The sequence below is a fragment of the Silurus meridionalis genome, chromosome 14 (genome assembly GCF_014805685.1).
Source record: "Silurus meridionalis isolate SWU-2019-XX chromosome 14, ASM1480568v1, whole genome shotgun sequence".
NCBI lineage: Eukaryota > Metazoa > Chordata > Actinopteri > Siluriformes > Siluridae > Silurus > Silurus meridionalis.
In genome coordinates this window covers 7,732,819-7,785,685 of record NC_060897.1, presented here as the reverse complement: position 1 = coordinate 7,785,685, position 52,867 = coordinate 7,732,819, and the positions used below count along the sequence as shown (strand labels likewise).

General features: G+C 36.6%; 4 protein-coding genes across 5 annotated transcripts; 2 read left to right on the top strand and 2 right to left on the bottom strand.

The window, feature by feature from the left end:
* The first annotated feature begins 3,286 nt into the window (after positions 1–3,286).
* Positions 3,287–4,836, top strand: rprml (reprimo-like). The gene has a single exon (XM_046865577.1). It carries the CDS (start codon positions 3,560–3,562, stop codon positions 3,902–3,904), a length of 345 nt encoding a protein of 114 aa, XP_046721533.1. The 5' UTR covers positions 3,287–3,559; the 3' UTR covers positions 3,905–4,836.
* Positions 4,837–19,958: 15,122 nt separating this feature from the next.
* LOC124396432 (proline-rich protein 29-like) lies at positions 19,959–27,597 on the top strand. 2 transcript variants are annotated; one of them, XM_046865576.1, is made up of 6 exons: positions 19,959–20,088; positions 21,491–21,578; positions 25,617–25,723; positions 25,816–26,009; positions 27,029–27,099; positions 27,336–27,597. In XM_046865576.1, exons 1-6 carry the CDS (start codon positions 20,026–20,028, stop codon positions 27,386–27,388), a joined length of 576 nt encoding a protein of 191 aa, XP_046721532.1. In that variant the 5' UTR covers positions 19,959–20,025; the 3' UTR covers positions 27,389–27,597. The 2 variants fall into 2 exon arrangements, with proteins under 2 accessions (XP_046721532.1, XP_046721531.1); XM_046865575.1 differs by having other exon boundaries at positions 25,801–26,009.
* A 10,699-nt stretch (positions 27,598–38,296) lies between these two features.
* LOC124396990 (titin-cap (telethonin)) lies at positions 38,297–39,655 on the bottom strand. The gene is made up of 2 exons (XM_046866407.1): positions 39,386–39,655; positions 38,297–39,230 (listed from the first exon to the last, which is right to left on the bottom strand). Exons 1-2 carry the CDS (start codon positions 39,532–39,534, stop codon positions 38,840–38,842), a joined length of 540 nt encoding a protein of 179 aa, XP_046722363.1. The 5' UTR covers positions 39,535–39,655; the 3' UTR covers positions 38,297–38,839.
* A 6,190-nt stretch (positions 39,656–45,845) lies between these two features.
* On the bottom strand, positions 45,846–46,739 carry LOC124397231. The gene is made up of 3 exons (XM_046866755.1): positions 46,560–46,739; positions 46,311–46,388; positions 45,846–46,202 (listed from the first exon to the last, which is right to left on the bottom strand). The coding sequence occupies exons 1-3, from the start codon at positions 46,606–46,608 to the stop codon at positions 45,979–45,981; spliced, it is 351 nt and encodes a 116-aa protein (XP_046722711.1). The 5' UTR covers positions 46,609–46,739; the 3' UTR covers positions 45,846–45,978.
* Positions 46,740–52,867: the final 6,128 nt, after the last annotated feature.

The following is a 52,867-nucleotide window of genomic DNA, read 5'->3' as shown; positions in this document are numbered from 1 at the left end:
CTGTGTCATTATAATAAAACTATTTACAGTTTTTGAATATTATTTATAATCGCTAAAGGAATCAATATTTTATGACTGTTTATTGATAACTATCACACCTATATGCGATTACTGAACATCTCACGTCAAGTTTATTTCTATAGCGCTTTTCACTACGGACATTGTCTCAAAGCAGCTTTACAGAATTTAAGAGTTAAGGTGAACGCTGAAGGCTGTACACAAGTTTTTTTTTTTGAGCATTAATGGGATTTGAAAGTACAGGAACTGCCTGGTGTGCAGATGGCATTTTGACTCATCCCAAACTGTTTTGGTGGGGTTGAGGTCAGGGCATTGTGCAGGTCACTCAATTTTTTTTTACTTCAATCCTGCCCAATTTTGTCTTCATGGAGATTGTGTTGTACACTGGAAGGATAGTGTGCGAAACATGTTTGGGCCTCTTCCAATAAAGAGAAAACATAAAGCTACAGTACACATTGTTTGCAATTGCTTTCAAATTTGTTTGGGAAAGAACCACATGGGTATGGGATTGTAAAGTGTCCACATACTTTTGGCTTAGTTCATAGCCTTAATAGTTTGTTGTGATGTAATTATTATATTTTTTTACTGTGTATGTGAAGTCTCTCCTAAATAAAGCAATCTAAATCTAATTTCTGCCTAAGTTGTTCTTATATGAAGGTCACCTACAGGTTAGGATGCAAGGTGTAGAATTTTGAACTATAAAGGACCATCAGACTATCACCTTGGAGATGCTTCAGTTCACTTTCGTACAATGAAGAAAATCCTTGACCTGTGTGAACGTACTGAATGACCACTCAAGAAGTCTTAATGACCTGATAAAAGTGTTTTTCCAATCCAATGTATACGATGGGTTGCTATTTCAAGGAGATGGAAAACCAGCATCTTTAATGGCAAGGAAATTAAGGCAGATGGTGAAGAACCCAAATGTGCTTGAGTCTGAAAATGTTTCAGATTACATCAAGTTATTTTCACAGCCAACTGCTAGACACTGCACTGGACAAATGTTTTTGCAAGTATTTGCCAAATAAAATTTTTATATAAGCCATGCACTGAGGCAATTAGATTTCCACTGTGACCAGTGAGGTGTGAAAAAATGCTTTCAGAGACATGGATTGCAAATCAATATCCAATCTCAATCAGATAGGTCAGACTCAGATCAATGGCATAATAGCATTCATTACTCTATTATAACCTTCAATCAGTGATGTTTTACATATTTTTCCCCTTAACTATAAAAAAGATAACTTGTTGAGTACTTTTTAATGAATAAATTACTTAATATGTAAAAATAGGCTGCCAATTAGGGTTCACAATGTTTGCTCGCTAAGAAATGGCCATCAATGTTTTCGAAGTTGAGCTAGATCAAGTAGCTAATCCCAGTGATATAAATACCTCTTTAAAGCTGTCAACCTGCCAAGTCCATTCGTTTAGGCACATAAATACAGTGTTTTGAGAAATGGTAAGCTTAAGTTAAGTGTTTTCACACACTTCCACATTTTTCCATTGCATTACATTCTAGCTAAACAGAAAAGCACTCTTTCAGTCAAAAGCTGAATGTATACAGACACAGTTCAGAGTATACATTGACAGTCCAGTCATCTTTATTTTCACAAAAATGCAACTAAAATAAAAACCAAGCATTTGTTTATACATACTGTATATGAATAATTTTTTTATTTTTTATTTTTTATTTTTTTTAAAGTGTGCACTTGTTTTGCCAATATCCCCTTTCTTAATTATCGCTGCCGGTTCCTTTCCGTACTTTTTACTGTCAGGTTGACATTTTTCCCACCACCACATGCCCGCACGTTGCTCAGCAAAGTCCTTTCTGTTGGCTTCCTAAAACAGACTTGTTCATTTCTTCTGGCTTCATTTAATAGCACCATGGTTTGTTCTGTGATAATAATCAAAGCATTTCAAACTTCACCGACATTTTGACACATCTTGCAATTGTGAAGTCCATGAGAGACTAGACTTTAAGTGGTTTTAAATTAGAACTAACTATGATGGGAGGGCTACAAGTGACAGCTGTGTCAGATAAAGTTAGAATGGCTGTCGCCTACTCTGAAATTCTGCAATAAGGAATGAATCGTGGGTTGTTGTTGTTGTTTTTTTGGCACCAGAAAGAAACTTTTTGTTGCTTACTGACTCCATATGAACAGGAATCAGTCAAACTAAGATTCAATCACCAGTGTGAGCAACACTAACTAGCCATATTTAATGCTAACTCTGGATACCCACATTTTAGCTTATCTAGCCCATTTTAAGGAACCTTGTTACAGGAATGGGAACAGTTTACAATGAGTTCATGAGTGAATTATGGAACACTGACACAAATATTCATGTGTAAAGAAACTTAATTCAACGCTAAATTAATTGAAACTGTGACTGACAGTTAGCAATGTTAAATCACATCATATTATACGAATATACTATATACTTATATATCTAGAGAGCTAAAAATACTCAATACCATTACAGACAGTGACGGTATAAGGGGTATATGAGGTAGGCCATTAATGTCAGGTGTGTATGCCTTTTTGGGTAAAAGGTGTTTGGTGGGGTTGAGATCAGGTCACTCACGTTCTTTGACACCAATCTGGGCACCTATGTCTTTGTTGATCTTGTTTTGTGTTTAGTGATGTCATGCTGGAACATGTTCAGGCAACATGTAAGGTGCAAGTAAAAGATGACTCATGTCTTGCTAGGCCTATCTATCTATCTATCTATCTATCTATCTATCTATCTATCTATCTATCTATCTATCTATCTGTCTGTCTGTCTGTCTGTCTGTCTGTCTGTCTGTCTGTCTGTCTGTCTGTCTGTCTGTCTGTCTCATATCTTTCTAACTTGTCTGACTTTTAAGCTTGAAAAAATGGATACACTAAAATGGTTATATCTTTTAAAATTTTCATAAAAATGATAATAAAATTCATTTACTGCTGTCACTGCCATTGGCATGTGTCATTTGATTTCCTGTTATGTAAAACTCAAGCACTTGCTTGCAGGTGTGGAAAAAAGTCTCATATTTAAAACAAGTGTATTAAACCTGTACCTCATTTTGTTGCTGTTGTGGAACTGTTGTGTTGTGGTTATGTGTTGCACCTTTTCTATGAAACTTTCACCTGGAAAAGTACCTTAGTGCCTCATTTCATTCTTAAAGTGTAGAGCAGACTTTCATAGACCGATGGGTGTCTGTCCCTCTCTCTCTCTCTCTCTCTCTCTCTCTCTCTCTCTCTCTCTCACACACACACACACACACACACACACACACACACACACACACACAGGCTATGAGACTATATGATGTCCACGAAGTGCGCGGTTTCATCTCTCACTGGTTTTCCTGCGCCTTTACGCACCATCACCATCCTCACTTCATTTGGAAGACCCACCTGAAGAAGACGCAGCGCGCGACTTGGTGCAAGACGAAAAAGTTCGCAACTTACTGACTTCACTTTTTTACAACCCTTACACACGACACGCCAGATGCAGAAGCAAGCGCGCGACCAAGTCATCTGGTGAGCTCCTGCGTTTCGCCATGAACGCCACGATCCTCAGCGGCACCCTGTTCGCGCACGGCGCTCTGCTCAACAGCAGCCAGCAGCTCGCGGGCACGTTAGTGGACGAGGTGAGCGCGAGCGACGGCGGCGGTCCCGGCGGCGGCGGCGGCGGCTCTTTGGTGCTCGAGGCGGACGAGCGCAAGCTGTTCGTGACGCGCGCTGTGCAGATCGCGGTGCTCTGCGTGCTCTCTCTTACAGTCGTCTTCGGCATCTTCTTTCTCGGCTGCAATCTCATGATCAAGTCCGAAAGCATGATCAACTTCTTAGTGAGAGAGCGGCGGCCGTCCAAAGACGTCGAGGCGGTGATGATCGGACTAGGCTAGCGAGAGCGCGCGCGCGCAGGTGGGGGAACAGGAACCTGTGCACCCGGAGCCGGCGGAGTCAGCGCGCGCCCTGTGTTCATGTTCACGTGCAGCGCGAGGATATGCAACTCGTCCTTTTTGGTCGTTTTGTGAGGGGAAAAAAATTAAAACGAGCTGAACGAGACGTTCAAGTGTCGTTAAAAAGGTCTTAGTGACTGTCACAGGAATGGGATTTGCACGCTTGCGAATGTATCGCGGTTTATTAATGTTATAATTATTTTTTTTAATATATTTCATGTTCACATTAATATTCGAGCCAGGTTGTTGCATACATGGGTGTCTGACCTTTACAGTGAAAAACATGTTTACACGTTCTTTTTTTAACCTTAAGTGCTAAAAGAGAACTATTGAAACTTTTAACTTCCAAAATGCATGCAGCTAAATGAGTAAATGTAGCCTATGCATCTGGCACCGTAGGTGTTTTTATTATTATTCTTTGAAAAAAAAACGTTAAAGTGTATTTTTTTTCTCGCACGGTTGGAGGAACCATTTATCCTCGTTAATATTTGCACGTTTTGCTACGAGTCTTTGGGTTCTGGTTGCTGGAGATGCAGCATGTGCGTTGCTCTTTCTCAGTTTTCTGTCTAGCACTTTCCCATGAACCTGCTGCATGAACTGTTTTTTTGTAAATAACGATGAAAACTTGAAGTATCGTGTCAATCAACTGAACCTTTCACACTTGCTTGTGCACTTTGTTTTCTAACAGTAGAAAGTCCGAGTTCCAACAAACTGTTTTTACAGATTTCTTCTACTTAAAATTAAAAGTAAAAGTTTTGATCTATAAGAACTGATTATTACAATGATTTTAAAATGCCACCTAATTAATATATGTATTTAATACCCAAATTAGATATTGTATCTTAAATAAAAAAAAATCTATATAAATGTGTGAATTTGTGATGTTTCTTTGTTTTTCAACAAACAAATCAGCATGAAATAAACACATGATTGGCAAATGACACAGAATATTACTTCATATTACGTAAAAGTAACTGCAAGTGTTAATTCATCACTGGATCCTTGTATTTTAGTTTTACAAATCATTGTCCCATGTTCATAAGTATTCCAGTATCAGAAACAGAAGCAACATAAAGATGAAAACGCATAAAAAAAACACAAAATGAAATCATGAAGTCTCTAAAAATGGCAGAGTGAGGTATAGAGGCAGGATGGAGGAGAAACTTTAAACAAATCTATAAACTTCATCTGAACCCTAGAAGACCTGTATAGTTTTTAAAAGCATAAGTGTGTTAAACTCAGCTTTATTATTTTATTCTTTAAAACCTTGGATAACAGTCCTAAAACATCAACTGAGATCATCCAAGGCTCACTACAATGTTCAGAGGATGAATTTTTATACAATTTCTTAAAAATGAAAAATAGCAAGACTTGGAGTTGTTTGATGATAGTTAGTCATTAAATGATATCAGTTTCAGTTTATAATAAAATAGCAGTTCGAAGAACATCTCCATACAATCTATAATATACAGTAGAATGCAACTGGGGTGTTTAACTTACTCAGCCAATGCACTAAATCCTCTATGAAAAATTCTGCCAGAATCAGAAGACATTTGAAATGAAATCACTTTTCATGGCGCATTAGTCAGATTTGAAAAACGTTAATCTGATTATTAACACGGTTCTTTCAAAATGTCACACTGAGTTTCACAACACTCCACAGTCTACTGTAGGCACAGTAAATATTTACCTCCAAAATTTACTAAGATTATTAAGAAAAGAAAGAAACTAAAAGAAAAAAGGAACTAAAAGTGTTCCTCAGAGATTGCACTGTCTTGCCTCCTTTTCTACAGATTTGTGAGTAGGTCGAGGAGACTGGACATGTCTCTTTGTCAGACCTTTCATTTCAACCTCTCAGAGCAGCTATGGTCAGGTGATCGCACTGTTTCGTCATACACAGCACTCCATTTCTATCAATATCACTCTCACACTACCTTGAGGTGTTTAGTGTTGCGTCAAATTGCTTAATGTTTGAAAAATTATCCTTTTTATCTTCGTTAAACAGAGATTATGTGATCACCTTATATTTATCTTATTCACTATTATTTACTATTCAACGTATTTACTAATTTAATTATCATAATAATGTGTAAGTATTACTTAATATTACTGAAGTAAATAATTCTATGTAAGATTTTTGAGATTTAGTTGTAAACCGGTAAATGTTCAATGGATTATCAGTCTAATGCATGAATTTGAAAGACTATAGCTGTTGTTTTTTTGTCTAAACACATTTTTTGTTTTGATTAATTTAATTTGGTTTGATTAATTATATTGCAAACCCCAACTTTAACTCAAACCTTAGCTACTGATTAGCATAGGGTTAACCTTTCGAATAAAAACTGTAGAGAGTGTTTCTGTAGCTGAACCCATACAAAAAACTAATACAGTATATAGGCATATAGTGTCCATACTGACTTTACTATGCACTAATGGCTAAATGTGCACAAATATCCACAAGCACATTTCAAAATCTAGTAAAACATCTTCCCAGAAGAGTGGTGATTAATATCAGCAAATGGGGGCTAAATGGGATTTTCAAAAATAATCTTTTGGTCAGGTGTCCATCTCCTTGTCTACCTTTAGTCATCACCATTCCCTTTGCTTCCCCCCTTTAGTTCTTTAGGTTCTTCAGGTACTTGTTGACCTTTCCTTTTTACTTCTACCTACCCATTCATTTATGTCCATTTTAAAATATCTTCTTAACTTCTTAAAATTGAGATCTGTATAAATCAGAGACCAATCTTTCACTTGGAACTAATACACATGCAGTTGGGGTATGATGTTGTTTTCTTATTAGTGTAGCAGGACAGATATAGTGACTGACAGGGTCTTCGTTTTAAAAAGAAGAAAAAAAAACCCAGTGGAAGCAGTGGGAATATTAAAAAATACAATCTCAACTTAATATTAAATCTGTCTCCTCTGTTCTGCATGAGTAACTATAAATCTTTAATGCTGCTAAAGGATTTTGCAAACTCCCACTGTGTTCTTTTTGGGGTTTTTTAATACAGACATACTGATTTTCTAAAACTCATTTTTATTTCAAGACTGTTTAGAAGACACATTTTTCCAGTGTCACAATCTCTAAACTCTGAAGGTTAGTGAAAAAAAACATTCCTAATAATTAAATGCCATATTGAAATCTCAATGTGTGTTCTCTTGATTTCCTGTAGACTTTGATATTTGGGTCCGGCTGCCTAATTTAGATAGAAATCTATATATCGAACAATATTTGTTATATTGTTGACATTCTTACTGATCAATGTAGTCGATGTACCATACCGATAACCCTATTTCCTTCTGTTGCTGCTAATTAAGTGCTAGATTTTTTTTGGCCTTCTCCTTCTGTCAGTCAGAAGTGATACAAAAACACTTCCTACTCCTAAGTGACAGTCTTGTGGCGTATTGAGAATGTAAGGCTGCCAGGATCGAAACTAGTGCGCCAGTTTAAAGTGAAAGATGCAGTTGTAGGGACTAAAACGATTTTGTATTTAAGTAAAACCGAAAATCCTCAGGTCTCTTGCTGCAAGTCCTGTCTTCTTGTGGTTGACATGGCTACCAATGGCCCCTGTGGGGTGAAGCATTAACGAGTGCGTCTGTTTGGTCACCTCACCATTAATCAACAAGATCAAATGTTCCTCACAGCTCTCCTTGCCAGTTTTTTCAGTCTGTGCTGATAACATATATATATATATACATATGTTTATATATATACATACACACACGCAGTTGAATCGGCGATCAGATGTGTGGGGTGGCCGTACTTTCAGAGAGAATCAGCAAAGCGAGCGACTTGGGCTATATTTAGTTCAGCTCCATTTCAGCATCGTATTAAGAGAGAAGCTGACTGAATTGCTAGAGTGATAGAAAGGGAAACAGCCGACCAGCTCAATATACCTGTTGTGACTAATACAGTACAGTCAGGATCATCTGCATTGTCAGTGGGAAATGGATAAGTTAAAATGTACCTACAGAAATCTTTAATGGTTGAAATGCATGTACAATATGTGGCAACATTGACATTTACAGTATTTGTATTTGTGTCTTATTGCAAAATAATTGCTTTACACAGCACAGCTCCATTTTCAACTAGATCTTAATCAAGCTATGATTAAAACCAAAGGCACACACACATGCAAACAGAGAGGACAAACTCATCAGGCAGGTCTCAGGAGTACACTTTAACACCAGCCACAATATAAAATCAATGATTGATTGTGGAGTTTCTTTTCCTCCTTCCTTCGCACATTTAACCAAAATATGTTAAAGCCCACTACATGACAATTAACGATTACACTGGTGTGCAATCCTGCTTTTTCGATAGTGTAAACCTTTTTCTGGAAGAAAAAGCCTCCAGCATACTGTCAAGGAAGAAAATTTGTGCAGGAGAAGGAGAAAAGGACTTAAGAGAGGCAGCAATGTCAGAAATCACAGAATGCAGGCGTTGAAGGGGGCATGAATGTCAAACAGAGAAGTGGAAGCACAAACCCGTTTTGCGGAGGCAGAGACAGCGGACAGACAAGTTCCCGGGGGCTCCAAACTTAGAGGTGTGTCATACACCTGTCTATATATTTAGTAGAAACAGTACCACATTAGCAGTGACACCATTAGGAGGACACCTACAGCAGCCATTTTCAGGGTTGCTGCAAATTGCTTCAAAAGGCCTTTTCAAAACTTTATTAAAGGGGTGATTCGACAGATTCTGAACTAATTTTGTGTCCTAACTGTAAACTTAAAAATCTGCAGTGAATGATGTTTTAATTAATATCAGGTTCAATACAAGTGAATGTTATAGTTTATAGGATCCATAGTTTTTGTTTTTTTGTTCATGGTTCAATATGAAGTTTATACATGTTCATAAAACAGCATGCAATACAAATTGGGATGCATGTGTAAGCAAAATAAATCAATGGCTTTATCTTAAGTTGGCAATGATGGATGTAACCATTTGATTTGTGGGCTAATGCCTGGAGAGATGTTTATGCCATATGCACATGTATATGCAAGGTCTACATTGAGTCTATTGATTGTAAGGTAAAGGGTAAAGTTACTTCTTATTTGTCACATGTGCATTACAGCAAATTGAAATTCTTTCTTCACATATCCTATTGATTTTACAGTAGGAAGCTGGGGTCAGAGGACAGTCAGCCATGACACAGTACCCCTGGAGCACAGAGGGGCTTTAAAGGCCTTTTGCAAGGGCCCAAGAGTGGCAGCTTGGCAATGCATCCAATCAGCAACACAGCAACCTTCCACCCCTCCAATCAGCAACACAGTTCCACTGAACTACCACTTCCCATAAAGGCTATAAAAGTCAATAGTTATTGTTATATTTTGCTTTGTAAATGCTGTAGTTATTGTGAGGTAAGCCATTCTCTTGTTATGACAGTAATAGAAAGAGGATGTGATCTTGGGCTTGGAATTGGATATACTTGCATAATACAGCTAAAGCCGGTAAAGACCTAGCACTGAATTTGGTGGGTGAGTTTTCTGTAACAAGTAATCTACTTCTAAATGTTGAGAAATCTTCACTTTTGCATCCAAAAAAATAATGACTTCAGTGACTTCATTGTGTCTTATGTATGCTGTGTCATTGACGTCTGTGAATTTCCTGGGCACCCCAGTGTTTATTGGTGCTGTGAGAGAGTGTTTGAGCCTTTATGCTAGTGGGAAGAACTGGACATCGAGCAGACGTTTTTAATATTATTTGAAAGTCCATCTAGTATAGGAGCTCTGCATGGGTAAAGCAAACTGAAGAACCTCTTTATATGGTGATAGGAACAGGAATTTTTTTTTTTCTATGAGAAGTTTTCTACACAGTTATCCAGTCTAATAAGAGCAGCTAATGATGCCTTGCTGTCAACTTAATGCCTGGCAGAAGGGGGTTATAAAACCATATTCATTGTATCTGCTTCCTTCTGCCAGTGAAGGAATTTAACATAATCTGCTCCAAAATGCTGCCCTCTTGTTTGATTATTAAGAGATTTACCTTTGCTATAATTAAGACAATTTAACTAATTACCTATAGTCATGATCTGTCTTGCAAAATTTCTCATAATCTGATAAGAATTTAAGATATCTTTCTTGTTTTTATGACAAAAAAGTTCTTAAATAAAACTCAAACTCGTCATATTTTTTTTGTGTATGAGAAGCTGACTGCACAGAACTGTGAACCATCACCTGTTGAAAGTGGTTAGCAAGATTCACAAAATCAGATAGTCAGATAGTCAGAGTCAAAAAGGAGAACAGTAAACAACTTGAGTTCAAAACAAAGAGCTACAGTGACAATCAACAAAAAGCTTAGTATTGTAACAGACCAGTACAGGATAGTTAAATCAGTAATCCAGTTAAGTGAAGCCTCATTGTAGTTTATTGGTCTGTTTCTTTCGGTTTAGTGCAAGCACAAGACACAGCCGGTTCTCTCTGGCTCTTTCGAAGCAAATAAGTACAGCAAGTGAGATCTCACGCAAACATTGACTTTCACTTGAAAGTTTAAACAGTGATCAGAAACTTTTTTAACCTGTGGTTTCTTAGCCCAATTCCAATTCTTCCTAATTTAGTCCTTCTTATTTCCTCCATGCTTTTTTTTCAGTGATGTATTCCCTTAATTCCTGTAGTCTCCGAGGTTATGTCTGTGTACATAAATTTCTCTGGTCTTTATGGTGGCAACTGCGTTCAATCTGTGATCTTTTATTTCTCAGTTAGTCTGAAGGCAGTCAATACCAGTGGCTTGTGTTGCTTCCTGCTTGGCCCATTGATCAGCAACACATTTCTAATTTCAATTCATCCCTAGAAGTTACTTAGACAGTATCTTTTTGCAGATAACTAATAATGAAAAAAATAATGAATCTGGGTGAACAATGACAATGTGTACAGATTTTTTTATTGAATGCTAAACCCACACTTAATCTTAAGTACTTGTGTACGTTTGTAGCCCTTGTTGATTTTTCTATTTAAGATTTTTTTAAAAAGACTTTATTAAGCAATTCTTTTTCTGAGACAAAAAAAAGAATAAAACAACACCTGCAATTTCAATATTGCACTTTCAGGCTTTTATTTGCTCTTGACTTATTGGAGCCAAAGCCATTTCAGCACTGTTACCAAGTTAATGTGCTGCTGCTTAATCTGTGATCTGAGAGGTTTATAAAATGATGTTAGGGAATACAAATGAGAGCAAACGAATTCATTTCCAGGCTAGGATTCAATAAAGTCATCATGACCTGGCACACAATAAGAGACTCCATTATTGAGGGTTTTGAAGGCCAGACCGATAATATAACTAATATAATAATAAAATAGAATTTACAGATCAAAAATAGAATACAATAAAAGTAAACTAACAAATGAAACAGACAGACAAACAGAGAGACAGACAGACAGACAGAGATTTATTAGGCACACCTGTTATTTTTTAAATCAAATCAGCCAATCATATGGAAGCAGGGCAATGTCTAGTAAAATGTGCTCATATCATGGATGTCAAGATCTTCAGTTATTGTTCACATTAACATTAGTTATGTGTATATGTAATATTTAATATGTTCCATGAGTATTCATGGTTCCATAAGTAGAAACTGCTTGTTAATGGAACAATTCTCACTGGTTTGTGCTAAAGAGGAGTCATCAGTAATTCTAATAAACACTATTAGCTTGAGGCAAATATGTCAGAAGAGTACTATATCATGTTTCACTCTTTTCAGCCATTAATTTGGGGCTATTAAAGATACAAGCTCACTGAAACTGGAGACTTAAAATCGTAAAGTGATTGGGAAAAATTGTCTGGTCAGCATTCATTTTTTATTTAATGATCGTTTTGGAGGTTATTAAGATAAATTCAGCAGATAACAGTTCAAGAATATATACAACTTGTTGCATAGTGCCTTTTTTTTTTTATTTGAACTGTAAGGATACTTCAATTTTCAACGCAAAACAAGACTGAATTATACTAACATAGTATAAAGAAGTGGTGCCATGGTGCCATACGTGTGCTACAATTATTTATTTTTACTTATCCCCTTTTGTACAAATGCCCACAAGCCTGGAATAGGTTTTAGATAATTTTAGAGTAATAAGAAATGTTTCAGCTCAACACTGTGTCCCTGCCATTTCAATAATACGAAGTGTGAAAATCTTTGCAAGATTTGTAAGTGAAGCTAAATATAAATTAATTATAAATTTTTGCTGTTGGGAGTTATTTCTGAAGTTTCTTTCTCTTCACACTGGTAAAGTTTTATCGCCAAGAATAACTAATGATGCCGGTGAAACTTGTATGTGTACAATATGTATGTGGGTGTTTCTAGCGTCATTCATTATGCACTGAGATTTTCAGTATCTTTCCAGCAGAGATCTGTGCTAAGCTTTACAAATATCATTCCGCATTTGCAGTATAAGTTCTGTGTGTATGTATATAAATGTGTGTGTGTGGGGGGGTGTATGTGCTAGTGTATAGCCAGAGGTGCATTGGAAGTACACATGTTTCATCACTATTTTTTAAAATAGTAACCTAAATATACTTAACTCATCCTGGTTTAGAAGTTTGTACATGAACGCACTGTACACACATAGTCACATACAGAGTCACCACCACCTTGCAGTCTTGCAGTAGCAGGTTGGGGTTTCCATGGGAACCAAAACAGATAATGGGCATATAGTTGAGCACATGCCGCAGGGTGTGTATACTAGTATGTGTGTGTATGTGTGTGTGACTGTAAGTGAGATAAGTGAGACAGTGAGGCTGGCTGTGTATAGCAATGTACTGGATTACTAGATGATGATCAACACTGGCACCCAGTTATTAGTAGGACTACAGAAAAAAAGGTTTTGGATCTGATATGATCTGAAAATCTGATAAGAGTTTTAGTGTGTTAGGGCATGCACAGGTATACTGGAAAACAAATAAAAAAACCTCATTAATGCTGTCACAAATTAACTATTCTTTCCATCTATAGTATATAGCCAAAAGCTTTAGCATGACAATTTCTCTTCACTGGAACTAAGGTTTCTAAATATGTTCCAGCATAACAATAACCAGTACATAAACAGTACATAAAGACATTGCAGGATCTATGTTGAACAACGTGAGAAACCCTAACCCTGACCTCAAGTCCACTGAGCACCTTTAGGGTGAATTGGAATGCTGATTACATGGCAGGCCTTCTCACTTGACATCAGTGCCTGACCTCACTAATACTCTTGTGACTAAAACAGCCTCCATGTAAAATCGACAAGAAAGTCTTTCCAGTAGTGTGAAGGGTGTTATATCAGCAAAGTGAAGATCCTGTGTTAATGCCCATGGATTTTAAATGAGCATGTGGTGTGATGGGCAGATATCCATATACTTTTGCCCACCGAGGCATTGTGTTTATTATGAAAGAAATCAATTTCTGCATTGGATTCATAGTTCCAGATACTTAAGTGTCAAATACCCACCATAACAAAATGAGTATTTTGATTATATTATATATCTGATTTAAATCTACAAATAATGCAAAAATGAAATTGTAGGTTTAATTAAAAAAATCTCATTAACATCACAGTATTTCTAAGACAAGAAACTGATGTTGAAGGCTTGTAAAAGCTTTTTTGTAGAATAAAGCTTGTAAGCCTGTGGTGGAATAAACAAGACTTTTGGTGTACAAAGAATAATCAATTTCCCAAATATAAGATTGTGTAAACACACAAAACAGAAGACGATGGTAAACATTAATATAAAAACCTTAACCTGACTATGCAACATCAAACATGGGAGTGCAAACAAGAAACAAGAGCTGTCATGAATGATAAGATTTTATGCAAGTGGTAATTTGTAAGACAATGTGCTTCAGGTGCAGAAAGTCATGTGACATAAACCTGGCACTAATTCTAGAGTCCCAAATGGTTGTTTGGTTATTTGCTCCAGGGAAACGTTTAAACATAATGGGAAATCTGTATATTGTGTTTTCTTTTCCTTGTAGAACCCATTTACAAAGCTAGAATCACTTACCATTTAAATAATCCCTAAAAGAACCTAAGGGTTTACAAAGAAAGTTCACAAATTTCCCTTCCAAACCAAACTAACTTTATGCAAACTAATTTTGGATACAATATTCTCTTGAAATTTTTATATATTGTGTAGATTATTATTAATATAATTTCTATTAAATTATGAAATTATTAATATATATATATATATATATATATATATATATATATATATATATATATATATATTTTGTTTCCTTTCATGACAATGATCTATCTATACATTTTATGCTGTCAAATACTGCTGCTTAAAAAAGGCTTTAGATTACAAATATAGTGGGTATTATTTTTATAATATATTAAAATGAATACAAATAACATAATGAGTTGGAATATTTAGTGGACCTGAACCAGGTTAAATTAACATGCATTTTTTTTGTTTCTTTTTTTTTTTACCCAGACCCCAAAACATTCTTTAAACAGAGATGAGTGCAAAAGAGAATTTTTCATTTAAATTTTTATAGTAGAAAATGTCAACATGCTAATGTTACATACTTTATGTGAAAAAAGGCACTTGGGAATGACCAGAAAAAATGCCTTAAGCTAAAATTTATGTATGTGTCTGTACAAAAACCAAGCCTTTGCACTTTGTTGATGCTCTAAAATGGAGAGAGGCAGGGACGGAGTGAATTGATGCACCTGCAAAAGCACATTAACGTGCCATTTCTCAACTCTATGCATATGACAGTTATAATAACAACCTCATTTATAATTACTGCCAATTATGTTCCATGGTGTTGGAAAGAACTAGAACCAAAGAATAAGCCTGTCTTCCAGACTAAATATTATGTAATGGGCAAAGCTGCTTATGCTTTTTTTTTTTCAGGTATATTTCATCATTGCCACTGCCAGATACTTTTATTACCCCATTAGTGACCAAATCCCAGCACAAAGCAGTGTTTGTATAATTTCAAGCAAATAATTATACAGTTATTGGCCGTATTAGTGAAGTAGTAAAAAAAAAAATAGGCACATTTTTAAAGCACAATCGAACCCACAGTCTATGGAAAACCACAATTTTGGGTTAAATGCATTATTGGCAGTCTGTAAACAACTGTACTTAAATTGGGCCTCGTTTGTTGGCTTGAGGCTTGTTGTGTTCTCTTTTTTACATAATTGCACTGTTTTACTAATACAAAAGACAAGCTCTGCAATCACGCTTGGTCAGTTGCTATCTGACTATAGCTATATCCCATTATCACCAGCATAAAAAAATATGATAACTTTTTCTTAAAAAATTGTGTTATATATACAGTATATATATATATATATATATATATATATATATATATATATATATATATATATATATATATATACTGTATATATGTATGTACTGTATATATAACACAATTTTTAAAGAAAGAGTATATATACATATATACATACATACAGTGGGGCAAAAGTATTTAGTCAACCAAGAATTGTGCAAGTTCTTCCACTTAAAAAGATCAGATGAGAGAGGCCTGTAATTTTCATCATAGGTACACTTGAACTATGAGAAACAAAATGAGAAAAAAAAATCCAGAAAATCACATTGTCTGATTTTTAAAAAATGTATTTGCAAATTATGGTGGAAAATAAGTATTTGGTCACCTACAAAAAAAAGCAAGATTTCTGGTTCACACAGACCTGCAACTTTTCCTTTAAGAGGTTCCTCTGTCCTCCACTTGTTACCTGTATTAATGGCACCTGTTTGAACTTATCAGTATAAAAGACACCTGTCCACAATCTCAAACAGTCAGACTCCAAACTCCACTATGGCCAAGAACAAAGAGCTGTCAAAGGACACCAGAAAAAAAATTATAGATCTGCACCAGGCTGGGAAGACTGAATCTGCAATAGGCAAGCAGCTTGGTGTGAAGAAATCAACTGTGGAAGCAATTATTAGAAAATGGAAGACATACAAGACCACTGATAATCTGACAATGATCCCAAACACACCGCCCGGGGCAACGACGGAGTAGCTTCGTAAGCACTTCAAGGTCCTGTAGTGGCCTAGCCAGTCTCCAGATCTCAACCCCATAAAAAAATCTATGGAGGGAGTTGAAAATCCGTGTTGCCCAGCGACAGCCCCAAAACATCACTGCTCTAGAGGAGATCTGCTTGGAGGAATGGGCCAAACTACCAGAAACAGTGTGTAAAAAAAAATAAAAAAATAAAATAAAATAAAAATATACAGTACATATATAGCTCATTTATTGTGTTTTTGTTCCGTATGCTAATGTGAGGCAATTCTGATGAAACACTTTCAGACTTAAGTCAGTAGCTTCCAGTGGGATCATTTAAGACCAATGTGCTACACTTATGCTTCATTTTTGAATCCCTTTGAAAAAATAATAACTTACATTTCTACACTAAATTGAAGAGACTTTTTTTGCTTGATTTTTATTTCCTTTTGATAAGTCTGCCACATTTCTGCTTTTCCTGTCTCATTCTTGTCTTTATCCAGTATGTATGATTCTTCTCAAATGGAGAAATAAGGATAGTAATAAGTAGGTGATAAAAAAACGATTGCGCTGCTTGTGCCTCAGACAGTAGGGCTTGCTAGTATCTAATATCTGACCAATATCTACATAATATAAATATCAGTCAATTGTTTCATTATTCCAGGTACGGTACAATCCAATCACTATGATTCCCTTCTGATGATATCTATCCTCTAATGATTAATAAATAACCTCTAAATAACTAAAGCACTCAGTATGATGATGTCCATGTGCTACTCATACTCAGTGAATAGAGACTCCACTATGAGGTATAAAAAATGTCATAAAATATCCATGGTAATTATAATTATGCAGTAGTGAAATACAGGTGGGCGGTACATCACAGCTTTAGTGTCCCCACTTCGATCCTGTGACTGCGCCTACAAAGTTTCATAGGGGTTCCTCAGAGGCTTCTGGCTTCATCCAACTTTCTCAAAGCATAGACTGCTAGGTGGACTCTGAATTGGCCTTATAGGTGTGAAAGTGAGTGTGTTTTCCCATCTTGCATATCCACTGCTTATCTGACCAGGATAAAACAGTTATTCAGGACGGATGGGTGAAATACGAGTGTATTTTGCTTGAGAGAGAGAGAGAGAGAGAGAGCATGAAAAAAGAGAGATGCTATATATGAATAACAGTGATGGATCGGGGAAAAAGTGAAGTTTGCACATTCTTTACAACTAAGTGAAGGAAACTTGGCCTGATTGCAGATTTCACAGAAAGTTAGAACCCATGTCCCTGCTTCCAAAGCACCCACACAGCCTTCAGAGAACTACAAGGGGCTTTTTCCCTGCATGTATAAGGCTTATTACTCAGTGAGGGAGGCTAAGCTCTTGAGTAATTGCAACCTATCTAACAGCATGAATGTTGACTCAATACAACAAGCAACACCCTCAGACAGCATTGTCCAAATGCGCTTGTTGCCTTCGTTTCTCTTCAAGAGCTGCAGTCATGCAGCTGTGACGAATTGCATCATTCTGTAACTCTCTTTTTATCAGGTTAAATGCCCTCACATGTCTTTACTGCACAATTATGATAACTATCTTTTTTTGACACTTTAAATTTCAAAATCTTATCTCTTCCCCTCCCTTTTAGCCCTCCTCTCTGCCTCGTGCCCACACAGTGACTGGGCTTTTAAAAATAGCGGCGATCCTTCCAGCCTGTGGAGCGTGCCTTGATTAATTACTATGTATGTGTTGCTGTGTGCGAGGGTGGGATTGGTGTGTGTGTGAGAAAGAAAGAGAAAGAGTGAAAGAGAGAGAGAGAGAGAGAGAGAGAGAGAGAGAGAGAGAGAGAAAGAGAGATTGCAGATGTTAGGAGAATTAGAAGCAGAAGCCTACAGTGGCCCTTAAGTGAAAAGCACATTAAGAAACCAAAACTGCATCAACAAAACACCCTTTTTTAAGCTGTACAAACAAAAAATAACAAATCACATGTAGTTTCATCATGCATAAATACTGCACATATCTCACTGTTAATTACTTTTTTTGATCATCAGAGCAAGAAACCCTATAAGTCAATTCAAATACAATATATGCAAAGTTTTATTTATTCGCTTTTGAGGCCCTGCAACAATAAATACATTATCTAATCTAATCAAACTCTGTTTTTCAGATGCCTAATCTTTGTCAGTGGCATCAGTGTCTAAAACAACAAAGACAGATGTTTTGCAGAAACATATCTGTCCTGCAAAACATGTGAGGCAAAACCTGTGAAGATATCTAAGAAACAAGTCAAGCAGAGTGACTTTTATTGTCATTTGAACCAAATAAATTGCACAATGTTCCACCAGAACCAATGGGCTCAATAAAACAATATAAACTGACACAAAACTAACTAGAACATACATACCTTCACACAGGATATTATATAAAATGGATGTGTACAAACAACTTTTAGTGTGCAAACAACACAACATTCTAACACTAACAATGACAACCAACCAGTACTCAGAACTAAATCTGAGATCATTTTTTCATATAATAAATGTAATAAATTTTTGAGTGCAAATAAATTCCATTAAATAATAAATACTCTTGTGAATGTTAATGCTCATGTGAATGTTTCATGATGTAACAATAGCTAGCTGAATGAGCTAGATGTCAAATGTTAGTGTACAAGATGTAAAAAATGGTCGGAATTTTTATTTCTTGCAAATGTGCCCATAACTTTTTTAAAACAGGCTGAAAATAATTATATTTAGTGCTTTCTATTAAATTGGTAGAAAAAAGCAAAAGGAAAATAAATGAATGAATCATCAATCAATCAATCAATCAATCAATCAATCAATCAATGAAAACTAAAACCTTTAAAGAATAGGGTTATCATCTTAGCCATCTTATTCTCAGATATTTTTCTCACAGAGCATCTGGTATCTTATTCAATTCAATTCAATTTAATTCATTTTTTTATTTGTATAGCGCTTTTAACAATGAACATTGTCTCAAAGCAGCTTTACACAGATAATGTGGTGATTAAAAGTGAATATGTTTTTTATAAGTAAGTTTGTCCCTGATGAGCGAGCCGGTGGCGACTGTGGCAAGGAAAAACTAAAGTCTTATGTATCTAGCTGAGTGAGCTAGTCAGATTTTTGCTAGGTTTCAGTCAAGCTGACTTTCCTTTCTTTATATACTATTTCTGTTCATTTAGAAGATCACACTTGGTTTGATAACTTAATTGTTAAAAAACAGTATTCTTCAAATTTTACAGTATTTAAGTAAATTGTACACATATGAAAGTCATTTTTGTAAGTAAATACTTAAGCTATATTTGACGAGATATCCTGTTTACCTTTTTTTTTTTTTTGTCAACATTTTTTAGCACATTTTATTTACTCTATTTAATGTTTTGCACTTTTGCCAGCTCTGCCATGAAGTAAAAAATAAAAGATAAAAATAAAAATTATATATATATATATATATATATATATATATATAATATATTATTCTATTATTATTCTGGACTTAAGACTTATATTCCAGGACATCTAATGGGATCTCATAGCGTAACCTAATTTTGGGGCTAATAAAAATCTAGCTACGTTCCATTTGAACTTAACAGTATTAAATGTGTTTAATTTCGGATAGTATTTGGATGTCATATGCCAGCCAGTAACTTTTCCAAATGCAAATTGTTTCAATTATTTTCATTACAAAGACTTTTTTGGACAATTGAGGTGATAAAAAAGAAGTAAGATAAAAGAAGAAAGAAGATATAAAGTACACACACACACACACACACACACACACACACACACAGTCACCCACACATTAAAATCCACAGTGCTAAACGAACTCCTACGGTGTTTATATAAGTCCTATTGGACACAAATGTACACTGTGGGTGTAAATTCAACCTTGGGGAGTTTTACATGCGCATATGTCAAGCTATTTTCATGTAATATAATTAATGGAACACCTATCACGCACATTTCCTTTGTTCCTCTGTTCATAGTGCATTGTTTGTAGAGTTTGTTTGCATCCCTTTATGCCAAGGCAACGTCAACACACATGGGTTATGCTGCACAAAGTTTAAGCTAAACTGAAGAAAACAAGCATGGAGCAGTCAGCACAGACCCGGCACAATGATTTCTCAAACTTCCATCTCATTCAACAACCGGTGAGTAGTCGATGACTACTAACCTACCAGCTGAGAGTTTTTGACACAGCTGACAGATGTAAAAAATAAATTAAAAAAAATAGATGATCCAAAAGAATTGTCATGTTAACGTTAACTGAGGTACAAAACATGTAATAATACACAGTGGGTTCAATCTTCTAAAATTTCCAACTGTCATGCTGTATGTTCATATTATTTTCAGTGAAGCTGCTGAATAATATGCGGTAAAAATAATAAATAAAAAAAATTATAATAGATTTCAAGCAGTTATCTAAAACAGGGATGTTCAGCTAATTTCTTAAGAAACTAATGAAAGTAGTGTGATTTTTAGTGGATTTGATGCTTCACGTTACTATTTTTAACTAGTAACATGAATTTTGACAGATGAGATGCATCTGTTTTGAATCTGATTTGAGACTAAACACACTTCCTTTTTCTTTTTTTAATATACATTTGTCTTTAGATATTTAATTCATATGCATTTCACATATCAGAGCAAACATCCTTATAAAATAGAATAATATATAAATATTCCTTTATGATATAATCTCTAGCCTTTGCCTATATTATCATGGTATTAGGATTAGAGTAAGGTAAAAAAAAAAAATATATATATATATATATATATAATGCTGTACATTATTAGTATTGCTGCTAACCCCCAGTACTCTGTTTGATCTTTTGAAATACTTGTTACAGTTCATGATTCATAATCTATAATGTTGAAATAACTTCCAAACATTTACAAACTAAATGACTCTTTGATTAAGCCCATGGCGGGCAGTGCATTTGGTACATGGGCCTTAATTACCAAACTTAATTAACCTCTTAATATTACCACTATCACGTTGTGATTTCAGAAACCATCAAAACAATACAAAAACACAATATAACAACACGTAGCATTACAGAGAGAGAGGCATTTCACATATGGAGGGTGAATACCATTTTACTAAAGCAAGAAACCCAGTTAAGACTCCAAACCTCTACACTACAACCGCAACTGTGCACCTACATCATCTGGAGCAGTTTAGGATCAATATCTGTCTAATAAAATGACAAAAACATTAAACATTTAAATAATATACAACCTACTCACCAGAGATGCAGACTCATAATTTGCACCGCTCCTCAGAGGCTGTAAGTCAGTGGTACTGCTTGTATTCACTGGTCTGGAAGTGGTGAACAAACCCTTTCCCGGGCTGAGACAAGCTAGCTAGCTTCAGGGTTGGCCGACCTCTTCTCAGGATGTCCAGCTTTTCTTGAAAATTAATTTTTAAGATTCGTTCAATGGAAATGAAAAACAGGAAGTGTGAATTCAGTCCTAGTGCCATTGATTTCCAGTGCTGTCCATCCTTGCTTGTTGTTTCACATGAAACACCCATCTGTCTCTCTTCTAAAGGCCTCTCAGCCTGTTACACTCTTCCAGCAGATGCCCTCAGCAATGGCACAAGCTACACCAACTTTACGACCTGGACACATCAGGGAGGGTATACACACACACACACACACACACACACACACACACACACACACACACACACACACACACACACACACACACACACACACACGTATACATGTCCCTGTAAAGAGTTTTTGCTTATGTCACATCAGGGAATTTTTCCTCACTATCCTCATTATCTAGATGTAAATCCCAATTCGCAGGAATCCGCAGCTGGACCGAATTTTCAGGAACGTTAGGAATAACATTTTAAACTATGTTTTCACTAACAAATGACATAAAATAAAATAAAGTGTGTGCATCCAAAATTAATGGATTTCCGCTGTATAATAATCTTTTGTCAATAAAAATGTCCATGCTTAAATTATTTACACTTCAAGTAGTCAAGTTTATTTCTATAGCGCTTTTCACAATGGACATTGTCTCAAAGCAGCTTTACAGAATTTAAAAATTGAAAGTGAATGATGTGTAATTATCCCTAATGAGCAGCCATGGGCAACTGTGGAAAGGAAAAACTCCCTTTAGATGTTATGAGGAACAAACCTTGAGAGAAACCGGACTCAAAAGGGAACCATCCTCATTTGGGTGATATCACGAGTGTGGTTATAAATCTTAAAACAAGACAAAACACTGGAGAGTGAGAACTATCATAAGCACCAGAATGTAAGATTATGATTAATGTCCTTTCTACAGTCTTATACAGTCAGTTAAGGTTATGGAACCAGGAGCTACTGAGCAACTCATAAAATAACTTAACACCAGCCTTTCCATGCCAGAGCCTTTAAACTTTCAAAGAGGTCCAATGTCCAGACTCGACCAATGTCCAGACATGAAGTGCAAATGGTACATCTCTAGATAGTTCTGGATGTTTGCGGCTTCGGCATCTACTTCTTTAAAGGTCCATAATCTTCCTGAGGTGGGAAACTGGTGCAACCTCAGGTTTATTGATGATGCAGGACAACCACCTAGTAATGCATTACAATAGTCCAGTCTGGAGGTCATGAATATATAGACAAGCTGCTCTGCATCAGATATAGACGACATGTTTATTAGCAATATATCTAAGGTGAAAGAAGGCTGTTTTTGTAATATGGGTAATATGATTTTCAAAAGACAAGTTGCTGTCTAAAATAACTCTCAGGTCTTTTACTGTTGAACTAATATTTACATGACATGCTTCTAAATGCAGGTTGAAATGATGGAGCTTCTGTGTACTGGTTTTTGGGCCGATGAGCAAAATCTCTGTCTTATTAGAATTTAATAATAGAAAGATATGCGTCATCCATTCTTTTAATTCTTTGACACACTCAGTTACACTCATGTTTTGTCTGGGTTTGATGTGATATATATTGCTGGGTATCATCAGCATAACAGTGAAAGCTAATCCCATGCCTTCTAATAATATTTTCCAAGGGAAGCATGTATATTGTGAAAAGCAGGGGTCCTAGAACTAAACCTTGTGGCACCCCATAATTTACTTGTATTCATCTCGATAGGTTTCCATTTAAATCTACAAAATGGTAACGATCAGACAGGTAGGATTTAAACCATCTTATTGCCTGCCCCTGAATGCCAATGTAATTCTGTAAGCGATCCAGAAGAAAGTCATAATCTATAGCAGGGGTGGCCAACCCGCGGCTCGCGAGCCGCATGCGGCTCTTTGGCTGGTTTCATGCGGCTCTTACGTTCATATCGATTTTTTTGTGTTTGATTTTTAATGTGCGTGTTCGCTTTGCTTAAGTTCAATACGGTATTTTTAAGACTTAAATGAGCTTGCCCCTACTGGGAAACTTTGCGGTATATCAGACCTTGGCATGAGGCCAATCATAAATTACAGGGATGCACCGAGAATTTTCGGAAATACCTAAATCACCAAAACAACACGGCAGAAACACAATTGTAATGACGCAATAAAAAGCGCAGCCAGCACACGGTTATCTGGATAAGAGCAACATGTCTGCGGTGTGTGGAGAGCGATTTGCAAAACATGCAATGCTGAAATTTCAAGAGGGGGTGTATCTGCAAAGAGTTTCTCCAAGTCGGGTTTAATTTATCACCTGAAATCCAAACATCACGATTGCCATTCTAAATAAGATAACACGCACATAAAAAAACCCACCAAGTCCTTGTTTTCTACCCTGAAACACGTGACATCAAAGCATCGACCTGTTCTGACTGACACACATGTGAAAGAATTGCTTCGAGTGGCAACAACGGAATACGAGGCAGATTTGAAGGGGATTGTTCAAGGCAAGGAATGCCAAAAGTCCCACTAAGTAACATGCATAGTAAAAGAAAAACGCTATTGTAAATTATTATATTTTTGGTTGTGGACTTGATTGAACTGAGAGTTTGTGTGCGTGAGGCAATGCAGTGTTCATTGTTGAAAATGACTGGCCAGTGGTCCTAGAACTGTAGGAGTAAATTTCTGTCATTATGTTGGTGTGTGACATTTACAATAAATCTGGCTGAGCAGAGGTGTGTGTGTGTGTGTGTGTGTGTGTGTGTGTGTGTGTGTGTGTGTGTGTAAGAGGAAGGGATGGGTGATGTTCATGTGTGCCCATGTGTATGATGTGGCTCTTTGCGGTAACACGGTCCAAAATGTGGCTCTCGGTTTCTGACTGATTGGCCACCCCTGATCTATAGTTTCTAATGCAGCAAACCTAACAGAGAGATGTAGCTTTGGTCTGAAGCTAAAAACAGGTCATTTGTGGTTGTAACTAGCGCAGTTTCTGTGTTATGATGGAGCCTGAAACCTGACTGAAACTATTCAAAGATATCGTTTTCTTGTAAGAAGGAACATAACTGGGCAAACACAATCTTTTCTAAATCCTGACATGATTAGAATCTTAGACATGATTTAAACACTTGTTTAAATATTTTTTTTTTCAGTATGGTAGAAAGGTCTGTCCTGACAACTGAAAAGCAAAAGCAGAAGGATAATAAATGAATAAATAAATGATGGAGTGAATGAATGAATCAATCAATCAATGAAAAAAAATACAGCTTTCACATAAAAAATGCAGGTGCTACTGGCTTTGCAGTCTTAGTCTCAGATACACTTCTTACAAATCATCTGATAAGTTTTGTACACTTTTCTGACCCAAAATTCAGAATATTAAAGTGTTTGAAAGCCATGATGCAACACACTTTTCCTGAAGCTTATTATTAACTCGTTGCAAACTTAGTGGTGAGTAAACAAGATCATTTTGCATGATGGGCTACAGAATGAAGACATCTGCCATATGAGTCATATTCACCTCTTTCTGTGGAATCTTGGCTATGGTTAGTGCTGAAACATATCCGAATTTCTAAAAAATGAATGATTTGGAAACAACAAAATATGTTTTATTACAAAAGCTCTCATAGCGAGAGCTAAAAACAAAACACCTCTAAGGAAAGCATGTATGTTTTTCATCTAACCTGATAACAAATTAAGTTTAAGTATAATCTGTTAACTTTTATGCTCTGAGCATGTAGGCTGTATGCATAAAAATGACACTTGTAGGAGTTCTATATGAATCTAATCAAATGGCTACTAAAATTGTATTTAATTTAATTTGTAATTGATTGAAGTGAGGCTTTTATCCACATATCCATATTAACCATATAATAATATTTTTCACAAATCTTTACACACATCTAAAGCAAGTTTTAATCCTGGTAACATTCTCAAATAATTTTAGGTTGTAGCTTTTTTGTGATTCCATGATGACCATTTATGCTTAATTAATCCATTTATCTTTTAGAATGCATTAAATCGTCTCTTAATTAATCTTTGAAAGAAGACTAGAAGCAATTCGTTTGCAGTTTTCTTTTTGCCATCACACACACCTAAATTTCTAACCAAAAGAGATGTGTTCACAAAGCACTATCTAGTGGAAGCTCATGGTATGGCATGCATGGATATTTGTCTTGTGCCACAACGAATGCCACCACTTGAGAGTTGCCTGTTTTTAAACGTGTGTGTGTGTGTGTGTGTTTGTGTGTGTGTGTGTGTGTGTGTGTGTGTGTGTGTGTGTGTGTGTGTGTGTGTGTGTGTGTGTGTGTGTGTGTTTGACAGACCTTGTAGAGCTGATGATGATGCAGAATGCTCAGATGCACCAGGTCATCATGAACAACATGACCATGTCTGCACTCAGTTCTTTCGGGTACACGCAAGCACATGAGGTAAAATAGAAACACTTGTGCGTTCAAGCTGTTTTTAAATTATGAATGTTAAATAGTGCAGCTTAACTTGTTTACAGTCTACACTACAACAGCATCCAGGTGCACTTGTAACAACTGAGGTGGAGCCAGAGGTGTATCATCACCATTACCCCTGCCCCCCCTGTGTACCTTATCACGAATGGGTTACTGTGTCTCAGGCACCGATTCAGTCTCAGTTTCCTCTGCAGATTATTCCAGGGTTTCAGGATCCTACATACCCTTCACACGACATAGGACACAGAGACAGGTAAGGGGGGACAAACTTTAGTTTACACTAAATCCTACGCATTGATACTTTGCTTTTCAAAAATTTCCTTCGAGTTGTGTTATTGCTCCATAAGTTTGTATAAGAATTATTATTTTAACCACATGGTCAATATGAGACTCTGAATCAATGGTTATTGAAAGGTAATCCAAAACTCAGCAAATACCAAAATGAATTAATAAACAAATGAATTCCCCAGAATTATGTAAAAATACTTTGTAACATAATTTTTTTTTCAATGAAGCAGTGAGAAAACTACATACTTTTCCAAAAGTAAAAAGCATTTTTGAACATTTAGTCTCCATTTACTGTTATAATAACCTCCACTCTTCTGAAAAGATGTTCCACTAGATTTTAGAGTGTGCTTGTGGAGATTGGTTCTAATTCAGGCAAGGGTGTTGGTAAAGTCAGGATGTTGGGTGAGGAGGTCTAAGGTGCAGTCAGCGTTCTAAATCATCCCAAAGGTGTTCTGAAAGGTTGAGGTCAGTGCTCTATAGCAGGCTACTAATGATCTTACACTCAAACTTATGTAAACTATATATTAATGGATTTAGCTTTGTGCACAGGGTCAGTGTCATGCTGAAACAGGTTTGGGTCGCCTAGTTCAAGTGAAGGGAAAATGTAATGCTACCTCATCCAAAGACATCCTATACAATTGTGTACCTGTAATATTCAATGTCCATATATTATATAAGGGCTTTAAATTGAAAATACATAAAATATAATCATTATTGTCCAACCAATACATTACAAAGTGCATTTATATTCTTATACAAATAAAAATCTGGATTTCTTTATTTTGTTTAAATCACTAGGTCTATGATTATATAAGCACCAGTTCACATAAATAATTACATTATGCTGAGTGTGGAAACACAAATCAGAAAACACAAGTTGTTCTTTTTTAACCTCAAATGGTAAATGCCTTACACACACACACACACACACACACACACACACACACACACACACACTTGATGTGTGTCACTAACAATTTGCAGGAAAGCTGTTCACCCTCCACCACCACCGAGCGCAACAGGCACTGTTGGACCTGATGTTCTTCCTGCTGCAGGTGCACGCACACACACACACACGCATGCACACACACACACGCATGCACACACACACACGCATCTACACACACACACACACACACACACACACACACACACACTCTATTTATTTGGGGATATTAATGGCAATAGAGAATGCATACAGTTTTTCTCTCTATAGAATTGTGTGGAGCCAACAGCAAAAATACCTAAATCTCAAAATCTCTCTCTCTCTTTTTCACACACTTCCTTGCAGAGTATTATGAAGCAGAAAGAAGGCAGCACAGACAAGAGGAGACACAGCAATGAAACAGAAACAATAATGCATCCTGGATGGACCTTCCTAGAGACACTGACAAACAGATCTTTAGACACATCAGCTCAGAAGCAATTTATCTGTTGTGAGAACATGCTGTAATAAAGTGTTGAGTCGCTTTAGCCTGTTAAATAAATCTTCTTATTGGTAGCAATTTATTTTCCTATACATAATGAATTAAACTTGAACTTCATTCATCTGAGATGAATTCAATATTTCATTCTTTGTACTAATGTTGTACCGTTTGATAGATTTCCCTTTTCCTAGGAAGTCTAGAAAACGCACAGTATTTCAGATTCCATTATGTGTTTTTAGAAGTCGCTAATGGTCCGAATGGCATCTATTCGCTTTGTTTAGTTAAAATAATATGTTTCTAACAGCTCATCAGGCTACAACTTACTCGCCAAAAGGATCAGGAAATCATTTGATTATAAACATAAAAGTGGAGAAAAAAAAGTGATGGAAAGGATCAAATCGAATAATCAAATTGATTTAATGACCATTAAATGATTGAGCAACCTAACAGCATTTTTTACTTAGTCATATCTGTGAGCAACAATTTGCATATATGAGTCTGATCTTTAAAGTTTTGAACTGTGTCAGAAAAGTGCTGTGTGAAAGCCAGGACCCAAGGTTTCCCAGTAGAACACTGCCCAGAGCATCACACTGTCTTCTCCGGCTTGCTTTCTTCCGATTGTGTGTCCTGGTTGCATCTCTTCCCCAGGCATGAGACACACACATGCACATGGACCCCTCCACCGACATGATGTAAATGAAAACGTGATTCATCAGAACAGGCCACTTTTTTCCCCATTGTTTCATGATCCTGTTCTGATGCCCACATGGCCATTATAGGTAATATCGGAGGTGGATAGGGGTCAGGTTGGACATTTTGACAGTTCTGCCACTATGCAGCCTCTTACACAGCAGGCTGCAGTGCACTGTGTGTTCTGGTGTCTTTCTATCAGAGACTGCATGAACCCTTTCAGCTATTTCAGCTCTTTTTTTGAGATCAAACGCAAAGCTCCTCTGTGGGATTCAAGTTTACCTAAATATGTCAGCATCATATAAGGAAATGTTGTTTTTGAGCATGCTTTTGAGTTTAGGTTTGAACCAACCAAGAAAGATAACCAGACGACATCTGTGTGTTAGAATTGTGGAAAAAAAAGATGGACCGAAACATTGTTCAAGCAGTTACTGTTCAGACTAATGTTTTGATGTCAGAGTCCAAGTTCGTGCCCATGAGCTTGTCACCAATTTACCAGTTGTCCTTCTTTGCTTCACTTTGAGGTTCTAACAATTGCATACCTTTGCAAACCGCAAAACACTTTCAGTTTTAGAAATGCTTTGACACTTATTCCACTAGCCATTTCATTTTGGTCCTTTAAAAATCCCTCAGATCCTTATGCTTGCCAACTTATCCTGCTTTAAACACATCAACTTCAAAAGCTGACAGTTCACTTTCAGCCCAATACAGAGTGGTTAAGGATAAGGGGAAATTTTGGACCTAGGATTTGGCGATCCTGGGGCATCGGCAATTGTTTGGAACCAGTGCGACCTCTTTTAGAACCATTTGCCATTTTATCAGAATTGTAATGCTGTGCAAAGGAATTTCTGTGTCATTACTAGTTGTAATGTACTAGTTTGTATGTCATGATTGTGTGTCATTTGCAAATTTTTAAGAAACAGGTTCAGCCTTTAAAAAGAAATCAGAGAAATATGAGGCTGTTCAAGGTGCTGTGTTGAGCTGTTTCTTAGAAATTATGCACCTATGTTGCAATCGCATGAGCAGTTTGGACACAATCGCAACGTCCTAATTCATAATAATGCCAAAATCCCCCTTGCGCAACACTCACACTGTTACCCTTCTTATAAAAGGTTTCACATCGAACGCTCGTTGCGCACCACTCCACTGCTCCATTATAACTAATTGTTTATAAACGAGATCGCACTGGTTTTAAACAATTGCTGATACTCCAGGGTGGCTAACTCCTAGTTCCAAAATTTTCCTGTGCCACCTTGTACATCCCTCCCCTTTGCATGATGAAATAATGGTGGTTGCAATGTTATGGCTGATCAATGTATATGTGTTACAAAAGTATGAATAAAGCAACAACACAAACATGTGAAGTGCAGTATACTTAGACACAATGCTGAAAAGGAAATGGTCAAAGTGTAAACATGGACCACTGTTGGTAGATTTGACGTGTGCAATACAGAAGTGAAATGAAAGAGGGTAATTCTATCATCTGAACAGCAGAGGTCAGTAAGGGTCACTCTTTTTGTGTGAGGATGAGTCAGAGTTTATAATAAGCAGACTGTGCCTTAAATCGGTGTGTGAGGATATGACAGGAGGATATGAGGTGAATCTGGTGAATAAATTGCTGACCTATTGCTTATTGTCTGAGGATATATGACATTCACAGATCTGTGTGCTGCTTTGGTAGGCCATGCACAATCCACTCACTCACGTGCTATGATGAGCACAAAAGCATTAAGAATCTGGTTTTCACATATAAAAGGCGAAAAAAGTATTTTTTTTCATATCCCAGCAATGATAGGAAGCGGTGGTCAGAGCACAGGTTCAGCTATGATACAGCACCTTTGAAGAACAGAAGCTTGAGGGCTTTGCTCAGGGGCCCCAAGAGTGGCAGCTTGGCAATACCAGGGTTCGAACCCCTGACCTTCCGATCAGTAACCCAGAGCCTTAACCACTGAGCAATGACCCTCTTACAAGCGTTATAACACTTCACGGTTTTGTGTGTCATCCTTGCTACTCTTCTTTGTATCGTTCCAATTTTAGAATAAGGGCTGCCGAAAAAAAGAGCAGAATTTAATAAAGTGCAAAAGCAATTGTTTAAAAAATAATTATAAATAGAACCAGATGAAGTGATCAGAGGGATCCAAGCACTGTTCACTAATAGCTTGACATCGGTCAGTTCCTCTAAAGTTATAAATAAAGCAATAAAGAGATATGTTACTTTTGAACATAGACAAAATTTGGGTTTATTTTTGTGGATTTTGTCGAGGTTGTATCAAATAGATTTGAGACTAGCTCGGTTTGCAATAAAATACTTTATTTATATATATTTACACACTATCACCTTTAAAATAGTCCCCGTGCACAATACAGCGCTCCTAGCATTCCTGACAATTCTGGAATGTGTCCTGGAGGTCTTCTTTTCGAAGCGTGTCAAGAACCATCTGTGATTTGCGATGGATCTCCGCAATGGTATCAAACGGAGACCTTTGAGCTGGATCTATATCTTCGGGAGGAAGGGAAAGTCTGCAGGAGCCAAATGGTATCGACATTTTTGGGGGTTGAGCTTATTGAAGGTCTTCCTGATCGCTCGTCATCTTTCAGTGATGTCGTTGCACTCTCGAAGCATGCAGGCCACTCAAAACACCTCAAATGAGTCATTGCAGCATTGCCACATGTCTATTGTATGTCGTGTCAAACGTCTTTGTGGCAGATTTGCCGTTTCACACAGAATTTCACGTTTGCTCTTTGTTCTAACTTGCTGTCCATGATAAAATTGCAGATGTGGTAAAGCATGTGGTCAGAATAGCACCAGTTACACCATAAAAGTTTTTGATACCACCTCATACAAATGAGTGAGTATTTTCACACCAATTTTGTGACAAAAAGATTTTATGGTAAGTTTGAAAAGGAAGGTGTTACAAATCAGTTCCATCTGGAAGAAAGAGCAAGAATAAGAAGGAAAAAAAATAACACCTCTCATGCTCGAACCACTAAAATAACTTGGCTCAGTAAAATCATTTTGATTTTAATTTCTAGCAAAGCCAGTTGGAACCATTCCTTCTGTCACATGGTGAATTTGCTGCCTGTTTGATGGAACTCAAGCGTTTTGGTGCTTAATTTACACAAGTGCATGAGGCATGTGGTTTATGCCAAGTGTGTGTGTGTGTGTGTGTGTGTGTGTTCATGTGCTTATGTGTGAAATGACTTCTGTTGGTTAGCAGAGACACTTGCATGCTTGTGGTTGAAAACAAATACACAAATCATGCTGCTTGTTTTAAATGAGCCTCCGAAAACCTTTTATAGGACACAGAGCACACTGAATCTCTGACTCATTTCTTCTTTCAGCTTTTTATTCATCAAGCTGGGAACTTTATTAGCAGTTAGCAAAGGCAACAGATCACATTCTAGGGTGTGTATTGATTCTAATAGGAATTTATAATGGGAAATAATTTATTTTGTATACATAAACCTGCAAGTACAGTTTACTTTAGGATATTTGATGTGTATTATTCCAAACAACCCTATTGTTAAGCCATTTATATACATGCAGATTACTGCAGGAAATACCGTAATAGGTGATGGTCCAGGAAAACCCATCAACGTCCGGGCGAATTCTGAATTCAGAATTGAATTTCTTTTCAAATTTTTTTCCCATCATGCTTTTGACACATTAACAGGTTTGGTCAAATATGTGCCAGTGCTACTTATAAAATATCACATATTAAAGTCAAAATGTATCTGCTACTCTCTTTTAACAGTGTGAATAACTGATCCTGTCTACAAGAGTGGGTAAGCACATTCCTCACTGAGCGTATGTGTGTGTGGTGTTGTTGTTGTTAGGGAAAGGCTGATATGTTTGTTATGCTGGTTATGTAAAAGCTCTTCTGGGTGCTTTGATTCCATGAGGACTGACACGTGCACATTCTTATAACAGGCACAGAGACCACACACAGATCACACACACGCACACAGCTCATTTATGTTTAGTACATTTTTGCATTTATAATTGCGACGCTGTGTTTGTAGGTATGAGTTCTGAAAACTCTAGATGCAGGTGTACATTGAGATTGAATGATATTTCAAACACTATTCCTGTGATATTGTTAATTCTGATGGCAACTGTTTGCACCAGAACTAATTATGCTGTTGCCCAGCATCATATATGTCTACTTATACATTAATTACCATATTAATGTTTTCCTACATTTTAATATTCTGAGCTATTTGGTGTAGAATCATTGTCTTGATTATCACTGTCAAACTTTTGCAAGGAATTATTGTCTCTACAGATCAATGCAAAAGTTGCAACATAAAAATTGCGAACGCTGAATATCTCATCATCTACAGTACATAATATCATTAAATGATTCTGAGAATCTGTAGAAATCTCATTAAATGCCTGTGAGCTTCTGTGAGCACTGCATTAAAAACAGGCATGATTCTACAATAGAACCTAGAAACAGCTCCAGAAATCATTGTCTATAAACAAAGGTTGGTTTGTCATCCACAAATGCAGTTTAACGCTTTATCATCCAAAGAGGAACATGTGAACATGATCCAGAAACACTTATCTTCTCTGGAGAAAAGGTCATTTAGAAAAAAGGAGACTTTTCTGTGGTCAGACAAATTGAAATTTTAAATTTACATTGGAAGCAATGGACTTCATGTCCTTCGTACTAAAGAGGAGAGGGACCATTTAGCTTATTATCAGTGCAAGCCTGCATCACTGATGATATGGGGTGTGATAGTGCCTGTGAAATGGGCAGCTTTCACATCTGGATAGGCAGAATCAATGCTGAAAGGTTTATAGAGGTTTTAGAAGTATTTACAGCTTTTGCTCAATATTTTGTTGAAGCACCTTTACAGACTCAAGTCTTTTTCAGTTTGATGCTACAAGCTTGGCACCTTTATTTTTTGACAGTTTCTACCATTCTTCTTTGCAGAACCTATCAAGCCCCATCGGGTTGGATGGGGAGCATCGGTGCACAGCCATTTTCAGATCTCTCCTTAGAAAAGAGGAAATTCACAAAGTTTCCCATAGCCACTCCTTTGTTATCTTGGCTGTGTGCTTAGGGTCTTTGTCTTTGTCCTGTTGGAAGATGAACCATCGCCCCAGTCTGAGGTCCAAAGCACTCTGGAGCAGGTTTTCATCAAGGATGTCTCTGTACATTGTTACATTCATCTTTCTATTGATCCTGACTAGTCTCCTTGTTCCTGCTGCTGGAAAACATCCCCACAGCATGATGCTGCCACGTATTGGCCAGGTGATGAGTGGTGCCTGGTTTCCTCCAGACATGAGGAATCTTTGTTTTTAATGGTCTGAGAGTCCTTCGGGTGTCTTTTTGAAAACTCCAGATGGGATGTCATGGGCCTTTTACTGAGGAGTGGCTTCCATACAGGCCTGACTACAGGCATAGAAATGGTTGTCCTCTCTCCACAAAAAAACAAAAAACAAAAACTCTGTAGCTCTTTCAGAGTGACCATCAGGTTCTTGTTCACCTGCCTGACTAAGGCCGTTCTACCCCAACTGGTTCAGTTTGGCTGGGCAGCCCATGCTAGAAAGAGTCCTGTTGGTTCCAAACTTCTTCTATTTACAGATGATAGAGGCCACTCATTGGGACCTTTAGTGATCTGACATGCACTGTTAACTGTGGGACCTTCTATAGACAGGTGTGTGCCTTTCTAGATCATGTCCAATCAACTATATTTACCCAAGTTATTCTCCATTTAAGGTTTAGAAACATTTCAAAGATGATCAGTGAAAACAAAATTAACCTGAGATCAATTTTTAGTTGTCATGGCAAAGGCTGTGAATACTTATGTATATTTATTTATTTATTTTTTTCGTTTCAGAGATTTTCAAATAAACTGCTTTCACATTTTCATTTTGGAATTTTATTTGCAGAATTTGGAGGAAAATAATGAATCTAATCAATTTTATTTTCGATGTTCTATTGGGGAAAAAAAAAACAGGTTTATGAGATTTAAAAATCATTGCGTTTTGTTTTTATTTACATTTTAGATTTCCCCAACTTTTTTGAAATTGTGGTTGTAGACTTTAATAAAGTAGACTTTTTTATAAAACATTTATTTAAAACAATTAAACATTATTTATGAATATTTTTAATCAAACAAACTAATAACAAAATAATATCTAATAATATAATATATAATGATAATAATATATAATCTCTCCCAAAAACCATATTTAAACTTTTACAATGTTTCTACATTTGCTCCTGTTTTATAGGTTTTTGGAAAAGGAACAAAATAATGTTTAAGTTTTCCCCCTTGAGTCTGTTTTCTCTTAGGCCTTCCTGCTTTTGAAAGAATTTTGTGAACGTACAGATGATGCAGTGATCCCAGTATACAGTGAGGAAAATAAGTATTTGAACACCCTGCTATTTTGCAAGTTCTCCCACCTAGAAATCATGGAGGGGTCTGAAATTGCCATCGTAGGTGCATGTCCACTGTGAGAGACATAATCTAAAAAAAAAATCCAGAAATCACAATATATGATTTTTTAACTATTTATTTGTATGATACAGCTGCAAATAAGTATTTGAACACCTGAGAAAGTCAATGTTAATATTTGCTACAGTAGCCTTTGTTTGCAATTACAGAGGTCAAACGTTTCCTGTAGTTTTTCACCAGGTTTGCACACACTGCAGGAGGGATTTTGGCCCACTCCTCCACACAGATCTTCTCTAGATCAGTCAGGTTTCTGGCCTGTCGCTGAGAAACACGGAGTTTGAGCTCCCTCCAAAGATTCTCTATTGGGTTTAGGTCTGGAGACTGGCTAGGCCACGCCAGAACCTTGATATGCTTCTTACAGAGCCACTCCTTGGTTATTCTGGCTGTGTGCTTCGGGTCATTGTCATGTTAGAAGACCCAGCCTCGACCCATCTTCAATGCTCTAACTGAGGGAAGGAGGTTGTTCCCCAAAATCTCGCAATACATGGCCCCGGTCATCCTCTCCTTAATACAGTGCAGTCGCCCTGTCCCATGTGCAGAAAAACACCCCCAAAGCATGATGCTACCACCCCCATGCTTCACAGTAGGGATGGTGTTCTTGGGATGGTACTCATCATTCTTCTTCCTCCAAACACGATTAGTGGAATTATGACCCAAAAGTCTCATCTGACCACATGACTTTCTTCCATGACTCCTCTGGATCATCCAAATGGTCATTGGCAAATTTAAGACGTGCCTGGACATGTGCTGGTTTAAGCAGGGGAACCTTCCGTGCCATGCATGATTTTAAACCATGACGTCTTAGTGTATTACCAACAGTAACCTTGGAAACGGTGGTCCCAGCTCTTTTCAGGTCATTGACCATCTCCTCCCGTGTAGTTCTGGGCTGATTTCTCACGTTCCTTAGGATCATTGAGACCCCATGAGGTGAGATCTTGCATGGAGCCCCAGTCCGAGGGAGATTGACAGTCATGTTTAGCTTCTTCCATTTTCTAATGATTGCTCCAACAGTGGACCTTTTTTCACCAAGCTGCTTGGCAATTTTCCCGTAGCCCTTTCCAGCCTTGTGGAGGTGTACAATTTTGTCTCTAGTGTCTTTGGACAGCTCTTTGGTCTTGGCCATGTTAGTAGTTGGATTCTTACTGATTGTATGGGGTGGACAGGTGTCTTTATGCAGCTAACGACCTCAAACAGGTGCATCTAATTTAGGATAATAAATGTAGTGGAGGTGGACATTTTAAAGGCAGACTAACAGGTCTTTGAGGGTCAGAATTCTAGCTATTAGACAGGTGGTCAAATACTTATTTGCAGCTGTATCATACAAATAAATAGTTTAAAAATCATATATTGTGATTTCTGGATTTTTTTTTTTTAGATTATGTCTCTCACAGTGGACATGCACCTACGATGACAATTTCAGACCCCTCCATGATTTCTAAGTGGAAGAACTTGCAAAATAGCAGGGTGTTCAAATACTTATTTTCCTCACTGTATATGCCTGAGTGACTGAACACTGACTTGTGTGTATGATGAACAAAATCAAAACAGCAGGAAAAAAGTAGTTTTTATTCACATTAAAAATAATAATTTGACTTGAGAATAAATCCTTTCAATACAAGCATCGGTATGGAAAGCGTCCATTTGTAGTGGGCGTGTGAGGCACTGAGTGTGTAATAGAATGCATTATGACATTTGCTGGAACTGGAACAAAAGTACAGACAGAACATGAAGGATTAAGAGATCAGCGGACAAGCACAGGAAAGTCCTGACTCCTAATAAGTCTTCCCTTAAACACACTGTATGTAAACTATCTATTAATAGAGAATGTATTGGTACGGAATTTGATGCTACACTGATGCTATTAAATCACACTGATAAGACAGTTTATTGATTTGAATGAAATTGTTACAGAGAGAGCGGAAGAGAAAGAGATGTACAGCATGTGCTTAAAAGTTGTACAGTGTGTCAACAGATACCACATAGCTCTCAGAGCAATGAGACAGTCACCGAGGGCTCGGGTTATGTCTCTGAAATGGTGCAACTTTTTTTTCAAATGTTTGAATGGTCTCATGGCTCTATCTATGCTATTAATAGTACAGGGCATTACAAGTCAAATTACATGAAGTCTACTTTGCTGGAAGATATTTCTTACTGTTGAACTTTTTATAAGTGTTTAGGCTTTATTTGTCAGCTGTCATCGCAGTATTAGTTTGACCCCTTGCTTTGCAGGGACATTTTTTTCATGGCTTGCCAGAGAAGAGGACTTTTGCATGCCTGTCACACTAAACCAGCTTGTTGGCGAAGACGGAACAGAGCCATGCCAAGGGACAGTCTGTTCTGCTCCATCCCCCAATTCCACTTCTCCCTGCCTTTTGACTCTTCCCATCTTGTTTTCCATGATAATGTAATGAAGCACAGCAGGTGACAAAGACCGGTGTTACAAAAGAAAACACAAACGACATTATGTCAGCTTGTGGTGCTGGAATGATAATTAAATTTATGTTTGAACTATCTTGGGACTATTTAGGGATTTGTTTCTGTGGGCAATGGATTGTTTGCTCCACCCACAGGAAAGCTGTGAAAACCCAAACCAATTCCCTCATCCAGCAGTGATCAACTGGTGAACTGTGTTCTGGAATTGGTTCAAGCAAAGCAGTTCAGAGGATCAAAGATGATTGATTGATTGATTGATTGATAGATAGATAGATAGATAGATAGATGGATAGATGGATAGATAGATATCTATCCATCTATCCATCTATCTATCTATCTATCTATCTATCTATCTATCTATCTATCTATCATGTTTAATTATTACTGGACATACCAAACAAACTTTCTTTTCTATTCATTTATATCAGTAATCAATTTTATGCAAGTGACGAAACCCTAAGTATTTACTTATTTAATTAAGTGATTTTTTAATTAATTAATGATCAGAATTTGAGCTGTGTTTTTTTTTAACTATAACACAAAGCCAAAAACCATCTGTGTAATTACTTCATTTTGTTCTGTGTATATTTGATTTCTTATGGACAACATCTATATTGTTGTCATATAAAAAATAGAAATTTTTATTGTGCTTTGGAGACAATTATTTATTTGACTGGTATGCTTTTGATCCATTTGTCCACCTAGAAGGAAGGACTACTGCAAATCAGTGTAATGTTCTCCTGATTGACCTCCTTTGATTTTACAATAAGCATTCCTAGTCTAATTAATGTGGTCTCTTTCACAAAGACACTGCCCATGTGCCCCAAAACAAATAATGCTTCATTAAATGGTTTACTAGATGGTGCTGCTTTTTTTTCTTTCTTCAATATCATTATTCAATAAATTTTATTTCAAGCATAACAAATTTATTGGGTTTGTCATTAAAAAAAAAAAAATTCAACAGTCTCTTTGTATTCAACCTATTCACCTTTTATATTTATAATTGGAATGTGTATATTACATTTAATATTTATTTGTCTTTTGGTAAAAGTTTACTTTGGATTTTAATCTGATTCAACAAAAAAAACAAACAAACAAACAAAAAAAAGATACAGACCCATTGGCATGTGCTACTGTGCTTTAAATTCCTTTTTTCAGTAGCAGCAATAAATAAGTGCAGTGGTATTTTCCGGAGTGATGATAGTAAATGTGGACTCACTGATTGGTCTTGTAAGTTTTATGTGATTTATTTTTTGCAAAACCGTACAACAAAACAATATAAACAGTCAACTATCAAACCATCAGCCCCGGTCATTTCTTGATGATTCAGTGTTTTTTTGTTGTGCATTTTTTTGCTGCTAATTTTATTATGCATTTTGAACATACATGAGCTTTGCCATTGCAGGAAATCTTTCTTTCTTTCTTTCTTTCTTTCTTTCTTTCTTTCTTTCTTTCTTTCTTTCTTTCTTTCTTTCTTTCTTTCTTTCTCTCTCTCTCTCTCTCTAATGACTTACACTGTTATACTGTCATAAAAATATCACCTTATACATATTGTCTTTGTTAATAAAGTTTCAATACAAAAATAACGTAAATATCTAGACAAAAGGAAATATTTACAAACCCACCTGCCTGCACTTTTTCAGCAGAACGACAACATATGGCATTTCTACTGTTTATATTGTCTAGCTACATTTGCTACATCCGTCCCTTTTCACAGGGTATACAAGTCCATCCATACACTTCCTCATCGTTCTTTTTCTCCATCGCTCTCTCTTCACCCTCTCTGGGCCTCCTGAGATATGGACCTGCCGAGGGTTCTGGAAGCCTTGGCGAACTCCATACGGAGAGGCTTGACTGGTGGCAGGTCTCGTGTGATCTCCAGGACATCTTTCTTGGATGGACATGCTCCATCAGGAGCACGGGCACTTGGCAAGTCCTCCAGGGTGTGAGGAGCACCACGGCCCATTCTCACACCCAGCTCAGCCGGCTTGAAGATGGGTAGAGGAAGAGTGTTTCTGTATGGAAGCAGTTGGTGCTCACGGATGCCAGACTCTACAGTGCCGACACGTAGGACACCTGAAGGGCATTGCTGGGAGAGGGGGCGTGCACGCCAGTAACAGGATAGTGTCTCTCTTCGGGAAACATCAGACATCTTCATGGACTGGCTATAAAAAGAAACATAAAAAAAATTATCTGCTTATTATTGTATTTATGCTATTGAAGGTCTACTTGATAATAAGTTTTGTACATGTTTTTTTTTTTTTATAGTTTTAAGCTTTTTAACAACATCTTTGATCTTTTTCTGAAAAAAAGGACTCACCGGTCCTCATGCTGTGTTCTCATTTTGACGCTGTGCCAATCAGCGCTGTAGCTCTCTTTCTGGGAGACATTCTCCTCTCTGACGGTGCAGCTCAGCTCGGCTCCCACGACACATCCGTTACGTTTTTCCAAAACTGTACACACCTGCATCTTTGACTTTCTTGTAAATGTGGGTCTGTTGTTAAAAAAAAATTTGTTTACTTCTCTGGAAGCTGCTTCCTTTCTGGTTCTGACTTCTGAGAGTGTGCAGTTGTCAGGGTGAAGGTGTGTTCTTTTATACAGGCGCTGATGCTATTTCTACACTATGGTCTCACTCCACACTCTGTCTGTGCCGACAGCTGATACTCTCTCGATCACACACACACACACATACACACACAGAGGACACATGCTTGGAATGATGACGCAGAGGCTTTGAAATCCCCTGATGCCAGTAAGTGGTCTTTTAAAACGATCTCTTTAAAAACATACACATGGCTTTAACTAATAGCAAAGCAAAGACACATGACTCCACATTCATATACATCTTTACCATTATTACTGTCATGAACATCATCATCATCATCATCAGTGTGATTGCTGTCAGCACAATGGGAACCAGGAAAACCTACTGTGGAAATTCAGAAGAGTGACAGTCAACATGGAAACTATTTTAGACTCTGGTGCTTTTGTTATTGAAGACTAGACTAGGTTCTGAGAACTTCAGTACAAATGAATCGAGAGAACAAAACTTCATGAGTATAAAACAACCAATTGGCATGAGAATTTTGAAATGATGTAATCAAGTCATCTTCTGGTGAGCAAAACGTGGATATTGAGGATATCTGTTTAATTCTATTTAGAAATTTCAAACAACCAATTAACAGGAAACGCCTGATTATTCTGAAAGGTACAATTGAGGTTATTTTGTTATAACTTGAGATTTACACTTCCCCACACCCCCCACAGTCTTTATTGGTATCTAGATTTCCATTTCTCGTTCTTGTTTCTTCATTTTTTTTATATCTGCACTGTACTTTTTGAATAAGTGAACATCTATTTAAATAGATTTACCAAAAATCTTGAAAAAGTTCCCAGAGGTGTTGAGTACTTATTGGCTGCTTTTCCTCCAAATCATCTCAATTAGATTTAGAATGGGCGATTGTGGAAGCCAGGTCATCTGATGCATTTACTCTACTATTACTCTACTACTTGAATAAATAGCTATTCATTAAAGGCATGTTTGGTGTCATTGTCCTGTTGGACCAGCAAAGGATACACAATCACACCTCCTCCTCCATGCTTCACAGTGGGAACCACACATTCAGGAACTGTCTGTTCACCTTCTCTATGTTTAACAATGACACACTGATTAGAACCAAAAAACTGGAATTTGGACTCATCAGACTTATTTGTGCATTTCGGCCCATGTGACCAGTTCAGGTAGCTATTCAATATCATAGCATTGTTCATTTCCGATTGCACAGTAGGTCTACAGCAGCCCAAATAAATATACTATGTACTTAAAAATAAATAAACAAATAAATGTGTTTAATAGTTTGCGGGAACTTCAACATCATGCCAATATGTGCTTTTTGAACATCCTATTATAGATGCTTTTTTATAGTATTACTTCTGGAACTGTAATGATTGGACATTTGGTGCCATGAGGATGGGTTCCCTTTTTGAGTCTGGTTCCTCACAAGATTTCATTCTCATACCATATCAGGGAGTATGTCCTTGCCACAATCACAACTGGCTTGTTCATTAGGGACAAACTTATAGCACTAGAATTATACATTTTACGTTTTATACATCGTTATAACTACTATATCTCTGTAAATCTATACAAATATAAAAATATTAAATTGAATAGTAATTTCCACCTTTCTGGGAAAGCCTTCCTCTAGATGCATGGGTGTGAGGATCAAATTATACAGCCAGCAATAGTGAGGTCAGGCATTGAGGAGGTCTAAAGTACAGTCTGTGTTTTAGTTTATTCCATAGGTGTTCAATAGCGTTAAGGTCAGGGCTCTGTGAAGGACACTCATTTCTTCTAATCCCAGCCTTGTTAATTAAACCCTGCTCTAATTTTCCTTTGTGGACAAACACAGTGTCATGCTGGAACAGTTTGGGCCTCTCAAATCCAGTGAAGGGAAATTTGAAATCTACAGCATGCTAAGACATCTAGTAAAGTTTTGTGTCCAACTCTGTGGCAACATTTAGGGGAAAGATCACGTATGGGTTTGTTATAGTCAGTAAACTGCTTTCTAACAATGTTACAAAGATCACAAGCTTCATTCACAAGTTAAATATTTTTCCATGCCAGCATGAATATTTTTATTTAAATCAGAAGAGAAATAAAAATTGGGTGTTGGTGTGTTTATAGCTTTTATAATGCAAGTAACAACTTATTTCATGGATATGAGACAACATTAAATGTAGCAACTAATGGATAAAATTAATAATTAGCCATTGGTCTATAAATAATTCTCACAATTAATAGGATATAAAAAAGGAATTAACTACTTCTGGAGGTGCTGTTTTCAAACAGCAATCAATGGGGTTATAGCAGTAACTTTGAATTGTTTGTTTTTTCCCTATAACAGCAAACTGGATGTGATCTATAGAGTATCTTCTCTATAGATGTCTGAAGGAATTTGTTTTTACTGATCTATTATATTGATGTATTATATTTTTTCATGATGTAACTTAAATGTATAGACTCCTAATATTGAATTTAGACAGCATAGAATGTCATTACTTTGTAAGTGTTCACATACAAAGTAAAAGAGAAATAGTCATAGTGTATGTATAGTGAGAGACTCAGTACTGGTCTATGTGACACGCAAGCTCTAGTCATCCGTTTGACTTATTGCGTCGCTGACAGATGTTGGGAATGTCCAGCGACTTGTGTTACACACACACACACACACATACACACACACACACACACACACACACACACACACACACACCTTATGATCAGTTACTGCATCTTGTGCCCTGACGTATGTGGGGGCAAATACAGGAATTGATGTCACCACCTCTCATTCTGACAACGCAGCACACTGTACGGTCTGGAATCAGAAATTAGATCATTTGTAACATCGCCGGGTAATGCTCTCCTTTATGAACTACTTATCAAATCACAATCATAAATCTTTAATACCTGACAGATTATAGATTACTGATAGATATTACATATCTGACAGACAGTGACTCGCTCGAACACGCTCCAGAACGCACAATTGAAGACATGATAAAATCAACTTTTGAACGATTATTAATTTAATCACATGACATGTATCCAGAGTCCACAGTGGAGACCATGATGTATATTGCACTTCATACATATAAATAGTATAAATGCAGTAAGTATTTTTGCTTTTTGCTGCCAAAATTTAATTTGTACTGCACTTCAAAAGCACAAAACTGCACTACCACACTGGAAAAAAGAACAAGAAAAAAAAAATAACTTTTTAATCAAGATTTTCTTAAGTAAAATAGAAACAGGTTTTTAGGTTGCACCATGTTATAGCAGGTTGTATTAATGAGCTTGGTTTATAGTACCAGTGCTACATATTGTATGATGTGTAATTACCCCAAACATGATGAGTTTTACTGACTACAAAACATATATTGACTGGTATCTTCTTCTTCTTCTTTTGGCTGCTCCCATTAGGGGTCGCCACAGCGGATCATCCGTCTCCATACCACCCTGTACTCTACATCTGCCTCTTTCACACCAACTACCTGCATGTCTTCCCTCACCACATCCATTAACCTCTTCCTTGGCCTTCCTCTTTTCCTCCTACCTGGTGGCTCCATCCTCAGCATTCTTCTACCAATATAACTCATGTCCCTCCTCTGCACATGTCCAAACCATCTCAATCTCACCTCTCTCACCTTGTCAACAAAACATCCTACATGCGCTGTCCCTCTAATAAACTCATTTCTAATCTCATCACTCCTTCTCATCCTCGTCACTCCCAACGAAAACCTTAACATCTTCAGCTATGCTACCTCCAGCTCCACCTCCTGTCTTTTACTCAATGCCACTGTCTTTAATCCATACAACATCGCAGGTCTCACCACAGACCTATAAACTTTCCCTTTCATTCTTGCTGATACCCTACTATCACAAATCCCTGCCTGCACTCTTTTCTTCACTTCTCTAACACACTCTCCATTACTTTGCACTGTTGACCCCAGGTACCTGAACTCCTCCACCTTCTCCAGCTCTTCTCCCTGCAACCGGATCACTCCACTGCCCTCCCTCTCATTCACACACATGTATTCTGTCTTACTCCTACTGACTTTCATTCCCCTTCTCTCCAGCGCATATCTCCACCTCTCCAGGCTCTTCTCAACCTGCTCCCTACTCTTACCACAAATCACAATATCATCCGCAAACATCATAGTCCAGGGAGACTCCTGTCTGACCTCGTCCGTCAACCTGTCCATCACCACTGCAAACAGGAAAGGGCTCAGGGCCGATCCTTGATGCAGTCCAACCTTCACCCCGAACCAGTCTGTCGTACCTACTGCATATTTGATTTGGCACGTTTTTACTCTGGATGCCCTTCCTAACGCAACCCGGGCTTGGGTCCGGCACTAAGAGTGCACTGGCTTGTGCATCCATAATGGCTGGGTTACATATTGACTGGTATAGACATGATAATTCGATATCTTTGTTAGTTAATTCACTATGCAATGATCTCAAATAACATTTTTGGAAGGTATTAATTTACTGTCTAGAAGATAGGATTTGACAATATCTCTGCTATTAACATTGATGTTTCTGTATTAACAAGTTATAGTAAAAAGGAGATTTGTATGGTGGAAGCACCGCATATACAGTTTGATAAAAAGTGTAACATTGTTAATATGGTGAAGTTTTCTGTGTAAAGTTGGATTTGGAAGAAGTCTCCAGTGTCAGAGTAACAGTCAGTGTTAAATATTTTGATGAGAGACAGTACACAGCTGCAATAATGTAAGTGATAACAGGAACTTAAGTGTAAATATAAATGAATCTGAACTATGTGCCCTTGCACCAAAATGTATGAGAGGAATTAAATAGTTTAGGAAATGATTTTGGTGGCAACTTAATTCTTATTTAATATCATTCATTAATATTATTATCATAATGATTTTATTTTATTATTCATCATTTTATTATTATTGTTTTTACCTATTTTTAAATAACATTTCAGAGTCCTGCTTAGAAACACCTTCTTTCTACATCCAGACTCATATTATAGAATTAAAGGTAAATATTCTGTACCTGAATTCTAAACATGACCTGCCTTTCTTGTCTCCATCTTCTCAAGTGCATATGACTTCTGATAGGTGTTAATGGTCGGAGAATGGAATGGATTTTTACCAGAAAGAAGAATGCAGCTGAAATACATATCAATTTTAATATATACATAAAAAGCGGCAAATCAGATGCAAAAAAGAAAGAATGCATGTAATTTCAGCATACTTTATAATTTGTGTAAGCTTGGATATGCATTTTTGGACAAAAAATTTTATACAATTGTCCTATAAAGTTCTTTGGATTGTCCCTTCATACTACAAAAGTCTTTAAAAAATGTTTCCCTTAAGGATCTACAAGCATCAAACCAGAATAAAATGTTTTTTTTTTTTTAATTCAACCAAGTAACAGCTATTTGCACTCTTTAGCTGAAGGCAAAATGGTCTATGTGACACACACACACACACACACACACACACACACACACACTCACACACACATACTTGTTTTTGGTGGGGACTCCTGACTGGGTGGTTACTCGTGCGGACACCGATTTCTAAATACATTAAGGCCACAATTTTAAGTCAGACGTCTCTTTTGGATTTTTGTTTCCCAAAAATCATCTTTATTTTCAGAAATGCACAGGTTTAGAGAGCTCAATTTTTGTATGGTTTTTCTATTCTGGTTTGGATGTCCCTATTTTGTCTTTTACCACCAACCACCTCTAGGTGTCACTATTATAAATTATCTGCAGATTATCCAATTTATATGCAATTATAACTGTGTATAACATTAACGAAGATGAAGATTAAGTTCAGACCATAACTAAAGTGTTGTTTTAAAGGAGGAATTTAACTGTTTTTATTTATTATTATTATTTTGCTTTTCACTATTTCCTATCATCTCTTGTATTTGAATAGACAATTTCTAAGAAAGTAAACAGTAAAAAAACCTTAACTCACTTCCTGTTTAACACATTCAATTCTCTTCAATTCTGAGAGTCTGAAAAGTTCCACATTTTGGTATCTACATCACTCATGTTATATGACAAGCAGGAAATGTTTAAAATAAATAATGATCTGTGCATACTGGAATCTATTTAAATTAAAACAGAACATGCATGTGATCAACCGTGTTGCAAGATATATTGCTATATAATACATGTATATAAATATTAGGTCAAAGCAGAAGATATTTGATGTACAACCATGGTGAACAACAACCTGAAAAGTTTGGAGATTTAGGCAATTCCACAAAAACAAGAATCTGTGACATCTTAATTATTTGTCAGCAACTTGAACTTAAATGTTTCTGAACATGTTGCCTTTAACAAACACATGAAAAAAAAACATCGATTAAAGGCTTTTCACCTTTACATTTTTCGCTTCATCGCGATTTTTTACATAAAATTTGACTGCCTCCCAACCGCTCCCTTGAAGTGCAGCTGGGGATTTTTCAATGCACTCCATGCACTGGCCTTTACCAGGAACCTTGCCAGAACTGATGTAGTCCATTAGAGTCTTTTCCAAAGCCTGGATCTCCTCTGCAGACCACTTTCTCCGTGGGTTTTGTGAAGATCCTAAATGAAATAAAAGTAATTAGTAATTATGATAAAAGTGACTCATAACATATCATAACATTTTGCCTCTAGCTTTCCCATAATTCCCTACATTAGCTGACTATATACCTGCAGAATTTGAAGGTGAAGCATCGTTTTCTTTCTCGTTTTCAAAGTCTGATCCTTCACTGTCCACCGGTACTCTCTCTAGTAAACACATCAACCACAGAGAAAATTATTATAGCTAAATTAGTGGAAAAATATTTTTTTAACTGCTAGATCCATCAAATAATCTATAACCAACGGTGGTGTTCCTGTTAATCATAACATGGAATTTGAGATTTTTAAAACCTCTTTATTTACTCAGGCCTGTTTTACCTTGTGGATCAATTTGGATCTCATCTAGATTCCTTAAACTGAGATACATAGTTGTCCTCTCTCCATGGCTTGAAGAACTTTACTTATCTTCGCCAGCTGTAATGTACCTTCAGGTAGCCTGTAGTACTGCCGATGCACCCTGATGTCGTGTCCTAAAAAGTCAGCAAGGTCATCCATTTCATTGTATTTCAAATTAAGGACCTTGGACATAGTGGCCATGTGCTTTCTCAGTCTAGTGGAGGACAACGCTTTGTGGTCGTCCAAACATGAACACGTTCTCATTAGGCACATCACAGTTATGGCGAGTATTTACAAGTAACTCCATTGAGGTCACCATATCAGGAGTGAGAACAACGGGAATTTTCGTCCACATTTGCTTTTTATCTCAATTCTCTGGAGGCGCTTACACAGTTTATTTTCAAGGTTTGTCAGAGCGAGTGCTACATCTGGATGAGTCAGTGAGGTGTCCCTCAGTGTAAAGGCATTAAAGGACAGCTTGGATACCTCTCCTTCCCTTCTGCGTTTGAACACAATCACCTGACAGAGTTTCACTTTTTCGCAGATTTGTTTGAAGGCTGCTAAGGGTGTTCTTATCACCTTATCACATTTAATAAAGTTTGCCATCTTCTTGAGGCTGTGCCCAAGCTTCAGTGCTAAAGATGGTGTTTTGTAAGTGCTTGTTTCCTCATTCAAGCCAGCCACACTGTGAACTGCTTTTACCATCTATTTTCTTCTTCAGCATCATGAACTTCCCATTTGAATTAACAGATGAAGATGATTCTCCGCTGTCATGTTTGTCAGATGTAGAAGACTGTCCAGTGTCTGTGGTAAATGAAGAGGATTCTTTGGTCCCACTGCTCAAAAATAAACTGGAACCTTGAACCCCCAACCTTGTGGGGACTGTTAAGAAATTTAGCTAGTTCGGTTTATAATGATAATAAATATAAATATAATAATATATGTCAGTCTTTCTTTTGGCTTCTCCCATCAGGGGTTGCCACAGCGGATCATCTGCATGTTTGATTTGGCACATGTTTTTACGCTGGATGCCCTTCCTAACGCAACTCTCCCCATTTATCCGGGCTTGGAAACAGCACTGAGAGTGGCTGGGGTTGGTTCCCTGCCCGGGGATCAAACCCGGGCCGCAGCGGTGAGAGCGCCGCATCCTAACCACTAGACCACCAGGGGACCAAATATAATAATATATAATATTAAATAGTTAAATAGTATAATACTCAGCTTCACAGAGAACTCGGTGTATAAAGAGAATTCAGACAAAAATCAAGAATCATGCTTTAGAGTAAAGTTTATCATATATAAAGTTTAGCATACATTATATAATCAAAGTTACGGTGGCCGAGAAGTGCAAAACACATTAACAAATCTAATACCAAAATAACAAATGCAAAAACAAAACAACAAATCCGAAAACAAATGAACCATTCCAAAAGCAATTTAACAAATACGAAAACAAATTACCAAATCCGAAAATACAACGACAAAATACAGACAAACCGGAAAAGGTAGGTATAGTTGAATGGAAAGGTGAATGAAACGTACAGATCATTGGACGCGACACCTGTCATTCACCTGTATATCTTGAATGACAGGTGTCTTGTCCAATGATCTGTAAGTTTCCATTCACAAACTATACCTACCTTTTCCGGTTTGTCTGAATCGTTGCACGAAACACATTAACAAACCAAAAAAACACAACGACAATTCAAACAACAACCGGAAAAGGTAGGTATAGTTTGTGAACGGAAACTTACCGATCATTGGACGAGACACCTGTCATTCAAAATATACAGGAAGTATGAAATCTTATAACTTTGTTTTCTATACTTTTACACAGACGTTCCATCTTTTTCCTGCTGCAGTCTGTTACTTCAGTTTATGGTCTGATATTCATAACTGGCTTTACCCAAAGGTTCCCCATCTAAGAAATTTCACTGTGAAGGACATTATCTTTGGACTTGTAATAAACAATAACAAAAACTACTTTCTTGTTAATAATATACTTCTGATGGGAAAATTTTATATACACAAATTGAAATACTTAAAAGTAAAACCAACGTTTTTTTTTGCATTTTATTTTACTTTTTTTTCTTTATTTCACAAAAGCCCTAAAAGTGATTAAAAAGAAAAATGCAATTAATATTTTGTCCTTAGAAAGAAAAATATGATTTACAGAATAAAACCAAAGCCCTGTTTATTTTTTTTACATTAATTTTATTATTATTAATTTTATTATTATTATTATTATTATTATTATTATTATTATTATTATACATTGTATTTATTTATTGTATTTATGTCCAATGATCTGTACGTTCCGTTCACCATTCCATTCAACTATACCTACCTTTTCCGGTTTGTCTGAATTTTGTCGTTGTGTTTTCGGATTTGTTAATTGTTTTCGGATTTGTTTATTTGTTTTTGGATTTGTTCATTTGTTTTTGGATTTGTTGTTTTGTTTTTGCATTTGTTATTTTGTTTTCAGATTTGTTAATGTGTTTTGCACTTTTCGGCCACCGTACAAAATGCTTGTAAATGTAATGCATGTTATTGTATTACAATGGTGAGTTAACAGATACAGCTGATGGATTAGGTTAGGGATTAGAAAAACCGGCAGTTTTAAAAAAGTAAGGGGAAAAATGTAGAGGCGCCATGAGTGTGAACCGGAGGAGATATTCGAGGGGGAAAATATAGACGCATATGAGGACCAAAAGTCACTCCAGAAAACAGGCCAGTAGAAAGTGGTGACCACATACACCAGGCAAAGGGTGTCGGAAAATATAGGAAAATATAACGTAAAATAAAAATAGTAAAATAAGCAAACAGCATGCAGGCAACATGCCTTAACTATATTCAAACAGCATATACACATATATTCAAAGCACAAATAGAAACTTAAGTGGAAAATTCATAGAAAAAATTATATATAAAAATATAAAAATTAGAAGAGTAATAGGTTAAAAGGCACAATACATCATCAGATAATAAAGAATGTAGGAGAATAGTTGCAAGAATTTGTATAAGAGGTACAATGTCTAAAATACACAGGAAGTAAGATGTTTCTATCAGAGCATGAGCTTAAGATGCAGGCAGGATGAAAGTAAGACGGAAAATGTTATATAAAGAAGTATTATGGCATAAGAAATATATTTTAAGAAAAACTAAGTAAAAGACGAGAGTTTTGAAAAATAGGAAAAGCATTTGGAGAAAAATGCTGGTGTGTTAAAACTAAAGCCCTGGTTTGTAAAACAAGTAAAAAAACTAACACATTTCTATACAAAGTTTACACAAAACAAAACAAAGGATGATTTACAGACATAGGAAAAAACCCAGGCGAGATTTTAAGAAAAGGTGTGAATATTGCAGTGGATGATCTGTTGCATTACGTGCAAAAGTGCATGATCACAGGATTTTTTTTAAGACATGGTCACTATCAAGAGATGTTTGTTGTACATGTAAATTAGAATCGTATGGGGGTGAACGAGGCCTCCTGGAAATGGGTGGAATTTTACTAAGAATAGGTAAAAATTTACCAGAAAACACGTAAGCAAAAGGTGGGATATGCAAAGCCCCGTAAAATGATTGGTGTATGTAAATTGTTAGGGAGGAGATATTAGACAAAATATGTAAATTTGACTAGGTGTGAGATATAAAAAGTAAGGATTGTTTATATCAAATTCACACTTGCATGTGAAAGCTAACAGGGCCGTTGCTGTCAGGATGGTTCTCTCCCGAGAGCTCCATGGGACGGGCCTGAATTGACTGCAATAAAAAAGATTTGTTCCTTCTCATTCGTGACTGGAAGATGTCTTCATTTGGTTTGTTTATGTATTATTTGAAGTTTTAAAACTTATTGGTAATTGATTAGTAAATAGCTAAAACTAATTTGAGTATTGAGCTAATAAATTGTAATGTCTACAAGGACATGGGGTCTGAGTTACGACAGGACCTGCTGATAAGTAAATCAATACCTTAACCACAGAGCTACCACTTCCCACATTTGTACAAGCAGTTAATGGGCCCAATAACCCAACATGGCTTCTTTTCCATAATTCAACACCATGTAACTCATATGAAAAGTAGGCCAAACAAGTTTTTCAAAAAAGACAAAGAAATAAAGCAATCGATTCAACAGTTTTCTTTAATTAACAAAAAGATTTACAGTTAAATGTCACAAAGTAAACAAACTATTAGATTTCAAAAGAGAAATAAACCAACATTTTACCCACTAAGCTATCTCTAGATACTAGTGCAAGCAGTCAATAAGCCTAATGAACCAATATGGCTTCTTTTCCATACTTTAACACCGTGTAACTCATAATGAAAGTAGGCCAAACAAGTCTTTCACAAAAGACAAAGAAATAAAGCAATCTTTTCAACAGGTCTCTTTAAGTAACAAATATATTTTAAGATTAATGTCACAAATTAAACAAACTATTAGATTACAAAAGAGAAATACAAATTTGAACTTGGTAATGACGGGGTTGGAACCGCCAATCTTGTGGGGACCTGCTGATCGGTAAACCAACGCCTTAACCAGTAGGCTACCACTTCTGAAAGCAGTCAATAAGCCTGATGAACCAATATGGCTTCTTTTCCATACTTCAGCACCATGTAACTCATATTAAAAGTAGGCCAAACAAGTCTTTCAAAAAAAAAAAAGAAATAAAGCAATCAATTCAACAGTTCTCTTTGATTAACAAAAATATTTACAGTTAAATGTCACAAAGTAAACAAACTATTAGAATACAAATGAGGAACACAAATTTTAACTTGGCTATGACAGGGCTTGAACCGCCAACCTTGTTGGGATCTGCTATTTGGTAAATCAACATCTTAACCACTGAGCTACCAGTTCTGACAAGCACAGACAGTCAATAAGCCTAATGAACCAACATGGCTTCTTTTCCATAATTCAACACCATGTAACTCATGAAAAGTAGGCCAAACAAGTCTTTCAAAAAAGACAAAGAAATAAAGCAATCTTTTCAACAGGTCTCTTTAAGTAACAAATAGATTTTTAGTTTAATGTCACAAATTAAACAAACTATTAGATTACAAAAGAGAAATAAAAATTTTAACTTCTTAATGACGGGGTTTGAACTGCCAATCTTGTGGGGACTTGCTGATGGGCAAATCAACACCTTAACCACTAGACTACCACTTCTGACTTGCACAAGCAGTCAATAAGCCTAATGAACCAACATGGCCTCTTTTCCATACTTTAACACCATGTAACTCATATTGAAAGTAGGCCAAACAAGTCTTTCACAAAAGACAAAGAAATAAAACAATCTTTTCAACAGGTCTCTTTAAGTAACAAATAGATTTTTAGTTTAATGTCACAAATTTAACAAACTATTAGATTTCAAAAGAGAAATACAAATTTTAACTTAATAATGACGGAGTTTAATCCACCAACCTTGTAGGGACCTGCTGATCGGTAAAACAACAACTTAACCACTAGGCTACCAGTTATGACTAGGGCAATCAGTCAATAAGCCTAATGAACCAATATGGCTTCTTTTCCATACTTCAACACCATGTAACTCATTAAAAGTAGGCCAAACAAGTCTTTCAAGCAAGACAGAGAAAAAAGTTATCTTTTAAACACATCTCTTCAATTATCAAATAAATGTACAGTTTTATATAACAATGTAAACAAACTATTAGATAAAAAAAAAGCGAAATAAAAGCTTCAACTTGGCACCACAACAACCTTGTGGGGACCTGCTGACCAGTAAACCAACATTTTACCCACTGAGCTATCTCTAGATGCTAGTGCAAGCAGTCAATAAGCCTAATGAACCAATATCGCTTCTTTTCCATACTTCAACACCATGTAACTCATTAAAAGTAGGCCAAACAAGTCTTTCAAGCAAGACAGAGAAAAAAGCTATCTTTTAAACACATCTCTTCAATTATCAAATAAATGTACAGTTTTATGTAACAATGTAAACAAACTATTAGATAAAAAAAAAAAGCAAAATAAGAGCTTCAACTTGGCAACACCGGGGTTTGAACCCACAACCTTGTGGGGACCTGCTGACCAGTAAACCAACATTTTACCCACTGAGCTATCTCTAGACACTAGTGCAAGCAGTCAATAAGCCTAATGAACCAATATGGCTTCTTTTCCATACTTCAACACCATGTGACTCATATTAAAAGTAGGCCAAACAAGACTTCAAAAAAGACAAAGAAAAAAAACAATCTCCTAAACACATCTCTTTAATTATCAAATAGATGTACAGTTTTATGTAACAATGTAAACAAACTATTAGATTAAA

Bases quoted from the DNA above. Each gene is read 5' to 3' on its own strand.
- LOC124396432 (XM_046865575.1), top strand. From the start codon at position 20,026: ATGGAGCAGTCAGCACAGACCCGGCACAATGATTTCTCAAACTTCCAT. The intron at 25,724-25,800 runs GTAAAATAGAAA...ACTTGTTTACAG, and splicing joins GGTACACGCAAGCACATGAG to TCTACACTACAACAGCATCC. The intron at 26,010-27,028 runs GTAAGGGGGGAC...AACAATTTGCAG, and splicing joins GACATAGGACACAGAGACAG to GAAAGCTGTTCACCCTCCAC.
- LOC124396990 (XM_046866407.1), bottom strand. From the start codon at position 39,534: ATGCAGGTGTGTACAGTTTTGGAAAAACGTAACGGATGTGTCGTGGGA. The intron at 39,231-39,385 runs GTGAGTCCTTTT...TTCTTTTTATAG, and splicing joins AGAACACAGCATGAGGACCG to CCAGTCCATGAAGATGTCTG.
- LOC124397231 (XM_046866755.1), bottom strand. From the start codon at position 46,608: ATGTATCTCAGTTTAAGGAATCTAGATGAGATCCAAATTGATCCACAA. The intron at 46,389-46,559 runs GTAAAACAGGCC...TGTGTTTACTAG, and splicing joins GATCCAAATTGATCCACAAG to AGAGAGTACCGGTGGACAGT. The intron at 46,203-46,310 runs GTATATAGTCAG...TATTTCATTTAG, and splicing joins TTCACCTTCAAATTCTGCAG to GATCTTCACAAAACCCACGG.
- rprml (XM_046865577.1), top strand. From the start codon at position 3,560: ATGAACGCCACGATCCTCAGCGGCACCCTGTTCGCGCACGGCGCTCTG.